General features: G+C 37.9%; 1 protein-coding gene and 1 pseudogene across 1 annotated transcript; both read right to left on the reverse strand.

Annotated features, from left to right (window-relative positions):
• On the reverse strand, nt 18,786–24,855 carry LOC109849056. The gene is made up of 8 exons (XM_020418828.1): nt 24,281–24,855; nt 23,080–23,606; nt 22,101–22,151; nt 21,923–22,030; nt 20,286–20,381; nt 20,104–20,202; nt 19,964–20,023; nt 18,786–19,188 (listed from the first exon to the last, which is right to left on the reverse strand). The coding sequence occupies exons 1-8, from the start codon at nt 24,777–24,779 to the stop codon at nt 19,123–19,125; spliced, it is 1,506 nt and encodes a 501-aa protein (XP_020274417.1). The 5' UTR covers nt 24,780–24,855; the 3' UTR covers nt 18,786–19,122.
• Nucleotides 32,836–38,423, reverse strand: LOC109847219 (annotated as a pseudogene).

Raw genomic sequence — 60,773 nt, forward strand, 5'->3', positions numbered from 1 at the left:
CCCTGGTATGGATCATTGGATAGCAGTCAAAAGGGTTATGAGGTATCTTCAGAAAACAAAATATTATATGCTCACATACAAAAAATCAGAACAGTTAGAGGTCATTGGGTATTCGGACTCTGATTTTACTGGATGCCAAGATAGCAGAAAGTCTACATCAGGCTACATTTATATGTTAGCAGGAGGAGCTATATCATGGAAAAGTGTTAAACAGACACTCGTAGCGTCCTCCTCCTTTGTCGAACCTTTTTGTCGAAGGCTCGAGAAATTCTAGCTTGGTAAAACTCAATATGCTGTTGAGCTTCCAGGCGCTTTTCATCGAGCCTCTCGAGTTCTTCGAGGCGTTTCTGGTGTTGTTCTTCGGTCGTCATCTGGGTTGAAAGAGCGATCCGAAGAGACGGGATTTGAATTTCCAATGGAAGAACAGCTTCACATTCGTATACCAGTGAATACGGGGTTGCTCCCGTCGGTGTGCGCACCGTGGTCCGATAGGCCCATAGAGCCGCGCCAAGCTTGTCATCCCAGTCTCGTTTATTAGTTTTCACGATTTTTGACAAGAGTTTGATGATAGTCTTGTTGAAGGCTTCAGCTAATCCATTTGCTGTGGGATTATAAGCCGTTGACGAGATATCCTGAATTTTAAACTTTTCGCAGAACCTTATGAAGGCGTTGCTGACAAACTGAGGACCGTTGTCATGTATGATTCGTCTTGGAACACCATACCTATAGATGATATGGTGCTTGATGAATGCAATGACGTTACTCGTTTTAACTTCTCTGAGTGGAACTGCTTCAGCCCATTTGGAGAAGTAATCGGTAATTGCCAGGATGAACCGGTCGCCTTTGACTGATGGGGGATTTATCGGGCCAACAATGTCCATTCCCCAAGTCTCGAACGACCATGACGTAACCGAAGGATGCAGATGCTCCGGAGGTTGATGCATATAATTCCCGTGTATTTGACATGCATTACACTTTCGGGCATACGTGATTGCATCACTCATCATGAAAGGCCAAAAATATCCCATTCTTCTGATACGATCATAAAGCTTAGAACCAGGTTGGTGTGCGCCACACTCTCCTTCGTGCGCCTCCCTAAGGACTTCTTCAGCCTCTTTCGCCGATAAGCAACGCAATAGCAAACCATCGTACCCCCTGCGGTACAACGTTCGATTCTCCGTGTTATAGTAGAATCTTGGTGCTCTTCGTCGGATCGACTCTCTTTCCTTCACATCTTCTGGCGTAAAATTCCATGCAAAACGTAATCGATGATGGGGAAACGCCAATCTTGGGGTTCGAACTCGACCTGAGTTGCGTATACCTCTTGAACCTCTTCTTCTTTGTCATCTTCATCGTAGATGGGCACTAAGAGTTGGTGAGTTCTTACCGTAACAAACTGTTCCGTTTCAGGAGGTTGTGCCAGAGATACGGCCAATGCTGCTAACGCGTCTGCATAGGTATTCTGTAGCCGTGGAATATGTTCGATAAAGAATCCTTCGAATGATTCTGCCATCTCCACTGCCATCTTATGGTATGGTATTAAATCCTGACTTCGGACTTCGTACTCTCCCTGAACTTGTTTAACTATCAGTTGAGAATCGCCGAAGGCTTCGAGATACTCCACCCCCAGTTCTTTAGCAAAACTGAGTCCTATGAGTAATGCATTATATTCGGCTACGTTATTTGAGCACGGTTCAGTCAACGAGTAAGCTCGAGGCATCACGTGTTTTCCCGGGGAAACTAAGACAACTCCCACTCCAATTTGGTTTCTGTTTCTGTATTGGACAAATCAGGTTATTCTTGTTCATTTGGAAACAGTCAATTCAGTTTATCTTTTAATTCAAATGTTGTGGGAACCGGTTACTTGAGTATTTATGACAACCTATATTTGCTTGATACAATTGCTTCTTACAATGAATCCTTGCATGTGGAATCACGTGGTACTAAGCGTAAATTAAATAAGGAAAATTCGGCGACATTATGGCATAAGCGCTTAGGTCATATCTCAAAAGGTAGAGTTGAGCGTCTTGTGTCTGATGGCATTTTGGATTCCCTTGATTTTTCGGACTTCGACGTATGTGTTGAATGTATCAAGGGAAAACAGACCAAAGTGAAGAGATTAGGTGCCAACAGATCTTCGGATGTCTTAGAATTGATACATACGGATATTTGTGGGCCATTCCCTACGGAATCCTGGAATGGTCAACAATATTTTATATCATTCATAGACGATTACTCACGTTATGGGCACCTATATCTTATTCATGAAAAATCTGAGTCTCTGGACATGTTCAAAGCCTATAAAGCTGAAGTTGAGAATCAACTCAACAGAAGAATTAAAACCGTCAGATCTGATCGTGGTGGTGAGTACTACGGTAGATATGATGGTTCAGGTGAACAACGTCCAGGACCATTTGCTAGATACCTAGAGGAATGCGGTATCGTCCCACAGTACACTATGCCGGGTTCACCTAGCATGAATGGTGTAGCTGAAAGACGAAACAGGACTCTTAAGGATATGGTAAGAAGTATGATTGCTCATTCTTCTTTACCAGAGTCACTCTGGGGAGAAGCACTTAAGACAGCAGCTTACATTCTGAATAGAGTACCAAGTAAAGCAGTTGCTAAAACACCTTATGAGCTTTGGACTGGTCGAAAGCCCAGTTTAAAGCATTTACATATTTGGGGATGTCCAGCTGAGGCAAGGCCTTATAGGCCAAATGAAAAGAAATTGGACTCCAAAACAGTTAGCAGCTACTTTATTGGGTACCCTGATCGCTCTAGGGGCTATAAGTTTTATGATCCCACTATAAGGAATATTTTTGAGACGGGAACAGCAACATTCTTTGAGGATGTTGAGTTTGGGGGGAGAAATAAGGTTAGAGACATTAGTTTTGAGGAGGAATTGGCTTCAGATCCAATCCATACAGTTACTTTTGACAATATTCAGGTTCCTATACCTGTTGTTGCTCAAGAAGTAAATCCGGAACCTCAAGATGATAATGTTGAACAACTCCCTGTTCCAGAAGAACAAACTCAACAACCTCAAGAACCAGTGCCATTAAGGAGATCCACGAGAGAAAGGAGAAATGCTATTCCGGATGATTATATTGTATTTCTCCAAGAACATGAGGAAAGTAGTGGAATGTTAGAAGATGATCCAATCAACTTCTCTCAGGCCATGAAAAGTTCTAACTCTCAACAGTGGATTGATGCCATGAATGAAGAGTATAAGTCTATGCAAGACAATAAGGTTTGGGAACTTGTCCCATTGCCAGAAGGTGCAAAACCAATTGGTTGTAAATGGATTTTTAAAACCAAGCGGGATGCAAACGGTAATGTGGAGAGGTATAAGGCGCGTCTTGTGGCTAAAGGCTATACTCAAAAGGAAGGCATTGATTATACAGAGACTTTCTCTCCGGTTTCATCGAAAGACTCTTTCAGAATAATCATGGCACTTGTTGCTCATTATGATCTTGAGTTACATCAGATGGATGTTAAGACTGCATTTCTCAATGGAGACATTGATGAGATGATTTATATGGTGCAACCAGAAAACTTTGTGTCAGGAGACCCAAAGAATATGGTTTGCAAATTAAGGAAATCCATCTATGGACTCAAGCAAGCTCCTCGTCAATGGTATCATAAGTTTCAACAAATAGTTATCTCGTTCGGTTTTGAGATGAACATTGTTGATGACTGTGTATATCACAAGTTCAGTGGGAGTAAGTATATTTTTCTGGTTCTGTATGTGGATGACATCTTGCTTGCCACTAATGATATAGGCATGTTGCACGAAACCAAGAGATTTCTATCAAAGAATTTTGAGATGAAAGATCTTGGGGACGCCTCTTTTATATTAGGGATCCAGATACATCGAGATCGCTCTCGGGGTATTCTTGGATTATCACAAAAGAGCTATATCGATAAGGTACTTAAAAGGTTTGGCATGCAAGATTGCAGACCAGGTGACACCCCTGTTGCTAAAGGAGACAAGTTTAGTCTCAATCAGTGCCCTAAAGGTAACCTTGAAATTCAGGAAATGCAGAAGATTCCTTATGCTTCGGCTGTAGGAAGTCTAATGTATGCTCAGGTATGTACGCGTCCGGATATTGCGTACATTGTTGGGATGTTAGGCAGATACTTAAGCAACCCTGGTATGGATCATTGGATAGCAGTCAAAAGGGTTATGAGGTATCTTCAGAAAACAAAAGATTACATGCTCACATACAGAAAATCAGAGAAATTAGAGGTCATTGGGTATTCGGACTCTGATTTTGCTGGATGCCAAGATAGCAGGAAGTCTACATCAGGCTACATTTATATGTTAGCAGGAGGAGCTATATCATGGAAAAGTGTCAAACAAACACTAGTAGCTTCCTCCACTATGGCAGCAGAATTTGTAGCTTGCTATGAGGCATCCAATCAGGGAATATGGCTGCGAAATTTTGTCACGGGACTGCGCATTTTGGAAAATGTTGAAAGACCACTAAGGTTATATTGTGACAATAAATCTGCAGTAATGTATTCCAATAACAACAGGAGCTCAACTAAGTCAAAACATATTGACATTAAGTTCCTGGTTGTGAAAGAAAGGGTACAGAGTGGACAGATATCCATAGAGCACATTGGGACAAACTCCATGATAGCTGATCCTCTTACTAAGGGATTGCCACCTAAGGTCTTTCATGAGCATACTGCTCATATGGGTGTGGTATTATTTGAGGATATTATGTTTTAGTGGGAGTTTGTATTTGTGGTGCTTTATGTTTGTTTGTATTGTCTGATCAGAATAAAGTTTTCAGTTAAGACACTCTGTTACATTATGTTTGGTTTTGACCTCACTAAGGAGGACCAGTTGAAAATAGACATGTACTGATCACATTGCATGTAATTTTCATGCTGCACATCCATGATTGATCTATGTCGTTTGATTGTATTGGTATATGTGACCATTGATGGGTCGAGTCACGATAAATGTGACGAAGGCCGCTTTGATCCTATATTGATATAGTCAATGGACGAGATTGTTCGGAAATACCTTTTCAGTGATAGCAATTTTTGAGCTCATAAGGTTATACACAATTTAAGGAATCATATGGTGCCCAAGTGGGAGATTGTTGGATTTAATCTAATAAATCTATTTGTGGGCACATATGATTAATCAATGTGTATTGCTATCTTTCAGGATAACCCACTAAAGTGATCAATTAAGTTGGGTTAATTTGGTATTTAAATGATCATGGGGTCATATGTGCAGATACCAGGTTGTAATTGTAATTTATTGAGGGGCTAAATTACAAAAGTACAACATCTATAAATAAGGGGTTATGGTCCCTAACCTAGGGTTACATTCTCTAATTCTCTACACCCCCATCTAGCTAGAGAAATTCGGATTTAGAGAAACCCTAAGGTTAGAAGATCCAAAACCCATCTCAAGGTTCATCCATGGATTCAGGTATAAGCTTCCGCTCTTTTGATTTTGTTAATCTCTTTGAATTAATCATGGCTATATGGTTTTAGATCTCAAGTTTTATGATGTAGATCTAACAAGTGGTATCAGAGCCACCTTGATTAATTCTTAGGGATTTAAGTTTTATTGGGTTTTTGATCTTAAATCTCTGGTTAAAGATTCAATTTTTGGGTTCGGATGAACAGTAATGTTCTCGGATGAACAGTAACGAATTTTTTTTTCGGATGAACAGTAAAGTATTTTTTTCGGGTGAACAGTAACTTTTGGGAATTTTTTGGATTTTTCTTTGATTTTTCCTTCAATTTTTTCCAATTCTGGATCTGTTTTGAAAATAAAAATCAAAGGTTTTTTGGGTTTGTCGGCGGCGGTTTCAATTTGAAACCCTAAGGGTTCATGGCGAAAATTAAGGAGGTGGTTACCTCAAACGAACCTCGCGTTCGTTCAATTTTAACCGAGCTTCGCGCTCAACGAACCTCGCGTTCGTTCTAAGGTGAACCTCGCGTTCAACTCAGGTGAGCGTCAAGCTCAATTTTAACGAACCTCGCGTTCGTTCTAAGGTGAACCTCGCGTTCAACTCAGGTGAGCGTCAAGCTCAATTTTTTTAACGAACCTCGCGTTCGTTCTTCAGACGAACCTCGCGTTCGTACTTCAGACGAACCTCGCGTTCGTACTTCAGACGAACCTCGCGTTCGTACTTCAGACGAACCTCGCGTTCGTACTTCAGACGAACCTCGCGTTCGTACTTCAGACGAACCTCGCGTTCGTACTTCAGACGAACCTCGCGTTCGTACTTCAGACGAACCTCGCGTTCGTGCTTCAGTCGAGCCTCGCGTTCGAACTTCAGACGAACCTCGCGTTCGTACTTCAGACGAACCTCGCGTTCGTACTTCAGTCGAACCTCGCGTTCATTTTTTAAACGAACCTCGCGTTCGTTCCCAAGTTGAACCTCGCGTTCTTTTATCAAACGAACCTCGCGTTCGTTCATTTTCAGACGAACCTCGCGTTCGTGCTTAAGTGAGTCTCGTACTCAATACAGTCGAACCTCGCGTTCGAAGTTAAGGGAACTTCGTGTTCATTATGGTTAAGCCTCGGCTTTTCATGGGTCCACTTTGGTATACTTAATTTATTCAATTAAGTTATGGGCCCTAATTAAGCTGTGAGACCCCAATTAAGTTTTTGGAAATTCAGTTGATTTAAATTAAAACTTTTTAATTTAAATCTAATTTGGTTTTTAATCAATTATTTAATTCAAATATTATGACACTAAGGTATTAAGGTTGTCTCTCACTCCAATTGATTAATTGAAACAAGAAGTTGCCAAAGTAACCTCTCTTGTGTAGATTGTTCATGAGGAATGTGAGATGTTTGTGTGTATGCTTTCGTGTAAATATTTAATCGGCCCAAAGGAAGGTTAATATTTATTTAGACTGTATACACATCTGCGATGATAAGCGTGTGACAATTATAAGGTTTACATGTGAATAATGAATCGATCCAAAGATAGTTTCATTATTTGACATGAGTTATTGTCAATGTTTGATCATTGCAACAAGGTATCACTTACAAGTTAATATTACTGTCCAAAGACTTGATATTAATGTTGTGCCGGTATCTTGGATGGGGATTGTCATTATTTGAATTTTATTGATTATGGTTATTGATGTGAGCATTTTTGTTTTATTTCAGCTAATGCATCTGCTGCAACAATTTCTGCTAACATCAACTCAATTCCCATGCTAAATGGGACAAACTTCAAGGTTTGGAAAGAGAACATATTAATTGTTCTTGGCTGCATGGATCTTGACTATGCATTAAGAACTGAACAACCCCAACCTCTCAATGCGGATAGCACTCCTGATGCAAAGAAGGAGCATGAGAAGTGGGAGCGTTCAAATCGCATGAGTCTTATGATCATTAAGCGCGGCGTTCCGGAAGCCTTCAGGGGCATAGAATCCGAAGGGATTACTAAGGCTAAAGATTTCCTTGCCGAAATTGAGAAGCGTTTTGCGAAAAACGATAAGGTAGAAACAAGCACGCTTTTAGCTCGCTTGATTTCAATGAAGTATAAGGGCAAAGGAAATATCAGGGAGTACATTATGGAAATGTCTCATATTGCTTCAAAGCTTAAGGCACTTAAACTCGATCTTTGTGACGAGTTATTAGTGCATCTGGTTTTGTTGTCTCTTCCTGCACAGTTTAACCAATTTAAGGTCAGTTATAACTGTCAAAAGGAGAAATGGACTCTAAATGAGCTCATTTCATACTGTGTGCAAGAAGAAGACAGGTTGAAGCAAGATAAGACAGAAAGTGCTCATTTGGCCTATGCCTCTAAGGATAAGGGCAAGAAAAGGAAGAATGATAAGGAAGCTGCTAAGGGTCCAGTTGAGAAGAAACAACATAAGGATAATCAGGGTTGTTTCTTCTGTAAGAAGCCTGGACATGTAAAGAAGGACTGTACAAAATATCACGCCTGGCGTGATAATAAGGGTACGTTCCTTGCTTTGGTCTGTTCTGAGGTTAATTTAGCTTCAGTACCTAGAAACACTTGGTGGTTAGACTCTGGTGCTACTACTCACATAAGTGTTTCTATGCAGGGTTGCCTGAGCTACCGAAAGCCAAGTGATGTTGAAAGACACATCTTTGTGGGCGACGGACAATCGGTAGATGTGGAAGCAATTGGGCACTTTAGGTTGTTGTTAGGAACTGGTTATTATTTGGATTTAAAAGATACTTTTGTAGTACCGTCTTTTAGACGGAATTTGGTTTCTGTTTCTGTATTGGACAAATCAGGTTATTCTTGTTCATTTGGAAACAGTCAATTCAGTTTATCTTTTAATTCAAATGTTGTGGGAACCGGTTACTTGAGTATTTATGACAACCTATATTTGCTTGATACAATTGCTTCTTACAATGAATCCTTGCATGTGGAATCACGTGGTACTAAGCGTAAATTAAATAAGGAAAATTCGGCGACATTATGGCATAAGCGCTTAGGTCATATCTCAAAAGGTAGAGTTGAGCGTCTTGTGTCTGATGGCATTTTGGATTCCCTTGATTTTTCGGACTTCGACGTATGTGTTGAATGTATCAAGGGAAAACAGACCAAAGTGAAGAGATTAGGTGCCAACAGATCTTCGGATGTCTTAGAATTGATACATACGGATATTTGTGGGCCATTCCCTACGGAATCCTGGAATGGTCAACAATATTTTATATCATTCATAGACGATTACTCACGTTATGGGCACCTATATCTTATTCATGAAAAATCTGAGTCTCTGGACATGTTCAAAGCCTATAAAGCTGAAGTTGAGAATCAACTCAACAGAAGAATTAAAACCGTCAGATCTGATCGTGGTGGTGAGTACTACGGTAGATATGATGGTTCAGGTGAACAACGTCCAGGACCATTTGCTAGATACCTAGAGGAATGCGGTATCGTCCCACAGTACACTATGCCGGGTTCACCTAGCATGAATGGTGTAGCTGAAAGACGAAACAGGACTCTTAAGGATATGGTAAGAAGTATGATTGCTCATTCTTCTTTACCAGAGTCACTCTGGGGAGAAGCACTTAAGACAGCAGCTTACATTCTGAATAGAGTACCAAGTAAAGCAGTTGCTAAAACACCTTATGAGCTTTGGACTGGTCGAAAGCCCAGTTTAAAGCATTTACATATTTGGGGATGTCCAGCTGAGGCAAGGCCTTATAGGCCAAATGAAAAGAAATTGGACTCCAAAACAGTTAGCAGCTACTTTATTGGGTACCCTGATCGCTCTAGGGGCTATAAGTTTTATGATCCCACTATAAGGAATATTTTTGAGACGGGAACAGCAACATTCTTTGAGGATGTTGAGTTTGGGGGGAGAAATAAGGTTAGAGACATTAGTTTTGAGGAGGAATTGGCTTCAGATCCAATCCATACAGTTACTTTTGACAATATTCAGGTTCCTATACCTGTTGTTGCTCAAGAAGTAAATCCGGAACCTCAAGATGATAATGTTGAACAACTCCCTGTTCCAGAAGAACAAACTCAACAACCTCAAGAACCAGTGCCATTAAGGAGATCCACGAGAGAAAGGAGAAATGCTATTCCGGATGATTATATTGTATTTCTCCAAGAACATGAGGAAAGTAGTGGAATGTTAGAAGATGATCCAATCAACTTCTCTCAGGCCATGAAAAGTTCTAACTCTCAACAGTGGATTGATGCCATGAATGAAGAGTATAAGTCTATGCAAGACAATAAGGTTTGGGAACTTGTCCCATTGCCAGAAGGTGCAAAACCAATTGGTTGTAAATGGATTTTTAAAACCAAGCGGGATGCAAACGGTAATGTGGAGAGGTATAAGGCGCGTCTTGTGGCTAAAGGCTATACTCAAAAGGAAGGCATTGATTATACAGAGACTTTCTCTCCGGTTTCATCGAAAGACTCTTTCAGAATAATCATGGCACTTGTTGCTCATTATGATCTTGAGTTACATCAGATGGATGTTAAGACTGCATTTCTCAATGGAGACATTGATGAGATGATTTATATGGTGCAACCAGAAAACTTTGTGTCAGGAGACCCAAAGAATATGGTTTGCAAATTAAGGAAATCCATCTATGGACTCAAGCAAGCTCCTCGTCAATGGTATCATAAGTTTCAACAAATAGTTATCTCGTTCGGTTTTGAGATGAACATTGTTGATGACTGTGTATATCACAAGTTCAGTGGGAGTAAGTATATTTTTCTGGTTCTGTATGTGGATGACATCTTGCTTGCCACTAATGATATAGGCATGTTGCACGAAACCAAGAGATTTCTATCAAAGAATTTTGAGATGAAAGATCTTGGGGACGCCTCTTTTATATTAGGGATCCAGATACATCGAGATCGCTCTCGGGGTATTCTTGGATTATCACAAAAGAGCTATATCGATAAGGTACTTAAAAGGTTTGGCATGCAAGATTGCAGACCAGGTGACACCCCTGTTGCTAAAGGAGACAAGTTTAGTCTCAATCAGTGCCCTAAAGGTAACCTTGAAATTCAGGAAATGCAGAAGATTCCTTATGCTTCGGCTGTAGGAAGTCTAATGTATGCTCAGGTATGTACGCGTCCGGATATTGCGTACATTGTTGGGATGTTAGGCAGATACTTAAGCAACCCTGGTATGGATCATTGGATAGCAGTCAAAAGGGTTATGAGGTATCTTCAGAAAACAAAAGATTACATGCTCACATACAGAAAATCAGAGAAATTAGAGGTCATTGGGTATTCGGACTCTGATTTTGCTGGATGCCAAGATAGCAGGAAGTCTACATCAGGCTACATTTATATGTTAGCAGGAGGAGCTATATCATGGAAAAGTGTCAAACAAACACTAGTAGCTTCCTCCACTATGGCAGCAGAATTTGTAGCTTGCTATGAGGCATCCAATCAGGGAATATGGCTGCGAAATTTTGTCACGGGACTGCGCATTTTGGAAAATGTTGAAAGACCACTAAGGTTATATTGTGACAATAAATCTGCAGTAATGTATTCCAATAACAACAGGAGCTCAACTAAGTCAAAACATATTGACATTAAGTTCCTGGTTGTGAAAGAAAGGGTACAGAGTGGACAGATATCCATAGAGCACATTGGGACAAACTCCATGATAGCTGATCCTCTTACTAAGGGATTGCCACCTAAGGTCTTTCATGAGCATACTGCTCATATGGGTGTGGTATTATTTGAGGATATTATGTTTTAGTGGGAGTTTGTATTTGTGGTGCTTTATGTTTGTTTGTATTGTCTGATCAGAATAAAGTTTTCAGTTAAGACACTCTGTTACATTATGTTTGGTTTTGACCTCACTAAGGAGGACCAGTTGAAAATAGACATGTACTGATCACATTGCATGTAATTTTCATGCTGCACATCCATGATTGATCTATGTCGTTTGATTGTATTGGTATATGTGACCATTGATGGGTCGAGTCACGATAAATGTGACGAAGGCCGCTTTGATCCTATATTGATATAGTCAATGGACGAGATTGTTCGGAAATACCTTTTCAGTGATAGCAATTTTTGAGCTCATAAGGTTATACACAATTTAAGGAATCATATGGTGCCCAAGTGGGAGATTGTTGGATTTAATCTAATAAATCTATTTGTGGGCACATATGATTAATCAATGTGTATTGCTATCTTTCAGGATAACCCACTAAAGTGATCAATTAAGTTGGGTTAATTTGGTATTTAAATGATCATGGGGTCATATGTGCAGATACCAGGTTGTAATTGTAATTTATTGAGGGGCTAAATTACAAAAGTACAACATCTATAAATAAGGGGTTATGGTCCCTAACCTAGGGTTACATTCTCTAATTCTCTACACCCCCATCTAGCTAGAGAAATTCGGATTTAGAGAAACCCTAAGGTTAGAAGATCCAAAACCCATCTCAAGGTTCATCCATGGATTCAGGTATAAGCTTCCGCTCTTTTGATTTTGTTAATCTCTTTGAATTAATCATGGCTATATGGTTTTAGATCTCAAGTTTTATGATGTAGATCTAACAAGTGGTATCAGAGCCACCTTGATTAATTCTTAGGGATTTAAGTTTTATTGGGTTTTTGATCTTAAATCTCTGGTTAAAGATTCAATTTTTGGGTTCGGATGAACAGTAATGTTCTCGGATGAACAGTAACGAATTTTTTTTTCGGATGAACAGTAAAGTATTTTTTTCGGGTGAACAGTAACTTTTGGGAATTTTTTGGATTTTTCTTTGATTTTTCCTTCAATTTTTTCCAATTCTGGATCTGTTTTGAAAATAAAAATCAAAGGTTTTTTGGGTTTGTCGGCGGCGGTTTCAATTTGAAACCCTAAGGGTTCATGGCGAAAATTAAGGAGGTGGTTACCTCAAACGAACCTCGCGTTCGTTCAATTTTAACCGAGCTTCGCGCTCAACGAACCTCGCGTTCGTTCTAAGGTGAACCTCGCGTTCAACTCAGGTGAGCGTCAAGCTCAATTTTAACGAACCTCGCGTTCGTTCTAAGGTGAACCTCGCGTTCAACTCAGGTGAGCGTCAAGCTCAATTTTTTTAACGAACCTCGCGTTCGTTCTTCAGACGAACCTCGCGTTCGTACTTCAGACGAACCTCGCGTTCGTACTTCAGACGAACCTCGCGTTCGTACTTCAGACGAACCTCGCGTTCGTACTTCAGACGAACCTCGCGTTCGTACTTCAGACGAACCTCGCGTTCGTACTTCAGACGAACCTCGCGTTCGTACTTCAGACGAACCTCGCGTTCGTGCTTCAGTCGAGCCTCGCGTTCGAACTTCAGACGAACCTCGCGTTCGTACTTCAGACGAACCTCGCGTTCGTACTTCAGTCGAACCTCGCGTTCATTTTTTAAACGAACCTCGCGTTCGTTCCCAAGTTGAACCTCGCGTTCTTTTATCAAACGAACCTCGCGTTCGTTCATTTTCAGACGAACCTCGCGTTCGTGCTTAAGTGAGTCTCGTACTCAATACAGTCGAACCTCGCGTTCGAAGTTAAGGGAACTTCGTGTTCATTATGGTTAAGCCTCGGCTTTTCATGGGTCCACTTTGGTATACTTAATTTATTCAATTAAGTTATGGGCCCTAATTAAGCTGTGAGACCCCAATTAAGTTTTTGGAAATTCAGTTGATTTAAATTAAAACTTTTTAATTTAAATCTAATTTGGTTTTTAATCAATTATTTAATTCAAATATTATGACACTAAGGTATTAAGGTTGTCTCTCACTCCAATTGATTAATTGAAACAAGAAGTTGCCAAAGTAACCTCTCTTGTGTAGATTGTTCATGAGGAATGTGAGATGTTTGTGTGTATGCTTTCGTGTAAATATTTAATCGGCCCAAAGGAAGGTTAATATTTATTTAGACTGTATACACATCTGCGATGATAAGCGTGTGACAATTATAAGGTTTACATGTGAATAATGAATCGATCCAAAGATAGTTTCATTATTTGACATGAGTTATTGTCAATGTTTGATCATTGCAACAAGGTATCACTTACAAGTTAATATTACTGTCCAAAGACTTGATATTAATGTTGTGCCGGTATCTTGGATGGGGATTGTCATTATTTGAATTTTATTGATTATGGTTATTGATGTGAGCATTTTTGTTTTATTTCAGCTAATGCATCTGCTGCAACAATTTCTGCTAACATCAACTCAATTCCCATGCTAAATGGGACAAACTTCAAGGTTTGGAAAGAGAACATATTAATTGTTCTTGGCTGCATGGATCTTGACTATGCATTAAGAACTGAACAACCCCAACCTCTCAATGCGGATAGCACTCCTGATGCAAAGAAGGAGCATGAGAAGTGGGAGCGTTCAAATCGCATGAGTCTTATGATCATTAAGCGCGGCGTTCCGGAAGCCTTCAGGGGCATAGAATCCGAAGGGATTACTAAGGCTAAAGATTTCCTTGCCGAAATTGAGAAGCGTTTTGCGAAAAACGATAAGGTAGAAACAAGCACGCTTTTAGCTCGCTTGATTTCAATGAAGTATAAGGGCAAAGGAAATATCAGGGAGTACATTATGGAAATGTCTCATATTGCTTCAAAGCTTAAGGCACTTAAACTCGATCTTTGTGACGAGTTATTAGTGCATCTGGTTTTGTTGTCTCTTCCTGCACAGTTTAACCAATTTAAGGTCAGTTATAACTGTCAAAAGGAGAAATGGACTCTAAATGAGCTCATTTCATACTGTGTGCAAGAAGAAGACAGGTTGAAGCAAGATAAGACAGAAAGTGCTCATTTGGCCTATGCCTCTAAGGATAAGGGCAAGAAAAGGAAGAATGATAAGGAAGCTGCTAAGGGTCCAGTTGAGAAGAAACAACATAAGGATAATCAGGGTTGTTTCTTCTGTAAGAAGCCTGGACATGTAAAGAAGGACTGTACAAAATATCACGCCTGGCGTGATAATAAGGGTACGTTCCTTGCTTTGGTCTGTTCTGAGGTTAATTTAGCTTCAGTACCTAGAAACACTTGGTGGTTAGACTCTGGTGCTACTACTCACATAAGTGTTTCTATGCAGGGTTGCCTGAGCTACCGAAAGCCAAGTGATGTTGAAAGACACATCTTTGTGGGCGACGGACAATCGGTAGATGTGGAAGCAATTGGGCACTTTAGGTTGTTGTTAGGAACTGGTTATTATTTGGATTTAAAAGATACTTTTGTAGTACCGTCTTTTAGACGGAATTTGGTTTCTGTTTCTGTATTGGACAAATCAGGTTATTCTTGTTCATTTGGAAACAGTCAATTCAGTTTATCTTTTAATTCAAATGTTGTGGGAACCGGTTACTTGAGTATTTATGACAACCTATATTTGCTTGATACAATTGCTTCTTACAATGAATCCTTGCATGTGGAATCACGTGGTACTAAGCGTAAATTAAATAAGGAAAATTCGGCGACATTATGGCATAAGCGCTTAGGTCATATCTCAAAAGGTAGAGTTGAGCGTCTTGTGTCTGATGGCATTTTGGATTCCCTTGATTTTTCGGACTTCGACGTATGTGTTGAATGTATCAAGGGAAAACAGACCAAAGTGAAGAGATTAGGTGCCAACAGATCTTCGGATGTCTTAGAATTGATACATACGGATATTTGTGGGCCATTCCCTACGGAATCCTGGAATGGTCAACAATATTTTATATCATTCATAGACGATTACTCACGTTATGGGCACCTATATCTTATTCATGAAAAATCTGAGTCTCTGGACATGTTCAAAGCCTATAAAGCTGAAGTTGAGAATCAACTCAACAGAAGAATTAAAACCGTCAGATCTGATCGTGGTGGTGAGTACTACGGTAGATATGATGGTTCAGGTGAACAACGTCCAGGACCATTTGCTAGATACCTAGAGGAATGCGGTATCGTCCCACAGTACACTATGCCGGGTTCACCTAGCATGAATGGTGTAGCTGAAAGACGAAACAGGACTCTTAAGGATATGGTAAGAAGTATGATTGCTCATTCTTCTTTACCAGAGTCACTCTGGGGAGAAGCACTTAAGACAGCAGCTTACATTCTGAATAGAGTACCAAGTAAAGCAGTTGCTAAAACACCTTATGAGCTTTGGACTGGTCGAAAGCCCAGTTTAAAGCATTTACATATTTGGGGATGTCCAGCTGAGGCAAGGCCTTATAGGCCAAATGAAAAGAAATTGGACTCCAAAACAGTTAGCAGCTACTTTATTGGGTACCCTGATCGCTCTAGGGGCTATAAGTTTTATGATCCCACTATAAGGAATATTTTTGAGACGGGAACAGCAACATTCTTTGAGGATGTTGAGTTTGGGGGGAGAAATAAGGTTAGAGACATTAGTTTTGAGGAGGAATTGGCTTCAGATCCAATCCATACAGTTACTTTTGACAATATTCAGGTTCCTATACCTGTTGTTGCTCAAGAAGTAAATCCGGAACCTCAAGATGATAATGTTGAACAACTCCCTGTTCCAGAAGAACAAACTCAACAACCTCAAGAACCAGTGCCATTAAGGAGATCCACGAGAGAAAGGAGAAATGCTATTCCGGATGATTATATTGTATTTCTCCAAGAACATGAGGAAAGTAGTGGAATGTTAGAAGATGATCCAATCAACTTCTCTCAGGCCATGAAAAGTTCTAACTCTCAACAGTGGATTGATGCCATGAATGAAGAGTATAAGTCTATGCAAGACAATAAGGTTTGGGAACTTGTCCCATTGCCAGAAGGTGCAAAACCAATTGGTTGTAAATGGATTTTTAAAACCAAGCGGGATGCAAACGGTAATGTGGAGAGGTATAAGGCGCGTCTTGTGGCTAAAGGCTATACTCAAAAGGAAGGCATTGATTATACAGAGACTTTCTCTCCGGTTTCATCGAAAGACTCTTTCAGAATAATCATGGCACTTGTTGCTCATTATGATCTTGAGTTACATCAGATGGATGTTAAGACTGCATTTCTCAATGGAGACATTGATGAGATGATTTATATGGTGCAACCAGAAAACTTTGTGTCAGGAGACCCAAAGAATATGGTTTGCAAATTAAGGAAATCCATCTATGGACTCAAGCAAGCTCCTCGTCAATGGTATCATAAGTTTCAACAAATAGTTATCTCGTTCGGTTTTGAGATGAACATTGTTGATGACTGTGTATATCACAAGTTCAGTGGGAGTAAGTATATTTTTCTGGTTCTGTATGTGGATGACATCTTGCTTGCCACTAATGATATAGGCATGTTGCACGAAACCAAGAGATTTCTATCAAAGAATTTTGAGATGAAAGATCTTGGGGACGCCTCTTTTATATTAGGGATCCAGATACATCGAGATCGCTCTCGGGGTATTCTTGGATTATCACAAAAGAGCTATATCGATAAGGTACTTAAAAGGTTTGGCATGCAAGATTGCAGACCAGGTGACACCCCTGTTGCTAAAGGAGACAAGTTTAGTCTCAATCAGTGCCCTAAAGGTAACCTTGAAATTCAGGAAATGCAGAAGATTCCTTATGCTTCGGCTGTAGGAAGTCTAATGTATGCTCAGGTATGTACGCGTCCGGATATTGCGTACATTGTTGGGATGTTAGGCAGATACTTAAGCAACCCTGGTATGGATCATTGGATAGCAGTCAAAAGGGTTATGAGGTATCTTCAGAAAACAAAAGATTACATGCTCACATACAGAAAATCAGAGAAATTAGAGGTCATTGGGTATTCGGACTCTGATTTTGCTGGATGCCAAGATAGCAGGAAGTCTACATCAGGCTACATTTATATGTTAGCAGGAGGAGCTATATCATGGAAAAGTGTCAAACAAACACTAGTAGCTTCCTCCACTATGGCAGCAGAATTTGTAGCTTGCTATGAGGCATCCAATCAGGGAATATGGCTGCGAAATTTTGTCACGGGACTGCGCATTTTGGAAAATGTTGAAAGACCACTAAGGTTATATTGTGACAATAAATCTGCAGTAATGTATTCCAATAACAACAGGAGCTCAACTAAGTCAAAACATATTGACATTAAGTTCCTGGTTGTGAAAGAAAGGGTACAGAGTGGACAGATATCCATAGAGCACATTGGGACAAACTCCATGTTAGCTGATCCTCTTACTAAGGGATTGCCACCTAAGGTCTTTCATGAGCATACTGCTCATATGGGTGTGGTATTATTTGAGGATATTATGTTTTAGTGGGAGTTTGTATTTGTGGTGCTTTATGTTTGTTTGTATTGTCTGATCAGAATAAAGTTTTCAGTTAAGACACTCTGTTACATTATGTTTGGTTTTGACCTCACTAAGGAGGACCAGTTGAAAATAGACATGTACTGATCACATTGCATGTAATTTTCATGCTGCACATCCATGATTGATCTATGTCATTTGATTGTATTGGTATATGTGACCATTGATGGGTCGAGTCACGATAAATGTGATGAAGACCGCTTTGATCCTATATTGATATAGTCAATGGACGAGATTGTTCGGAAATACCATTTCAGTGATAGCAATTTTTGAGCTTATAAGGTTATACACAGTTTAAGGAATCATATGGTGCCCAAGTGGGAGATTGTTGGATTTAATCTAATAAATCTATTTGTGGGCACATATGATTAATCAATGTGTATTGCTATCTTTCAGGATAACCCACTAAAGTGATCAATTAAGTTGGGTTAATTTGGTATTTAAATAAGTCATGGGGTTATATGTGCAGATACCAGGTTGTAATTGTAATTTATTGAGGGGCTAAATTACAAAAGTACAACATCTATAAATAAGGGGTTATGGTCCCTAACCTAGGGTTACATTCTCTAATTCTCTACACCCCCATCTAGCTAGAGAAATTCGGCTAAAAGAGAAAACCCTAAGGTTAGAAGATCCAAAACCCAAAATCAAGATCAATCTATGGATTCAGGTATAAGCTTCCGCTCTCTTTTGATTTTGTTAATCTCTTTGAATTAATCATGGCTATATGGTTTTAGATCTCAAGTTTTATGATGTAGATCTATCAAACGAAACAACAAAATCTGCATAGTACGACCATAGAGGAAATCAAAAGAACAGGATTACAATTAAAACTAGGAACACATCTTGTTCATGGTTGGTACATTTCATTGAACGAGCAAAACATCGCCTCCTTTCTACCTTACAAGGCACAATTTCGCCCACGGATTTAGAAAATTGTACGTCTCACCAGGTATCTCATCAATAACGTAATAAACAAATGTCAGAATATAGTCACATAAATAGAGAAATTGCCTGAAAAACGTACGATATCTGCTCCCAGATACCATGATATAATCAAAACTGAGAAAGAACTTTTATCGGGAACATCAAACAATTCAAAATTAGTTTGAAGGGAGAGTAATGAGAATCATGGAGGGAAAAGATAAGAACGAGCCCCCCTTCAGATCTTGTTTCGGTTGTACCCGCAACTCGAAGAAAATGAATCACCCATTTCACATACGAAGAACATTACATTTACAAGGGAGGGCGGTGAATTGAGCAAAAAAAAACAGATAAGAAATCACTTCCAACAGATCTTGGCTCAGCTCCCACATTTGGTAAAAGAGCAAAAAGGGTAGAAGAAAAGGCGCTTTTGGTTCTAATTCTAAATACGAGTCTCCCATTCTTATTATACCAAGTATGATTCCACAACTGTTCGTCCAAACTTCTCTTGCACATCCTTGGGTGTTTCAATCTGCAGAATTATGGGTTCAAAGATCAGATAAATAACTTGAGCCGGGGGAGGGGGGGGGAGTGGTCTGATGCTTTACATTTTACAGGGGTAAGTAAATTAGGCAATCGTTCATAAATTTAATTTCAACCAGATTTCTTTCAACACCTATTGACTCAATTTAACTACTGAGTTATCTTGGGCTCTCAAGCTGCATCTGGAATTGTCATATGATATGAAGATCACAACATATGATGGAAGATCACAAAAATATGATGAATGCAGCTGGATTATTCACATTTGAAAGCAAATCTGAGACTTTGGCCTTGCGTTATCAAAATTCACAGATGTTTTAGAGCAGAACGCTGATTCCGATCACATTTATCAAAGCCTAATCAGATGTACTATCCTCACTAAAATACAACTGCAGCAGCCAGGGATGGAAACAGCTAAAGTGAATGGGATGGCTCTACCCTATACTCTTTTTGAGTTTGGAAAGCTTGACGTTGGTTTATACCTCAAAATTGTAAACATTTCGGCAAATGATCACTGATAACGAATTTCCGTTTGATTAGAGAAACTTTCCTGATTTTCAAACCAGAAAAGGCCTCCCAGCTTCCCAATATCGCTAGAAAATTCAATTGTTCACTTGTTTCAAGATTTAGAACTCTGCTCCTCGGTGGCTAAATTTTTTTTTTTTAAAATGATGTGATGCTCTACTTCATTAACTTTACTTTTATGCACATGGAATGTCAAACAAAAATTTAAGAGAGAATATTAAAGGTGGTGTTTAACTTACAGCATTTAATGCTTTGAAAAGAGCTTTGACAACATTTAACGGGTTCCTTGAACCGATAATCTGCAAAAGCAATTACCAAAGTATCAATGAGGGGTCAGATAGGAAGTGTTAGCATAAGTTACTAATATTTGGAAACTAACCTTCGACTTTACATTGCTATAACCAGCCAAATACAATACAGTTTCAACTGTCCGGCCTGCTGACATCCCACTCCTCATTGGACCAGGCCAGAGATATATCTGATGAAATAATGCAAAAAAAGATTTAGCCATAAAGATCACTGCTGATCTGAATAAGGTTACCAGGTAAATGGGAAACAAACCTTGGTTTTCTCATAATGTGTATGGATAGCATGAGCAATTGTATGCCCTTCATATCGATCCACATAATGAAGATTCTGGAAGCATTTCTCATATGCCTGTAGGATTATGAAGCAAAAATAACGTCTTAGTTCATCGATTTTGGACTGAGGCTCATTAACATATTGCAAATAACACTGCTACTCTAAAGGAAACCGAGCTTGTTGATTCCTTCAACAACAACAACAAAAGATTTTTGATGCACAAGACCAGTACCTTTACTGTGGACAATATTGACCAAGATTACCCCGAAAAAGTTAAAGTGAATATAGCATTGAGTTTACTTTAAGATTAGATGAAGTCTAGCAGATGATGACACATAAACTAAACACACATGCGCGCACGCACACACGCACACACACAAATGTATAATATAGATATTAAGGAATCATCTGGTTGAAGCATTTTTCGTTGAGAAAAACATTGATATATAAATATACCCTGCTTCAAAAAATTTAAAAGAATAGGTGCATGTGTATACTAGAAAATTCTGGTAGCAAGTATGAGTACATTTGTATGGCCACCATGATACGGCAGATCAAGAGACTAAATCATAAGTCTCCAAATAGGCATGGGTTCTCAAGAGAGAAAAAGAGAGAAAACTATAAAGTCAACACAATCACCAGGTATGAAGCTTATAGCAGGTTCTCAAGAGAAAAAGATTATGAAGCCAACATTACATCTGCAAGATATGATGCTGGAGACATGTCAAGAAAAATGTTGGCATTATGTCAGATGAAAGCTGACATGCTGGTGACACTGAATGAAAATAATAGAAGCTATATCAACCTTCATGTCAACTTGTTGACATTAAAATAGTGGTGTGATGCAGTGATGGTGGTTTGCGGCTGCCACATTCATCTCATTGTCTAGCAAAATGATCTATTTAAACTACTTTTTTACAATAAATTTTGAACATGATAATAAATATTCAAGTACACTAAAATTTGAATAAAAAAGTCAACTGTACAAATACTTCACCGACCCAAACCGATATTGTGTTTGGTTGTCGTCTCTTAAACTAGTCAATAATTACCACTCTTTTAGTATAGTTTCCTAATTAGCTGTGATTTGCCACTTAGTTTCCTAATTCTATTGTGGTTTCCTATTCATAGTGGGAATAAATTTAGGTTTATGCCCCTTTATAGATGGCCAAAACAGTCCAGCCCACTCACTCTCAATTCAAACTACTCATAGTAATAACATTGTCAATGCCGATGCCTTCCTCCTCCGCTAGGCCATTCTCACAGCCCCAGTTGACGTCTCGCAAGCCCATCATCTTGGGGAAGCTTGCTATCTCGAAGATAATGAAGCAGTTGAATGTGAAACCTCAAGAGGCTAACTGTACATTGACAGCAGAACAAACATTGACAACAATAGGCTAAGTGGACATAAAATAAAGTCAAAAAGTGCAAGTTATAGACCTAAAATTACTGATCAAGGAGAATTCTCAATGAGAAATACAGTTCAAGTGACACGCAGAACAAGCAATCATGCATTAGAAACTTGTATCAAGATGTTGAAGTAACAGATAACAATTGTCACTCCCCTCTAATTCATGGAAAGGTAAATGTTCTGAATCATTTGCTTAAATACTTACCCTTTGAATGGCAATCTTAGCATTTGGACCTTTAGCTTTAGCAAAACCCACAACTCCATGGTAATTTCCAGTAGCTAACAGTGCAGTGTATTTTACCAGTTGACCTCCCTAAAAAGTAGAAGACAAACTTAGAAAACTAAAAGAACATACTGCGAAAAAGAGGTAAAAGGAAACGAACCTTTGTAACTTTGGTTGTCCGATTGACATCAAGAACCTTCACATCAAAGCCCTGTAAATGTCAAAAAGTTGATCTGTACATCAGAAACACTTAGTTCTTAATTTTGGCCATACATAAAAACCAATATAGAAGCTTCACATAAAAGTCCTGTTTAACATAGAAAGGATTTTGTGCCTTTCATTTATGCATACAAATAAACAACAATCTTATTGTTCAATGCCTTCGAGTGACCAAAATAACAATAGTCATACATGTGCAACTACAGGGAGGCTATCATAGAAAAAAAAATTGTTAGTACAATATTCTTAAAAAGTAAACCCACTTAAGCTTTCATGCAAGTAATCTGCGTTGCTTTTGTAGCCAAAAAAGTTGAATTTATGTGCCACCATAACTTAAGCAATCTCAACCAGCAAATCCTTTCATGAAAAAAATATAGAATACAGTACGGCATGAACAAAAGAATAGCCCAATCCCACATGCACGGAATTCCAGATTTTATATCCACATCTGTGGTATAAAAGCGCTAGATAAAACAAAATTTTTAGCCAAAGCCATCGACAAGAATAAATTTAAAAGAAAAGAACCTATAATAAAAGCAAGCAGATGCTTTTACAACACGAAAAAAGAAGGAAACAAAAAGAAAAGAAAGATAAGTTTCTCATGGATAAGCAAAGCAGCAAATTTGAAGATTTGTGATTAAAGCAACCTTCAGCTATCATATTAAAGTTTAAATGGATATAAATTTTTTGGCATAGCCACTATATAAGAATGAAGAATGTAAAAATTTTGAATATATTGCATATATATTTATATATATAATGTGAGGTAAAAGTTCACAAGATCATGAAATCAAATTGAGCATCACGAGTCAAGCTTTGGAATAAACAACAAAAAGCAAATGAGCTACAGAATTCCTCCTAGGCAGTCATGCAAGTAGCAAGTCTGAGATGTGAAGTTTACAAAAGTAGTTAAGACTTACTTTACGGTAAAGAGGTCTTCTTTTCTGTTCTGTCAAGGAATTTCTCTCCTCCACCAGATCTCTTATCTCCTCCTCCAGAACTCTGCCCTTTTTACCAAATGTGTGATCAAGTTCCTCCAGCTTCTGCTCAATCTTCTTCTCTATAGCATTAAGTTTCTCCAACAATAAATCATCATTTTCTTTAGCTTCATTAAATTCTTCATCTTCATCCTCCATGTCGGCCCCTCGGATCATCGCTTTCTCCTTTTCAAAACTAGTATTATCCACCAACTCATCAGGAGAACCAACTTGTTGATGTTGAATAATGCCAAAATTTGCAGGATTATTAGGGTCATAAGCCTCCTTGGTTTCCATCAACCTCACAGCTCGATTTAGCTTCTGTAAGAGAATGAATCTTTCCTTTCCAGTAGATTCCTTTAAACGGTTCATCATATCACCTATAACCCTGTATTCCAGCGGAAGTTTCAAATGTTGCTGCTCAAATTTGTCAATTTTAGTCATCCATTTGTGTGCATCATCAAGAGTTTCTGGTACATGATATAAATAAAAGTGAGGTTCCATGACAGAAATAACTAGTTGCAACTTAGCTTAATTTTCAAGAGGTAAGTTTCACGAGCAACATCCAGAAAGATAAGCCATAAGCAGTAGGCTAGCATTTTATATCATGGAAATGTGAATAAAGTGCAACTTTGGGATGTTCTGAATCTCACATGCAACTATCCGACCAAAGATTTTAGAGGGAAATGATTTGTATTCTGCTTAATTACTGCGAGATATAACCTTAAATAAAGTTGTTCATGGGAGATATTACCTTAAAACTCATCAGAAGAAGCTGCCTCTTTTTGGGGGATCCTCATGAAATGTATTTAAAAATGTTAACCACATATTGTCATGCTAAATTCCTGGCATAAACAACTACTGATGTAAAAAAATTCCGGTACTATGTGGGGCATCTAGGTCAAATAGCTCAAAAGGATAAAGAGAAATTTAGAATAGAGGATATTTCACTGCCAACACTACTCTATAATGTTATTACAAAAGATAATCCACTTCTTGCAATAATCAAACAAACTGAACTTTGTTTGCAATCAAACACTATATTTCACTTTCATACTAATAAAAAATTTGACCTTTTCATCAAGAAAGATCAAAACTCTACATTGCGCTTAAAAAATTCAATAACAAAGACGGGAATAATTACCAGCTTCTGCAAAATTCTTAAGCAACTCCTCATGCCTCTTACACTTCCTCTTAATCTCATCCTCCCTCTTCTTCACCTCCTCCGGCGACCACCTCTCGTCGTCATCGCTCTCCGAGTCCGTCGGCTCCCAGAACTGATCAATATTCTCCAAATCCTTCGTCTTCTTCTTCTCCAGCTTCTCGATCAACGGCCCGACTCCAAGATAGTCCTCTTCATCCTCATCCTCCCCATCGACCGCGACCCCGGCCTTTCTCTTCTGCTCTCTCTCCAGCTGCTTCTCTCTCTCGGCCTCGGCGAGGAGCTCTTGGATCACGCGGTCGCCGGCGACGGCGCCGGCGGAGAAATGGCGGTGGTGGGTTTGGAAATGGGGTTTGGGGATGGAATTTGGCGGGAGAGAGGTCGAGAGGGGTCGAATTAGATGGGGAGAGGGTTTTGTGGGACGATGGAGAGAGATGAGACGAGCCCATCGGGAGAGGCAATTAGGGTTTCGTGCTGCCATTGACGGAGCTCGACAGAGAGTGATTTTTAGGGTTTTAGAGTTAAAGCCGAAAGCGAGTGCTCAGAACAGAAGCCCTGCTGAGGATGTAGACGGGTCGGGTTTCGTTGGATGCTGAAATATCCAAACCCGGATAGGAATTCAAAGATTTGAGGGACTCGTACTCGTATAGTCGCATGCAATTAAGTAGTGAGGCCTTGAGGGACCAGTATCTAATCAGGCTTAATTTCACTGAACTACCCTATACTTTCCCCTACTTCGCTAATTTTAGAACAATTTAACTCTTAGTATTAGTTTTACTAGATTAGATGCATGTGCATTGCACGTTGTTAAATATTGTTTTTTTTTTATCTATTTTCTTACTTAAAGCGATTGTGAAATATTTCTTTTATTTCCATGTGAAAAAATAAAATAATTTATTATGTATATACCTATGTAGCTAATCAAAAGTATTAAAATAACCATGACTAAGGTCAAAATTACATGGCCAATTCACATTAAGTATAATTTACAGTAAATTGGTCAAAATCCTTTTATGAAAAATATAATTTTTATGCAAATAATTTGATTCTCTAATATAGAGAAAACCCCTTTTTATATAAAGAAAAAACTTAATTAGTAAAATTTTATAACCAAGGATAATTCTAATTGGATGAGGATTCTCAGGTAAAAATAGGATTGGGTATCCACATGTAAAGTAGAGATTTGATTATTCAAAATTTCTAATTATAGATAGTTTTAGTTTGATGTAAATTCAATAATAAAGATAAGATTAGGTATCCACATGTTAGATTCAAATAGAAAATATTATATTTTAAACCTTCAAATTTGTCATCAACTAATAATTTGGGTGAGGTAATAAACTTAGTTTACTTAAAGATAATTTTTCTAAATTTTCAACTTTTCCTACACCAATGATATATTACAATATTATATTCTATTTGATTTTGTATTCTTACAAAATTTTCAGGGTCTATTTATAATTTTGAAACTGTCAAGGGTTGATTGTAAAAGCTTTCAATAGCTGTTTTGTAAATTTTTATGGGGTTATTTGTATTTTTTTTTAAACTAGGGGTTTTTTGTAAATTTTTCCGGGTCTAAACAATACAAGTGTTATGCTTGTGCCTGCATAGGCAGATTTGCTTTTATTTGTTTACTAAAGTTATGATGACCAGTAAAGTTAAGGAATAAAATGATTTTAGAGAGAAATTTATTATTATCATGATTTAGGAGCAATTTTAAAAATACCTACATTTTAGGGAGTACATACTAAAAAACCTCAAAATTAAAATATGGGTAAATTTCGCTAAACCTCAATTAAGCTTAGTGTTTAAAACTAATTCCCCAATATCTTTAAACCTAAACCTAAAAACCCTATAAATTTTGGTATAAACCTTTAAAATTCACATCATTACTTCATGTATAGTCAAACGACCAAAATAAAACCAATAAATTTGACGTCTTTCCACTTAACCCCAATATTTTTTAGCAAAACCCCGAAATACCGTATATTTATAATTTTACGATTTTTTTGCAAGTTTGTTCATAATTATAGGATTTTTTAAGAGGTTGGTTGCAATTATTGGATTTTAAAGTGGTTCGTTTCTAATTTTAGATTGTGGGGTTATTTGTATTTTTTTTATATTTTTTAGAACTTTTTATAATTTCTTGAGATTTCCTTATAATTTCCTAAATTAGTCTATTTATGTGATTTTTAGGGTGATGTTTAAGATTTTTAATTTTTAGGGTGCCATTTGTAATTGCTTACTTTTTATGGATTTTTATTATAATTTGCATATTTTTCATGTGTTTTTTAATTTTTAAATTTTAGGGGGTTGTTTGTAATTCTCAATTTCAAAGGGGTTTGTTTGTACTCTTTCTATTTTTAAGAGGTATTTTGTAATTTATGAACTTTTTGGGGGTCATTTATCAATTTAGAATGCTAAGACTCTTTTTTCAATTTTTAGATTTTTTTTTTTTAATTTTAGAAACCCTGTAAATTAACATATGGGTAGGTTCACTCAACCCCCAATAAATTTTGTGTTTGGAACTAAATATCCAATACCTTTAAAACTTTCACCAATCTCTAATAACTTTTAGCAGAAAACACTCAAAATTAACAATATTAGTTCATGTGTAGCAAAATAACGAAAATACACCCTAATAATTCAATAAATTTTATGTTTTTTTCATTTAAATACCAATAATTGTTGGGAAAACCCCAATGTTTATAATTTTTAGATTTTTTCAGAAGTTTGTTTGTAATTATTATAAAATTTCAAGAGGTTGATTGTATTTTTTGATTTGAGAGGGATTTGTTTCTAATTTTTGATTTTTGAGGGGTTCTTTGTACTTTTTTATATCTTTTGGGGTTTCTTTTTGGTTTCTTATAATTATCTAATTTAAAGGGTTAGTTTATGATTTTTTAGATTTTTAGGGGGCCGTTGAAATTTTAAAATTTTAAGTATTCTAGTGTATCACAGAAATGGCTAAGCGTTAATCTGTAAAACCCCGAAAATTTGAATATTATGTAAAAAATAAAAATAAATATATTATATGATGAAAAATAACATATTTTGATGTTTGAGTATGATAGGAATTGATTTGAGAATAATTCAATGTATATTTGTGAATATATGAGTGCAAATGCACAAGACATGCACGAAGAGAAATCTGGAAAAATGTCTATTTAAAAGTTTATATGTTTTACACACCGATGCAGTTTGAATCTGGAAAAACTCAAAAGATCAAAGTTGTAGGTCTCTTTAATAGCTTTACAACATATCTTATATCATCTCATTCTGAGGTCTGATGAGAACGTTACAGCCAAAATACCGAATTTTAATTTTCTAGTCAGACTAGGTTTCCTGGTTCGGGTCAAACGGGTTTATTTCAGGTTTGCACACACACACACACACACACACACACACACACACACACACACACACACACACACACACACACACACACACACACACACACACACACACACACACACACACACACACACACACACACACACACACACACACACACACACACACACACACACACACACACACACACACACACACTATATATATATATATATATATATATATATATATATATATATATATATATATATATATATATATATATATATATATATATATATATATATATATATATATATATATATATATATATATATATATATATATATATATATATATATATATATATATATATATATATATATATATATATATATATATATATATATATATATATATATATATATATATATATATATATATATATATATATATATATATATATACCTGTGTTTTTACAAAAAATTATCATCCTTATATCAGAGTTTCAAATCCTAGCAGCCCATCTTCCTCTCTCTCAAACCCTCGCCCTAAAGTGAGTTTTTGGGAGAGTTTATGAGGAGAATGTCAAGGAAAAGTCGGGATTTTCGGTGTTTGGCGACAGGGTAAATCACTTGCAGTTCTTTTCAGAGACTTGTACACGTGCAAATGCAAGATCACCTCTGTCCAAACCTTTTCCTTGAATAAAATTCATGTTTTTAAGAAATTTATATGTTTAACTTTATGTTTAGGGTTTAAATCTAATGTTAAACATGTTATATGTGATGTTTATGATTAAATCTTATGTCAAGAACAGTAGACCAAATCTGAAACTAAGGTATTGACATGATCATGATCATTAGAGTTTATTTTAATGAGTTAATTAAAGCTTTATATGATTTATATGCTTTAGATTGTCGAAATAAACAAGAATTAGGTTATTTTGCATGTTAAACCCTAGATCTATGTATTCATGTGATTCATCTTGTTTAAACAAACTCATGGTTAAGTATACATGACAATGGAATCAAGTTTTATTCATATAATCTGATAAAAACCTGAGTTTTTAAAATGGTTAAGTATACATGACAATGGAATCAAGTTTTATTCATATAATCTGATAAAAACCTGAGTTTTTAAAGAAAACACGAGAGAAGAACAAAGGAATCAAGTTTTATTCATATAATCTGATAAAAACCTGAGTTTTTAAAGAAAACACGAGAGAAGAACAAATTGTGCATTTTCGGCCTGTTCGGTCGTCTGAAGTTGCCATCAGTCGACTGACGGGAGGTCATCAGTCGACTGATGACACGCATCGGTCGACTGACGGGCTTGTGTTTGCCCTAATGTTTTGTGAATAACTCTATCAGTCGACCAATGAGGTTGTCAGTTGACTAATCAAGTCGGCTTTTGTGAGATTAAACCTTTTGCTTGTGTGTTCGTTTTGTGAGTATTTTTGTGCAAGACGTGAGCTGATATTCATGCATAGTTTGAAGAGTACACGTATGGGGATTGAGTATGTATGATTACATTATTTGGGGTATCCAAATAGGTTACAATTGTTAAGAATAACGGGTATTATTATATATATTATAATTATGATTGGTTGGATGGGGTTAGTCAGGTCCCGCAATGAGACCGCGGATGGACTATACTTCGAGTGCTTTAGTCAGGTCCTGCAATGAGATCGCAGATGAACTACACTTCTTTATCAGTCCGCATGGAGATACGTAGAGGTTGAAATACCTATTTATTAGCCCGCATGAAGATTCGCAGAGGTTGAAATACCTATCTATCGGTCCACACGAAGATGTACAGAGGTTGAAATACCTATCTATCGGTCCGCACGAAGATGCGCAGAGGTTGATATACATATCTATCAGTCCACACGAAGATGCGCAGATGTTGATATACCTATCTATCGATCTGTATGGTTATGCAATGAGTTATTATACTTAGTTACCGGTCCGTACAGGAGTGTGATGAATTAACATACATAGTTATTGGTCCGCACGTGAGTGTAATGAACTAACATATCTATTGACATGTCAGCACGGGGGTACGACGAGTTAAAGTATTCCAGAGAAGGACGATTCAATAAATAACCTAAGTGTAGGTGAATATTGACATCATCGATATGATCCATTGTGAAAGTATTTCACTACTTACATACATGAGTGTGTCAATATCTGTTTTACCCACTAAGGGTAGTATGAGAAGTTGATATGACATTTTTGGAGATGTATGATGTGGTATTTCCTGTATTATCTTTCTTGTATTTATTTATTCTTAGTTTTGGAGTTAATATTTAGTAATTCACAATTTGAGACATATGGTATATATATGATGTTTCCTTGTTTGGATTATTTCGCTTGACGTACCAGTCTGGTGTTGTGAGTTTCTAAGTATTAACCCCAGTTTAGTACAGGGTAAATGAACTAGGTAGACTATGCACTTATAGGTAGAGCCTCCATCATACCTAGTAGTCCTTCCCCTGGGGGCGGATAGAGATGATCTTACTAGCATTCTAACGTTGTGGTTTTCACTTCTTTTCAGGTAGCGGGGCAGAGTTTCAGAGAGCCACAAGTTGACGGATTTTCATCATAGTTGTTGTCATATATGTTTAGTAGTTCTGATCCACGGATGTTCAGTTTATATTTCTAGTTGATGTTTAGATTTGTATTATATTTTGAGAGCTGAGAGAGCTTATGTACTTTTCAGCTGACTCTTATAGTTGAGATTTTGGATCATTTATTTCAGATTGTTGGATATATTTTCTTTTATATCTATTGAGACCTAATTATTTGGAGATTTATCAAATATTCCTGTGTTATATATCTTGTCTTCATCTCTTTTATATTTGCTTGTACCTGTACTATCTTATTTGTTTCCACTAGAGAATTATTTCTGTGATGGTGAAACATATTATTGCACAGTATAGGTACATGGCAGGTTTGACATCCTTAGTTTCAGCTTAGACTGCAGCCTTGTGTGAACTCGGGGGCGTCACAGTTGGTATTAGAGCTCTAGTTCCAACATCCTTAGGATCATCCTGTATCGAGTCGTGGAGCTATGATAGAGTTTCCTAGGATTCATGTATAGAGTCTGTTAGGAATTCCTAGAATGCGTGAGGACGTAATACGTATACCTCGAAAATTTACAAATTTTTTATGACTACCTTACTTTGATTGAAAAGTATTTACGTGAATACTATATGATATGTTTGTGTGTATATATATATATATATATATATATATATATATATATATATATATATATATAACCTACCTCTAGGCATTACCACTTACCCCACTCCTCTTGGGACGATTCCGTCTCTTACCACACACTCCTCTCGATGTACAAGTGTATTACAAAGTGTATCTCATAATGAAGGCTCACAAATACAATTTTGTTATCTACTATGGATGATAACTCAATTAAGCTCACTCTCAATTGTTACAACTCTCCACAACCCTAAATATACTATGTATGAAAATACTAGAAGCTCAATAGGTTGTGTGTGTAAACAACGAGAAAAATAAAAATAATTAAACTCAATATAGAAATCTAGCTTATGGAAATTAAGATCAAAACAATAAATAGCTAGAATTGAGTTTAAGGAAAACTTCTCTATAGATCAAGAGTGAGAGAGAGAAGAGTTGAATGCTCAAACACTGATGAATGATCCCCTCTAGCTCTTGTGAAATTCTCTTTACAAACCAAAACTTGAAAATGCTTAAAAGATTTTTAAACAAACTTAAACAAACTTTTAAACCCTTGTAAAACTCTCTTAAAACATTCTCTTGGGTAAAAAGATCTGATGATATGTGGGGGTATTTATAGGAACCCCAAAGCCAAGAGAAAACAAGGCAAAAAGATAAAAAAAACTAAAATAGTACAAACTGGAAAAAAACTAGCCGATACAACATCGGTCGACTGACGGATTTCATCAGTCGACTGATGAGCTGACCGTTATAGACATTTTCCAGCTCATCAGTCGACTGACGACCTCATCAGTCGACTGGTCAGTCGATCAACATAGAAACAGAATTTTTTAGCTATTGCAGGCATTTTCTTCAGTCGACTAAATACATGTATCAGTCGATTGATAACACTTCATCAGCCTGATTTGAATAGTAAATCTAATTTTCAAACCTCTTTTAAAAATAACAAATAAAATCAGAAAAATGTAAAACTTTAGAAAATGATTATAAACATGATAATACATATGTTATAAAAACTGGTTTTCAAAAAGCACTTCCCATTTGATTAATCTCTTCATTTTACAAAATGGTTCAAAACATGAAAATGAAACATACTTGTTTTGTCATTTTGACTAAACCATGTTTTGAAAACTTTATAAACTGATTTTATAGACTTGATAAAAGATACAAACTATTGTTGTTAAGTCTATAAACCAAAACACAATGTTTTATCAAAATACACATATTATGTAATAGAACATGATTTCATTGAAATTAAATAGACTTGATATTGATGAAATCATATATGTGCATATAAACATGAAACAAAAAAGTATTTTCCAATTATATTCAATTGTTTCATATTTAAACTTGAAAACTATAAAACCAAAACTTGTATATTATATATACTAGGTTTTATACACGTGCAATGCACGTGGTAAATTTTTTATCATTTATTATAAATTTATAATTTTATTTTGGGAAATATTGTTATTAAATTATTGAATGTAAGCAATGGATCAAACATATAGACATAATCTCAAAATTAAACCTTGAATGCAAATTTGATAGCAAATCGAACAAACAATTTCTAGTCCAACCATCAACCAGTCAGGCTTTCAGATTGTTATCGATATAAGTATTTGCCAAGTATTACTTTATGCATGGAACAAGAGGATATTCATCATATCCCTTGGAAAAAAAAAAGTTAAATTCATCACCAAAAGAAATTTGCAGAGAAGTATTGAAGTAACAAATGTGGTTTTAGAAAAGAGGACAGGAAAATCCTCTTACAAATAGGCCTGCATTTCAAAATTACTGAATATTTGGACTTTGGCAATGGAATACTATAATCTTTTTCTTAAATTACATAAAGCACAAAACAGGTAACAAATGTGGTTTTAGAAAAGAGAAGGACAGGAAAATCCTCTTACAAATAGGCCTGCATTTCAAAATTACTGAATATTTGGACTATGGAAATGGAATACTATAATCTTTTTCTTAAATTAGATAAAGCACAGAACAATAAACATCTAACATTATGAAGAATGGAAGCAAATATCTTTCCAGGCAAACAACACATGTAAGACTGTACTCATACTTAATGGAGTCAGAAAAGTTCATAGACATTACAGGTTGTGTACCACTTAAATCACAAGAGAATTATCTGAAAAAATCTCCAGGTTCTCCAATGTCCGACCCCGTAAAGTTTACATAAAATGCACCTAGTTCAATTAGCCATGGTGAATGCAAAAGTTCAATCCTCTTATCATGCATTTTTGTCTTAAAATTTCTGCCAGTAACAGATCCATGTACCTACCATATATTAAACTAATAATGTAAGAATTTACACAATGGATATCTGGAACACAATAAGTGTTGAATTACTTACTTTGTCATACTTCTTTAATATCTTTTGAATAGCAATAGCATTCATGGTAACATAATCAAGTAAAAGCCTTCCTTCTTGAACCATGACTTGCTGATCATCTCTGTGAAGCAATGGCGCAGTTTCCACATATATCTTTGAATACCTCCAGGAGTAACATGGAGATGGAGCAGACGTCTTACTCTGGAGCTGAAACATCCTGCTACCTCTGAAGCCTCCCTTGCCAATTAAGAAAATAACTTCTCATCGCACACTAAAAAAGCAAGAGTGTTCTCAGTAGAAGCACTAAGCAGTCTTTTAGGGAACAAATGGACTAACAAAGAACCCAGTTCATGAAATATTTGCATGTTGATTGTCTTAGACACAGATTAGCAACTATTTTTTAAATAGGGCAATCATAATCCAAGTTGATATTTAGGTTAGAAGAATAAATCACTTTCTTGGCCTCTTATTAACTTGGAACCATAATATGTACGGAAGAATAAATCACTTTCTTGCCCTCTTATTAACTTGGATGCATAATATGTACGGGTGTGTGTGGATCAACATATATACATATTACAAGTCATAAGATATTGACAGCCATACTACTGAATTTTACCTATTGCATATGCACAAGCATTATTTGTTTATGTAACATAAACAAAATAGTCAATCATATCTGTACACAAAATATGAGCAAAGAAACCAAGACTTCGCTAAATGGTTAGTACAAAAACATGCACAGTACAATCAGAATTAGTAACTAATGAAAATGCTGAAGTTTATGAGAGAAAGATTAGAATAAACCTTTTGAGTCATGTTCATGTCAATTATTTGCTTGTACATCTTTTGATTGGCTTATTTGACTGTAATTCATTCATGAAGCAAAGGCACAACATTTTTTTGAAATAGAAGTAGAGAAGGGTACCAAATGATCTCCACATGCTGATGGGAATAGTCAGAGACAAGTATCACAATCCAAGATATATAAATAGATGGCAGTCACCACGTTCATCTTGAATGTAAGACAAACTTAAGGAGTCTCCAACTTTGGACCTGAAAAGGCATGGGAGTAAAATCATTTTCTCAAACAAACTCTCAAATCCCTCACAATATCTCTTTACAAAAGGATGCACAAAACCCTAGAGAAGGACTACTCAAACACAAAGAAACAAAAGAGAAAAACCATGGTTCATATGTAGTCGAACTTACATATGAACCAAACATAGGGTGATGTTCTACAACTGTAGTCTTTTCATAACCCATAAGTAGTCTTTTGATAAACTATATTTTGTGGTCTTATGCGAACTTTTTGTAAACTTCAGGGTGATGTTCTACAACTGTTCACGAGAAAATTTAGTAGCTATATGTTCTGATTGCTGCTGCTTTTTGACCGATAAAATGCATCCAGGGAAATGCACAGTATTCCCCTTTCACCCATGGAACCCAGAAGAAAAGAAAAGAGAAGGCATTGTCCTATGGGTTCCACCAACAATAGAGGAGCTAATTCAATCTGCTCAAGAGAAGCTCAAGTGCATTGGCACATCCATTATTTCAGCAGATGGAGGAAAGATACTTGATGTAGACTTGATTTCCGACAATCAGAAACTTTATCTGGTTACTGAACAAGAAACCACAACATAAGTTACACGAATGAATCTATTCGTCTATATCCCTTTGATCTCAAAATACATCTTTTTGAGGACAAAAGTTCCTTAACCATATCATTATCGAAAAAGAAAATACAGAGGATGTTTATATATGGCATATCTTAATATTTAGAGATACACAAGAAAACCAAAATTCAGCAAGTCTTGTTCTCAGCAAGTTTGATTAAGCGAGAGAAAAAGGTATTAATTGACATATGATTTGTATGAGTCGAATTTATACTAAACATTTATTTCTCTCAACTGGAAAATTCTTTTTCAGAAATTCTTTCTCTAATATGTTTTTATACATGTCTAGAACATTTCTTCAAAATTTCATAATTTTTGGAGCTGTTTTACTATTTTTAACCGATTTTATAAAATCGGATATACCTGCTTCAGTACCGTCGGTCGACCGAAATTTCCGCCGGTCGACCGAAATTTACCATCGGTCGACCGAAATTTCCACCCGGTCGACCGAAGACTCTCTGGACATCTCCTGCGACTCTGACCTTGTTTCCGGTCGACCGCGTTTTTCATCGGTCGACCGCTGGAGTCCCAACGGCTCTTTTTAGAGCCGTTGAAGATGGTTTTTTGGTCTTTTGACTTGGGATTTTTGGCTGAGTTTTGAGAGGGTATAAATACCCATTGCTGATCTCTTTTCAAACTATCTAAGAAGTTTTTAAACAAGTTTTAAACAAGGGTTTAAGTGTGTTTAAGGGTTTGTTTTTGTTTGTGAAGAAGTTTTCACAAGTGGAGGAGATCATCTTCTTGTTTGGGCTCCAATCTCCATCTCTCCATCTTGTCTTCCATTGAGAAGTTTTCTAAACTCTACTCTAGCTTTCATTTGTTATTTGTTAATTATCAATTCTATTAAAGCTAGTTTTATATTGAGTTTAGATTTGATTTCACTCATTGTTACACACACCCACTTTGAGCTTATTGTATTTGCATTCATAATATATTAGGGTTGTGAGAGTTGTAGCATTGAGTGTGAGCTTTTATTGTGTTCTCATCCATATTAGAGAACAATTTATATTTGTTACATTGTGAGATTGTTAGGTTTTCGGTGAGCTAGAAACCGAGTGTGGGGTGAAAGTTTTCGGTGAACTAGAAAACCGATTGTGAGGAGTGACGTTGATCGGTGAGCGTTGAAAACCGATACTGTGAGATGTAAACGTTGTTCGGGTGAACGTAGAAAACCCGGTTGTGATAGTGGAATTCTCCCCGGGAGTGGGGAGCGGAGACGTAGGACGGAAGGTCCGAACTCCGTGATCATATCGTGTGTTTGTGATTGCATTGGCGTTCTTATTCTTGTTTTCATATCTTATATCGCCTTTGTGTATTGCTCATCATATTACCCTATCACTTGTGTAGATTGTTTATTTTACCCTTGTGTTGTTTATATATCCTTGCATATATACATATTCATCATATAGGATATATCTATTTGTTGTTCATATTACTTATCCTAGCTCATATACATTGTTGTATTTCATACTTGCTAGGATAACTTGTTAATAAGTTTTAATTGGCATTTAAATCGGATTAGATTAGTATAAGACCCTAATCACCCCCCCTCTAGGGTCTAACAGAAATATGGCAACAAACAAATACCTCCTTTTCACAAAAGTGGAATGCTTGCTCCTGTGCCTCTACCAGGTTCTCTTCAAGCTAAAAAATAATAATTATTAGCTTCTCATACTTAGCATTTGACTTCTCGATAAATATATACTTCTTAAAATAACATAACTAACTTTGGAGAAGATATATTAATAAATTTTTTTCTAATAGAGAGAAGAGATATTAAGGTTATGAGAGGTTTAGAGTTTGGATGAGTGGTTGAACAATTTTCAGGAGAGAATGTGAGCGGGATTTATGAAGATATGAAAGAAATTCAAATATTTTGAGGATATTTACTTAAAGATTTGGAATCAATTTTAATTTAAGAAATAAGACATCATTAGGTAAGATATTTTGGTAATTGACCTAATTAGGATAAAGTTGTTGTTTTTAGTAATAATTAACTTAAAGATTTGGAATCAAAATAAATCTAATTAAAATGGATATTTACTTAAAGATTTGGAATCAATTTTAATTTAAGAAGAGTGTTTCATTAGGTAAGAAATTTTGGTAATCAACCTAATCAGGATAAAGTTGTTGTATTTAGTAATAATTAACTTGTAACCGATATTTAGCATTATTAAAACGTTTTTGCTGACCTTATTTATTTTTATTTGGTAAGATTAGGCTTATAACCGAATTATATACTAATAATGACTTGCCAAATAATTATTAAGTAACGTAAATATCATAAATGAAAAAATAATTTGTCAATTGTAGCATGATTTAGCAAATCCTAAAACGTTTTGCTCTCCCTATTTATTCTTATTTGGTAAGACTTGACTTATAAGTGAATTATGTAGTAATAATTTTTTATAAAAAATAAAAATTTCATCTTTTAAAATGACAGTTAAAAATAAAGAACAAATGCAGGACCTATATAAAAAACATAGCATTTCACCATTAAAGATAAATCCGTAACAACAATGCCATAAAATTTTCAAATTGAAATCATAAAAAAAATAGGAAAATCAAAATTCGTGAGGAAAAAAAAAGGAGAGCGATCAGAACCTGTCGGGATTCATGAATAACATCACATAATAATCAATCAGTGGATTGACAGACCATGTGCTCCAAATAATGTTTACCAACATTGAACCTTATTGTATTTCCGTATTTGTGTGCGGATTTGGAATCAATTTTAATTTAAGAAATAAGACATCATTAGGTAAGAAATTTTGGTAATTGACCTAATCAGGATAAAGTTGTTGGTTTTAGTAATAATTAACTTAAAGATTTGGAATCAAAATAAATCTAATTAAAATGGATATTTACTTAAAGATTTGGAATCGAATTTAATTTAATAAGCGTGTTTCATTAGGTAAGAAATTTTGGTAATTGGACCTAATCAGGATAAAGTTGCTGTATTTAGTAATAATTAACTTGTAACCGATATTTAGCATTATTAAAACATTTTTTCTCCCTATTTATTTTTATTTGGTAAGATTTGGCTTATAACCGAATTACATACTAATAATGACTTGCCAAATAATTATTAAGTAACGGAATTATCATAAACAAAAAATTAATTTGTTAATTGTAGCATGGTTTAGCAAATCCTGAAACGTTTTGCTCTCCTTATTTATTCTTATTCTTATTTGGTAAGACTTGACTTATAAGTGAATTATGTAGTAATAATTACTTGCCAAATAATTATTAAGTAATGGAACTATCATTAATGAAAAAATGCATGCATGTATTTCTAATATAATTTTACTCATGGTTCGCATTCATTCTTATAACGTTTCTACAATTGGCCAACTATACAAAATGTTTTTGCTCTCCCTATTTATTCTTATTTGGTAAGATTTGGCTTATAACTGAATTACGTAGTAATTATGACTTGCCAAATAATTATGAAGTAACAGAATTATCATAAATGAAAAAATAATTTGTCAATTGTAGAATGGTTTAGCAAATAAATATTAAGTAACAATGACTTACCTCATTTATGAATTATTATGAAGTAACGGTAATGACTTACCTCATTTATAAATAATTATGAATTATTATGAAGTAACGGAATGATACAATTTGCCAAATAATTATGAAGTAACGGAATTATCATAAATGAAAAAATAATTTGCCAATTGTAGAATGGTTTAGCAAATCCTAAAACGTTTTGCTCTCCCTATTTATTCTTATTTGGTAAGACTTGACTTATAACTATAGGAATAAATAGGGAGAGCAAAAACGTTTTGTATAGTTGGCCAATTGTAGAAACGTTTTGTAAAGAAATTGTATAGTTTTGCCAAATAATTATGAAGTAACGGAATTATCATAAATGAAAAAATAATTTGCCAATTGTAGAATGGTTTAGCAAATCCTAAAACATTTTGCTCTCCCTATTTATTCTTATTTGGTAAGAATTGACTTATAACTTAATTATGTAGTAATAACGACTTGCCAAATAATTATTAAGTAATGGAATTATCATTAATGAAAAAAATAGATGAGGTAAGTTCGTGTGTTTGCAAATCGGTGCATGCATGTATTTTTAATGTAATTTTACTCATGGTTCGCATTCATTCTTTTAATTGGCAAAACTATTTGCCTTTCTTGAAAATTTTCTTTAATCATGCATTTATGTAGATTTTGAATTATTCGAAATTGACATATAGCACATATGTTTTAAAACATTTACAGAATATTTGATTCTAACGAACACGTGCTCCAAATAATGTTTGCCAACATTGAACGTTATCGTATTTCCTTATTTATGTGCATAGTGTGTTTTATTTATCTGTTTTGTGATTTGAGTAGGTGCTATGTACATTTATATGTTTCTTTTGACGAATCTCTGTTTAAGCTCTATTGGGTCTAATAGTCAGTCAGCATGTTTGATCATGCTATAGCAAAACTTTATATTTATATCTCATTAGACATCTGATGTAATGATCTATATATAAGAAAATAATTGATGTGTGCGCCGGTCCTTATTAAAGAAGGTACCTTTTGTAAGAAATAATTGTTCAAAGAGAAATAAAGAGCTAAGAATTAAAAGGTTAATTATTAAAATAGAACGGTTAACCATATAAAATTAAAACTAATTATTAAAGATGACAAAAAGAGTGATCACATTACAGCTACAGAATGAAATAACAATATAACAAAAAAAAATACAAATCTCAGCTGCTTGAAGTACTTGGTTCCATTTTCATTTTCTTCTTCAGCATTTCACTCTTGAGTCCAAATAGTCATTTTCTGGCATCAATAACTTTGCTTCTACTAGTTTCTTTAGTTTCCATAATAGGAGGGTGTATTTCTTCTACTTTTCGAACCTCCTGCGCAATTATGCATCTTGCTTTTCGATTGGATTCTTCTTTCTCATTTATCTTCACAAGGAAAACATATTCCTTTTCTAAGCATGATTTCATTTTCTGGTAACATTCAGAAGATTTATCCTCAAACATCTCTACATATGCAATAGTTGTACAACCAATCAAAATTTCTGCTTCGTTAAACAAAGTTACATATGTTGTATCCGTTCCATCATTCACCTCTAGTCGCAAATTATACCTGGAATGAATTTTTGCATAAGAAAGCGTACATACATATTAACAATAATATAATAATAAGTGTATATTATCCAACCTGATTGTCCAATCTGAATGTCCATTTTTACAGTTTGTACAATTTGCTGTGCTGCCATTAATCTCGTGCACTGCCTTTTTGCATTTTGCATAGGCACTAAAAAATGGTTCTTCCGCATTGATTATTGTTATAATTTTTGCCACAAATGAGCAAAACATACTTTGGAGAGAAGTCAAATAACATAAAAACTTAGATGATTAATTAAATTAATTTTCATTATTACTAAATTTAACATACCTTAGACAATTGAGGCGAAGTATTGATAACATCAGTCAGCTTGACAATTGAGGCGAAGTATTGATAACATCAGTCAGCTTGACCCTATTTGCTTGAGTAATCCTTTTTGTTGGTGTCAACCCTATTTGCTTGAGTAATCCTTTTTGTTGGTGTCAACAATACACTTTTACTGCTTTCACTGTTTGAATTACTAAGCCTAAAATTTATGAGAAGTAAGAGTTAAAATTAATGAACAATTTAATTTAATAAAACAGTTTTTTATATATGCCCCTTTAATTATAGATATGTTGAAACTTTTACCACAAGTAGTTATAATTTCTAATTTGAAAAGTTTAATGACAGAATTTACATTATATTACTGTTTATATATTATTAAGAACTAACTGACCCAAATAATCAATGTCAATGGCTAAAAAAATATTAAAATAACTTGAGAAATTTTGATTTAATATTGTTGTACATGTCGGACTCGCCAACAAAAACAATACATAGGACGTGCAACTACACCATATTGATTATTTATTGGTAATTAATCTATTCACTGAGCATGAAATTTTTTTCCAACTTACCAGTCTATCATTTCTCTACATTGCGGAATTTCAGGATTCACGAGCACCAGAGTTGTTGATTTTGTAGATAATTGAAACTCAACTAAAAAAAACAAACGTGAAATTAAAAGATTTTCACGTCATTTTAAAACCATGTTTGTCGTTATTTTTTTTACCTAAATAACGTCTACCAATTATGCTTAGCAATGCAACAACGGGTTTCACATCTTTCAAATTCTCCAAAGACAATCCTTCAATCTCCGCTAAATCACCTCATAGTGTCACTGAAATTTGATCAAACTTAAATTTTTGAAAAAACATTAGTTTTCTTACCAATAATTAGTGCATAATAATAAACAATAATATTAAATTCTTACTCTATATTCATAATTATGATCTCGCTTCTTTTGGAATTGGGATTGCTAAAAATTGGTTTCACAGTTGTTAAGAATCCAACAACATCTGCAATAGAGAAATTTTTAGTGCTTATTAATATGCAGAAATTTTCACATAATATTTTAAAAAAACTTACCAAAAGGCATTATTCCATCATCAAAAGCAGAAGCATCTTTAAATGAAAGGAATGTTGGTTTCAACTTTTCCAATGATACAAATTTTTTTGTTTCTCGAATGATTGTCTTTGTTGTGAGTGCCAACTCCTTTTCTGGATTAATTGTTGGATATTTCAAATTTGGAGGCTTTACTTCTCCATTGGTTATAATATACGTCTCTCGATCCCTTTATCAATAAACCGCTAAACTTTTCTATGAGCTTATTAAATAAAATTGCTTGGATAAGTGTTCACTGCAAAAGACACAATGTAGAATAAATCACGTAATCATGGTAATATGATAATTAAATGGAATAATAACAATATGAAATTCGTATCACCTCTTCATCAATTAGAATCAGCTTTTGTTTATTCTCTTCTCCATTCTTAAAGGAGTCTATAGTATTACGTAAGACACGAACATTTATACTCCATTATTTTTGATAAATTTTCAACTCTTAGATCGTGATGTTGGCTTGATCATTAGTTTCATCTTGATCAGATGACATGCTTCACGAAAAAAATATAATTTATAGAGATAATTCGGAGTTTATACCTTACAAAAAAAACATGATTTTACTAACCTTTTTGAATCACATAGTGTTGCTTCTATCTCTACCTTTTTTATTTTTTTTATTTTTTTGGTAGGATTTGATAAGATTTGGTAAGATGAAAGTTAAGTATGGATTATATTTATATGAGATAGAAGAGACAAAAGTGTAAACAACATTTATTACATAGTTATGAGTGTGGTTTTTCAAGTGAGGTGTCCAGGGAAAAAATCAATTGTAACTGATGACATCAATTCTAAAAGATACGTTAAGATAACGCTTGCTGGCATTAATGTTGCTCAAGTGTAAAAGGGAATCAAATATTATAACTATGTCCACTTTCATGTCACGAATAATTATCATTAATGCTGCACTATATTATGACATCAATTGTCATGAAAGTGGTTACACATGAAATGGGGGTTTAATTGAAACATGATGACATTAATTCGGCAAGCGTTATCTCAATGTATCTTTTAGATTACTAAGTTCATGAGGGAAAAGGAAGAGTGACGTATAATAATTGTATCAATTAAACCGTCATTAAGCGTTACCTATAAATAATAATTATCATTATGTTTTATTATGTATATGTTATGTTTTGTATGTATGCGTTGTAACATAAATTTGTATGTTTTATGTTGTGTTATGTTATGTATATATATGTTTTAACATAAATTTGAGGGCACTTTAGAAAGAAATGTTTTAACATAGCAATCCACTTTTATACTAGTATTATTATATTATATATATATATATATATATAGGTTAAACACCAGAAAAAGCATGACTTGTGAAAAAACATGATAAACATTCAATTCATAGTGGTAAACTAAAGAGAACAACTATAGTTACACAGCTAATAGTTAGGGTTATCTAGGTATTAGTCCTGAAATTATTAGTAGTTATATATTAGTCCCTCAAAACTTTGTAATTGCTCGCAAGTCCATCCTGTCCTAAGGATTCTTGCAAAGAAGATGAAGGACAAAAGTTACTGTTAGGTCTCATGTTTATGAGCCTAGTTTTTATGATTAACAAACTATTCCTAATATCGTTTGTCGAGTGTTTATATTTGATTGTTAGGTATTCTACACAAAGATTCTCCGTTGGCGGTTGGATGGAATTGCGCATTGACGATGATATTCAAAGGAGGTTGGCGGAATTGGATTGAAGCCAGTTGTGCATTCAAGTCAAAGATTCTCTACTGTGCTTCATCCTACCAAGATCGAGCTTATCGAAGAATTTTATCTTAGGTATATTAGTTTAGGAGTTTACTTTATGTGTTATACTCAAAAGCTCAAATCATACACGTACACATTTACAATATTTATCGTATCATACATTTATTTTGGAAAATAATGTGTTTGAGAATTATAGACTTAACAATATTAGTTTACATCTTTTCAAAAGTCTATTGTAGGCATCTAAAAATGCTGATAGATATCCAAATACAGCTTAAGACAAAGAGAAGATAATGAATGTCAGAGAGGGTCATCCAAAAATCAAAAGAACACAAGAAACAGCCTTAAGTTGTCTCGAAGAAAAACCGAGACAGTGTTGACTGTCTCACACGCGAGACAGTTCTGAAGAGTTCAGAAACTACTGAGGAATGTGCATGACACGTGGCCATTAACTGTTAAATAACGTGAGAGACGTTGATGGTGAGAATCGCATTGATAACTACCTAAATAATGGTATCTAAAATGTGGGAGAGCAGTTACAAAACTGTCGAGCAGTTTAGGCTTTTTGAGACAGTCATGGCTATCTCGGAAGCCGAGACAGTCATAACTGTCCAGCCACGACTGTCTCGGAAGCACAATTCCCCCATGATCGACTAATTTTAGTTATCCTTTCCACAGGCCATAAATACCCCCCTGGGATTATTTTTGACAGGGATTAGATTACAGAGTACAGAGCATAGAGCATAGAGAGCAGAGAGGCTTGAGCGAATTCCTAGAGTTCTTCTCCTTCCAACAATTAGGAGATTCCTTAAGATATAAGCTTTGACTTGATCTTGAGAAGAGTGTTCATCTTACTTCGATAAAATATTCACTGACTCTATTCTTGCTTCTAAACGAAGGAAGAATCCTCAAAGCCTTCACAATTCAATCAGAATTCGTGATTCGGTGGTCGAAGGGTTAACGCACCCCTGGTGCAGGCAAAGATCCCACAAAAATAGGAGTTGATAAATAATTTCTGTGTTATTTTCTAAAGAAATTATAACTTTTTCTTTTGTTGTGTAATTCATTGTAAGCGATTAAAGTTTGAATAGATTCCATAATAAAAATAATTTCCAACAAAAATAAACTGGCGACCACAGTGGGGGCTAACGGTCTCGCTGCCGAGACCGTCGTGTCGCAACCGATCAAGATACCGATTGAATCCACGGTCGAGTAAGAATTCAACCAAGCAAAGTTTGAGGAGCATTTTTCATCCTTATCTGCAAAATCTTCCTCACCTCGCAAATGCAGGAAGATTTCGTCTTCTAAGAAGGCTTTCAAATTTTCAACTCCGTCGAATGTTACAGGTGAAGACTCTCGTCCGATTGTTGCTGAGGATTTTACTCGCAACACCTCTACTCATAATGACTCTTCTCCAATTAAGGAGTCATTGAATCAAAGCCTACCGGTACTGACGAAGAGGGCTCGTCAAAGACAACGTTAGCGTCGTGCTCGTCAAATGGCTAAATCCTTGGAATAAACCGATGGGGTTCGTTACTACGCGGACCCTGTCAAATGGCTAAAGTTGAGGAAACATCAAGTGGTCCAGTCGCCTCAATGTCAAACCACTCACATCTCTACTAAACTTACAACGGAGGAATGGGTTCTTGTCAAAAGAGCTCGTTCAACCTTTAAGGAACGCATCCAGAAGCATCGTGCAAATGTCGCTCGTGCCCATGCCCTGGTGCGACAAATACAAGAAATGAAGAAGGAAACGGTGGCCAAAGAACCACCAAAACTCCGCAAAGTTTGGATTTCAAAGTTCAAAGTTGTGCAAAATCAGCATTCGGAGGCCGTTAAGACTCAGCCCTTTGGCCGAGACAGTGGAGACTGTCTCACCCAAAGAGCCTTTGTCCGAGATAGTCTCAACTATCTCGCCCAAAGAGACTTTATCCGAGACACTAGCAAGTGTCTCGCCCAAAGAACAGCCCCTAAAGCTAATCCTTTGACTCCATCAACATTCGCTCCTCATCTGTCTGCTCCAAATACATCTGCTATACCATCAGTGAAGCCTTGGGTTAACCCTGACCTGTTAAAGGTTAAAATCACAATGGCGAGTCACCTTGGTCCTTTGCACGAAGATCGAGACAAAGCTCTGGTCAAGGACTGCTTAGGTCCGGTGAATAAAATCCAAATAACTTGTCAGGTTGGGGGTCTTACGCGTCCTCCCACCAACCCAAAGCAATCCCAAGTTAGGAAAATCCTGATTTCCACCCGCTTGGGGGTTCATATCGAAGCTCAGAAACCCGTTAAGACTCCACACCCGCAAAGGGGTGGTTCTAAATGTGCGACTCTTGAGAATCCTAACAAGACTTTACATTTTCAGAAGAAAACGTGTCTGCCAAAAGACGGCATTATACCTAGGAGGTCACACCAATAGACGATAGGGTACTCTGACAATCATATCGATGAGTTATACTATCAAGCTGGGGGTGTAAACAAATCTAAAAAGATGATTGTCCGAGAAATGAGCTCTCATTGTTCTTGTCAGCAATTCATTAGAGCAGTACTATCAGAATGTGACTACTCCAAACAAGAAGTCATCCCGCAAAGAGTCTCAGTGCTCTAGAAGCTTTTCACTGAAATGTCGAAGTCCAAGCCGAGATATTTTCGCAAGAGAAGATCAGCTGTTCAAGATGACGAATTCCCTGAAGTCACCATCAACATGGCTGATAAAGAAAAATCTAAGCGGCATTCAAGTGAATCAAATCCTGACTTTTTCCCGGGAGGAAAAGTCAATCCAAGAATTGCTCAACGGATATCTCGACTCTAGTTAGGAGCCATCAGACGTAAAGACTACAAGAGAATGCATGAAGGAATATCCTCAGAGGATGAACTCTCGGACACTTATTCTGCGATTGCTTCGGATGATACAATATCTAGCACAGGGCTAGCCAGAGAAGTGCTCACAATCACTCCTGATCAGTTTGCCCAAATGCTTCAAGAAGCTCTAGCCAAGCAACGTGAAGAAATTAGAGCTGAGATGAAGATGGAGATGGAGATGGAGTTGGCTATCCAACAAATAAGAGAATTACAAGCTCAACGACTTCAACCCCTGAGTCCAGTCAGCGAACTGAATCCAGCCGAAAAATCACAATGGATAGCTGATCCCCATCAAGCCTCGACAATGAAAGTTACAATCAAACGACTTTCTAATCACTGCATCCGCAACTCTACAATCGCTACAAACACGGCCTCATATTTGAGATGATTGATCTTGATGGCTGCGACAACAACATGACTAATATTATATTAGCAACTATTAGAGGCGCTGATGAGCAATGTAATAATTTTAGAAAAGCGGGAAGATCTAGAGAGCTGTGGGCAAATATTCGACATACCGAGAAGCAAATGGTTAAAGCCATACAAAGAGATCTTAGTGGAGATCGTGACCTGCAGTTGATAGAGCGTTATTGAGATGCCTTAAATTATCACAAATGGCCTGAATAGGACATTCTCGAATGGTCATTGGTGTCATCCATATATAAAGACAAAAAAGGGCAAACGTAGCTCCAACCGCTGCACAACGCAGCTCCAAACCGCTGCAGAACGCAGCTCCAAACCGCTGCACAACGCAGATCCAAACCGCTACAGAACGCAGCTCCAAACCGCTACAGAACGTAGCTCCAAACCGCTGCAGAATGCAGCTCCAACAGCTGCACAACGCAGCTCCAAACAGCTGCAGAACGCAGCTCCAAACCGCTACAGAACGCAGCTCCAACCGCTGCAGAACGCAGCTCCAAACCGCAGCAGAACGTAGCTCTAAACCGCTGCAGAACGCAACTCCAACCGCTGCACAACGCAGCTCCAAACCGCTGCACAATACAGATCCAATCGCTGCAGAACGCAGCTCCAAACCGCTGCAGAACACAGCTCCAACCGCTGCAGAACACAGCTCCAACCGCTGCACAACACAGCCCCAAACCGCTGCACAACGCAGCTTCAAATCGCTGCAGAACGCACTTCCAGATACTGCGTTCAAGCACAGAATCTATGCCAGAACACAAGTCAAGGTTCTGACTCATTCAAACATGATCCATGCAGTTTCGAAAACCGTTTCTCACCCATGATCTGAGGAGTGGTTTACGTGGGTTGTTATACCCGATTAATGGGGGCAACTAAACCCTCATTTAGGCACGGATTATGGGGGCAGTTACACCCCTGATCTCCCTATAAATATCAACAAACTCAACAGAGTTAGGGCGGATTTGAGAGGGGGCGGATTTTCCAGGGATCGAATTCAGAGAAAAGAATCTGGAGGCAACGATCTTCAACAAACTGAAGATTTCCAGATATCTGATACTTGGCGTATTAACCGAATTATTTCGGTTCAAACAACTCTTTTCTTACTAGAGTTTGTCACTCATTCCGAGGTACAACACTCGTGGAGAGTTCTTGAGTAATTCAACCATACAAGTTATTTGTTCCAGTGAGTTGAGACGTTCGGATCGTCAACGAGAAGCAAACTCGACGCAAACATTCGAGGGAGGCATCTCATCGCTACCATGAAGAACCCAGATTTAAACAAAGGGGAGGATTCTGATCAATCATCTTCTCTTTTGTAATCAGGAATTCAAATTGTAATTGAGAGTTGAGAGAGTTGTAATCATTCTTTTTCTAAGCAGTTAGAGAGAATAAAATCAGATGCAGTTCTTTCATCATTACAAAATTTTTTCCACAAATAAAAGATAGCGACTCTGCTGGGGACTAGCTTTTCTGACGAAGAAGTGGTGGCGCAATCCGATGTTCATCTCGCTGGAACAACTGTTGAAACTCTCGTTGTAGAGTTTGATCAAGCCAAGTACGAGGAAGCTCTTTCCTCTGGGTCGCTTAGCCCTAAGGCCAGGCATAACGTCCGGAAAGCCTCCAAAGAGATCCAACCTTTTGTTGAGACGCCGAAGAAAGCCCTCTCCTTTGGCCAAGGTCTTAAACTTGCTCTGCAAGCTGAAGATTCCACACCCGTATCGACGCGGCATGTAATGGGTTGTAAGAGGCCTATAACGGAGGAAAATCCAATCAACGCCGACGACGTCGCGACCAAGGCTTTAAAACAAGCCAAGAAGAATGCCACTTGAAGACGGAGAAGATCCATCCGACGAGCGCATCTTCGAGAAAACCGATCCCTGGTTCAACGCGAGGATTGCGTTTTCGAAGCCCCAGACAAAGATTGCGTTCCTACGCCAGAACGCATACTTCGCGGCAATGAGCCTAACTATGAGCCCCGAGTGATACAGCTTAAACGCGACCCTCAATGGTGCGTTGTACATCCAAACACAAAAACGCGCCCCATGAGTGCGTCCAAACAAAACATGATCACAAGGGGTCTGTTTCATCAATTAAACGCAGGCCAGAGTCTGGTGTTTATAAATCACAACGCGACCATTGCGTTTCGACTCCAGAACACGATGTGGTCTGCCAAGTACAAAGGAGTCAACACGGGCTTAAGATTCATGTCCAACAAGAACAAGTCTCACCCACTCAAAGACAGAGGGTCTTATCTCCGGCGAAGAATTACTCTCAAATCCCTAATCTGCGAGAATTACTCTCTAGGGAAAAACCAACGCAACGAGCAGCTCATTCATGTCATTGTGAGTGGCTTATTTCAACAGTCCTTTCCGAATGCCACTGTTGTACACCTGAGCCTCGCAGGTCTGTATTCGATAGACTGTCTGACATCGCAAGACCTACCAAGCGACAACGTCATCATAAGAAGAAAATAGCAGAGACAGAATATCCCGAAGTCACTATTAATGTGATTGGTAGAGGGAAAGCTTCCACTCCCGATTTTGATGAATCAGAAAGAAGCCATTCCCCGACCGTTCGAAAAATTTGCAACGAGTTCGAAGGGGCATATCGACACACCCGGATCGGACAGGAGCTATCCGCTCGGTTGACTATAGAAAGTTGGCCAAAGGGATTACTTCTGATGATGAACATTCGGCAATCGTCGAATCCCAATCTTCAAGCTCCGTCATGACACGAGAAGTTTCCGTTTACATGACTGGAGACCCCGAGGATTTAGCTAAGAAAGTTGATGAACACCACATTATGCTCCATACACAACAAGAGGCACTTCTCCAAATAAAGGATATGTTGGCCCAACTCCTCACCGAAAAAGGCCAAAAACCTGAATCTTCCCGAAGGATAACCTCCAAAGGAAAGCAGAAAGAACTTAAAAATTTGGAACAGGAGACTCATAACTTGGAGTCTTCTTCTGAAAACGAGAAGGAGGTGGAGAGAGAACAGAATCCTCAATCAACTAAAGTGGATGAGCTAGAAGCCCGCCTTAACGCAATAGCCAACAGAAGCGAGCTTCGCGAGGAAGGGGTGATATGGCCTTACCCCGCAGAATGGGATACAGCTCCCTATCCGCCGAAGTTTAAAGCCCCAACTCTACAACCTTTCGATGGTACAGGGTCGCCGAACCAACACATCTACTACTTCAAGTCATAGACCGGAGATGTGGTAGCCAACGACATCCATCCTAACCCGTTTGTTCATCGGTACTCTTAAAGGAGTTGCCTTTGAATGGTTTATGAAACTACCTGCCGGATCTATTCAGAAATGGGTAGATCTGGAAAGGCTTTTCTTAGTCAGATTCTTCGAAGATGACACGGAAGTTTCTGTCCTAACCCTTCTCGCCACCAAGCAAAAGAAAGGAGAATCCATCAAGACTTATGTGGAAAGATTCCGCAGCATGGCATTGCGATGCCCGTCAGGTATGACTCAATCAACCTTAGTTGAAACTTGCAGGCACAACTTGCAGACTCAGCTCCTCGCTCAGATGGGAGTGGCAGAATGTCGCTCCTAGAGATAATTAGTTTCGCAAGGAGAACAAGCCGAAGAGATTGTTGCTCGGGTCAAGGCTGAAGAAGTTACTCAACCCAAGCCACAACAACAGCGCAACCAGAACAATGCGCCACGCTCCAAGGGAAAGGGGACGTTAGCTGTCGATACCGATGCACGCACGCCATCAGGGAAACAAGGCAAAGCACCAAACCAACAAAGAGTGCCTAAGCAGTACTCGTTCAAAGAAGAGCATGTGGACACTCTGTTCCAACTACTTCGGAAGAACAATAAATTGCAGCTCCCTGAAATCAGAAAACCAGATGAAGCTGGGAAGGTAAACGACCCCAACTACTGTCGCTATCATAGGTTTTTGGGACATCCGACCAGGAAATGTTATGTGTTCAAAGACATATTGCAAAATTTGGTGAATGCTAACGTACTTACCCTGAAACCGGAGCAGAAGACTGTATCCACTAACTTGATTGCGGTCCAGTTCGGTGACTTCCCTCTGTAGCTGCTACAGATGGTGTCATTCCCATCCATAAAGGGGAAATGCACTTGAAAAACACTGATTTACACAATCAGAAGGGCAGGGGGTTGATACCCCTCACTATCCCAAAAGGAGAGATCATGTGGGTCCATCCCGACCTAATTGAAGATCAGCAATGGACAAACACCTTGCCTAAGCAGAAAGGAGGCAAGGCTAAGTCATCCAACATGATTAGCCCCTCTGTTAATGAGAATAATGACCATCTCTAAGTCATCCAACATGATTAGCCCCTCTGTTAATGAGAATAATGACCATCTCAAACCTCTCACCGACTCTGAAGAAGAGAGAATCGTCCTAGCCCTCTGTTAATGAGAATAATGACCATCTCAAACCTCTCACCGACTCTGAAGAAGAGAGAATCGTCCTAGCAGCATACCCAGAAGGCAACCCTGGTACTCGGTCGGGAAAAGCTTACTTGAGAAACTATGATCAGAATGCTCAAGAAGCTGGAGAACAGCCCCAAGACGCTGGGGGATCTGTACCAAACAAGCCGGTCGACAAAGGGAAGCAAAAAAAGCTCCGGTTCAACAAAAATCTTCACCAGGATCTTGGAGAAATGAGCGCCCCCTTTCAATTTAATGTAATGGCACAGCTAGCCAATATACCTGCTAGGGTTACCCTATATGAGCTCTTGAGGTTGTCCAAAACCACCAAAGAAGCTCTGATTGAAGCTTTGAATAACACGGAGAGCTTTATCACTCAAGTTACTCCAATCCCTGAAGCGTCTGAAGATCAGCCCTGCCTGCAATGCTTACAAGCAGCAAGAAGTCTACCCTGCATATCATTCACTCAAGAGGATATGCAAGTGAAACATAAACATGACAGGCCCCTGTACTACACAGGATACATCGGGTCATCAGAAATAAGCCGTGTCCAGGTCGACCCAGGTTCAGCACTCAACATCATGCCATATAGAGTCATGCAAGTCTTAGGGATTCCTATGCATCGGCTGAACGCTACCCAGACTACTATCTTCGGATTCAACGCTAACAGCACTTGGCCTCTGGGAAAGATCAAACTCAGATGCCAGATCGGAGATCTCAAGTCTGAAGTGACTTGTTATATCATAGATGCGGACACGTCCTACAATTTGCTGTTGGGACGACCATGGATTCATGCAAATCGCATCGTCCCGTCCACCCTACATCAGGTCATGAAGTACGTCAATGATGAAGGCGAAGTTCGAACTCTGATTGCCGAGAAATACCCCTTCAGAGGAGTGGAAAACTTCCACACAGATTCAGTCTTCTACTCGGAATCACATGAGAAAGAAGATATTGACAGCAGTAATGAGGCAGACGTCGAGCCAGACCCGGAAGGGAATTGTCCATGGGAATTGAACTTCAATGTAATGGGTCCAGTTGAGAATAATAATAATGTACCGAGTGAGGGCGAGTGGTGCATTAATAAATACTTTATTTTGGCGTACTTGTCTGATGAATCCTTTAAAGCTGAACAGACAGAGAATGATCATAATGCAGGTACCAATCCGTGGCACACATTGTGTGCAAAAACGTCCCTCACATTACCGATTAAGTCATCCTTCACTTCAGATGAAGAAGTAGAAGATGCACGAAAGGCTTTCTTCGAAGTCCCGCTCAAATAGAAAGGGAAAAAGCCAATCCGTTTTGGTAAAGTCAAACCCGAACAATTAAAACGAGGAAGTTCAGAGGAAGACGATGGAGTGCCTCAATTCCATTACCACGAACCCAATTCTATATACTTAATGAAATGAATGGGGTATAACTTTAATGAAAAACAGGGTTTAAACTTCGGGAAAGGAAGGCGAACACCGATTCGAATGTCTCTCACCCCCGAAGGAAAACCTCCGGACTACTATCAAAAAACCGGAAGAGGCGTGGGCTACGTCACAACCCCATCAGCCTCAGAAAATGAAATCAGTAATTATCTGCGTCAGGACCATTCATCCGGGACATCTTCTTGGGAATCCGACGTCAGTATTGGGCCATTCTTTAAAAGTCTAACTGTGAACATGGTTTCGACTAGTCATCCAGATGAAGACGCTGGGGGTGATCAAGGATTAATCGAATCAACCGACGATCCTTGGATCAAACACCTTAACATCTTGTGGGATATGTGCTTCGAGCAACGCGAATCACCCACTGAAGATAAAGTGATCCAGGTCAACATGGGAGATAAATCTAACCCTAAGCCCATCTTTATAGCCGAAGACTTATCATCATCCGAAAATGAAGACCTTATATATCTCATCCGAGAATATATAGATGTCTTTGCTTGGAATTACGAAGATATGCCTGGCCTGGACCCAAAAGTAGCCACACATCGTCTCAACATCGATCCGGATGCAAAACCCGTCAAGCAACAACAACGCCAGTTTCGTCTAGATGTCATGGAAGCGATTGAGTCAAAAGTTAAAAAGCTTATAGACTCGGGTTTTGTTAGGGAAGAATAACACCCGGACTAGGTGGCCAACATTGTCCCAGTTCCCAAGAAGAACGGTAAGGTCCGGATATGCATTGACTTCCGTGACCTTAACACAGCTTGTCCAAAAGATGAGTTTCCGCTTCCTATCACGGATGTTATGATTGACAACACCTGCGGATATGAAAGGATGTCCTTCATGGACGGGTTCTCCGGGTACAATCAGATCAAGATGCACCCGGAAGACGAAAAGCATACTGCTTTCAGAACACCACTGGGGGTGTACTGCTATACAGTAATGCCATTCGGCCTGAAAAACGCAGGTGCAACTTATCAACGTGCAATGAACGCCATCTTTCACGAACACCTACATAAGAAGATCGAGTGCTACGTTGATGATATAGCAGTAAAGAGCCAACATAAAGGCGATCATCTTACAGACTTGAAGACAATGTTCGATATCATGCGAGCACATCAACTGAAGATGAACCCAACAAAATCTTTCCTTGGGGTATCAAGTGGGAAATTCTTAGGATTTATCGTCACATCCAAGGGAATATCCCTCAACCCTGAAAAAGTGCGTGCTATCCAAGATATGCCACCTCCGAAGAATCTCAAAGAGCTCGGAGGTTTGCAAGGCAGACTGGCCTACATTCAAAGATTCATATCAAATCTTTCAGGGCGTTGCCAACCCTTCTCTAAACTCATGAAGAAAGGAGTATCCTTTGATTGGGATGGAGAATGTCAAAAAGCATTCGAGGAGATTAAGACATATCTCACTCAACCGCCAATTCTCGTGGCCCCAATATCAGGAAAGCCATTCCTGTTGTATGTGAGGGCCATGGAACATTCTCTTGGAGCTTTGTTGGCCTAGAATAACGATCAAGGGCAAGAGCAAGCCATCTACTACTTAAGCAGGACCATGATAGGAGCCGAACATCGGTATAATCCAGTCGAAAAAGAGTGTCTCGCTTTGGTATTCGCAGTTCAAAAGATGCGACACTACTTAGTTGGACAAACGATTCACGTCATCTCTAGGGTAAATCCCTTGAGAGTGCTGATGACGAAGCCATCATCTCTAAATTGTCGGCTCGCAAAATGGGCTATTCTCTTGTCACAATATGACATGCAATTCATGCCCCAAAAGGCGGTCAAGGGTTAAGCACTGGCAGACTTCTTAGCCGATCACCCGGTGTCGGGAATGTCTAAGTTGTATGAAGAACTACCCGACGAAGTCGCTGAGGCTTGCGTTACTCAGGAAGATACGCATGTGTGGAGATTATTCTTCGATGGTGCATCAAGAGCAAATCCTCATGGAGCGATTACCGCAGGAGTGGGGGTCATACTCGTTTCCCCGAACGGTCATATGATCCCAAGAGGATTTTCATTGATCGAACCCTGCACCAACAATGTGGCGGAGTACAACGCTCTGTTATTAGGAATGCAATTTGCTGAAGAACTCGATATTCGGCATCTCGAGGCTTACGGTGACTCTCCGCTCATCGTAAATCAAGTCCGAGGGGAATACGAAGTGCGTCACGAGGATCTGATCCCGTATTACCTCGCAGTGCTAAAGCAAACTAAGAAGTTCGAAGGCTTCTTTATTGGGTATATTCCGTGAGCTCAGAACGCTTTAGCCTCGCTGGCAACTTCATTAGCGTTGCCTCCAGCGACTGAAACTACAATTCCGGTTACAGGACGCGAGTTATACTGTTCCAAGATGCCTATAGAGGAAAGTTCAGATAAGATACCGACAGGAGAAGTCTGCACAACCTCGATGGAATTTGAAGTTAGAGATTGGCGATTTCCGTACATCGACTATGCCATATACGGAATTTTGCCTGATGACCCTAAGGAAGCAACCACTATCAAACAAAAGGCCCTCCAATTCTATTATGATGCAGTTTCTCAAACCCTATATCGTAAATCACATGATGGAGTTTTGCTTAGATGCCTCTCTCGGAAAGCAGCGAAAGAGGCCCTTAAGGAAGCTCACGACGGAATGTGTGGAGCTCATCAGCCTGGAGCTAAATTAGGCGATTGTCTCCGACGAATCAGTTATTATTGGCCAAGGATGTTCGCAGACGCAGCAGACTACACCAAACGTTGTCACGCATGCCAAATTCATGGTGATTATATCCATCAAGCACCAGGAAACTTACATCCCACATCTGCTTCTTAGCCATTTGAAATGTGGGGCATGGATATTATGGGACCAATTTCTCCTCCGACTTCCAAAGGACACCGGTTCGTTTTGGCCGTAACCGACTATTTCTCCAAATGGGCGGAGGCAATTCTACTAAAAGAAGTAAAGACAAAGAATGTGATCAAGTTCATTAAACATCACGTCATCTACCGCTTTGGAGTCCCGAGACGAATAGTTCACGACAACGGGACACAATTTGTTAGCTTTGGATTTCAGAGATTTTGTGATAAGTTTAGAATCCAAAGCGTCACATCTACGGCATATTATCCGCCAGCGAATGATCTTGCAGAAGCTTTTAACAAAACTATCGTGAAGCTCCTCAAAAAGTTCGTCTCCAAGAGCCGACGAGATTGGGACGAAAGACTCGGCGAATGTTTGTGGGCCTACCGCACACGGTGAGGACCCCCACAAGAGCTACGTCATTCTCTTTAGTATATGACTGCGAAGCCGTATTGCCATTAGAAATCCAAATCCCTTCCTTAAGAGTCGCTATCACAACCGGACTGACAAAGGAAGAGAAACACCAACGACGTCTGCAGGAACTTGAAGCTTTAGACGACAAGCGACTTCAAGCTCAGCAACAGATTGAACTATATCAAGCCCGTATTTCTAAAGCCTACAACAAAAAGTTAAGGAATGGATTTTTAAGAAAGGCGGTTTGGTTTTGGCTAATCTAAAACCTATGGTGATGACCCATAAAACCAAAGGGAGGTTTAATCCCAAATGGGAAGGACCTTTTGTGGTAGAGACAGTCTATTCCAACGGAGCTTACCGTCTCATCAATAAAAAAGGTGACAGACTTATGATGCCAATTAATGGGAAATTTCTCAAGAAATATTACCCGTAAGTTGCAAGTCTCTTGAGCTTAGCTGGGGGTTGCTTATTAAATGTTTGTTTGAACAAATAGTTCTCCTACTTTGTATGTCGTCAAGTTAACATCACACCTCTGACGATTTAAGTTGTCGAGAAATATTATAATAAAGAAAATTTCCTAAGTTGTTGGATTAATGACGATTTAAGTTGTCGAGAAATATTATAATAAAGAAAATTTCCTAAGTTGTTGGATTAATTTGGTTCAGTGGAAAAGTCTTAGCAACCTAAGATGCTTGGATTAATTTGGTTCAGTGGAAAAGTCTTAGCAACCTAAGATGCGCACCCAAGGTTGGAAGAAAGAGCATCTAGCTTCCCTGAATGCAAGTTCTATAACTGCGTTTCAAATCTCTCGAACGCAAGTTCCAACCCTGCGTTTTCGGTTTCTATAAGGGGGCAGACCCACGTTGAGTGCATTCAAACACAGAATTTCAGCTACAATGAAGAAACTTCCAGAGATTACCCTAACAACAGCAAAGGGAATCCTCAACAAATTGGAATGCGTCAGATCTCCCTGAACGCAAGTCTTATAACTACAACCCAAGTCTCGGAGTGGCGTTCAAACTTGTTTGGACGCAAAGACAAAACCATACGTCATCGATAAGCCTGTGTTCAAATCATTCAAACGTAGGGGGTAATTTTTAGAAATTCCAACATCACAACGAGGCTGCAGCATTCCAGACAAACACAGAAAATGCAAGAAAAGCAGCAGCAGTTCATCTCATGCAGATAATAAGTGTTTGAAGAAATAACATAGAGTTATTACAAAATCAAAACAAAAGTAAGAGTGGCTGGGGCTTAGAGTAAAGAGAAGCTCAGAAGATGAGCTTCTGTATTAGATATAGCCTTTTCGTGCTTCAGTAAAGAGAAGCTCAGAAGATGAGCTTCTGTATTAGATATAGCCTTTTCGTGCTTCGCCAACACTTCTTCTTCAACTCTCTTACAAAGCTCGACATCAGAAGCCGCGGCAGTAGCAGAAGCCTCTTGTTGCAGCACTTGGATGGCCTCCTTTTTAGCCTGGACTCTCGCTTCGAGGGTGGCATCCCCGAGGTTGAATTCTTCCTGGGTTAGATCCCCTACATTGAGTCTGGCCCTGGCTTGGTAGCGTTGCTTCTGCAAGCTCCAGATGCGAGCCTTCCTTTCCGAAATATCAAAAGCTCGGGCCCTGGCAGCAACTCTCTCTTTCAGCCTAGCATTACTGATGGCCCATTGGATCTTAGACCCTAGGTCTGTCTGCTGCAGCTCCTCTAGGTAACGAGCGGCCCCCGAGTAGCGGTAGATCGTCTCCTCAAAACGTCGAGCGTAGAGGGGGTTGACGCAAGAGCATTCAACCCTCCCTCGATAGAAGCTTGAAACTCAAGGAAGGAGCCCCACCTGTGCATCACAATGGAGAAGGCTTGCTTCACCTGATTCTCTAAACGCCTAGAGAGGAAAAGAGTGCAATTGGGCGATAGATAAACAGCCTCATCAGTCACCCGCTCGAAGCCCTCGTGCGGAAAGATCGTGGAGATGGGTGGAATGAGAGGAGCATCTTCGGAAATAATAAGGGGAACAGCAGCAGAAGCCCCACCTTGCAAACAAATAAAAGCAAAATCAATAAAATGCAAACACAGTGGTTTAGATATGCGTCGAAGATCAACTTGAACGCAATGGATTTAGACCCGCGTTGAATCATTATGAACGCAGCAAAATAAGGTTGCGTTATAAGTTGCCAAGACGAAAAGATTTGATACTGCGTCAAACGCAGCAGGATCAAACCGGTGTGTCGAAACGAAAAGATCAACCCTTCGTTTTGTCAATGAATGCAGGAGCTTCTTCATGCACTCAAGATTAAGGGTTTGACCCTTTGATTTGACAAAGAACACTGGAAGTTCTTTCGACGTCCAAAATCAAGGAGACGAACAGTTTTCGTCAAAAGACACACATGTTTCTGTTTTACATTCAAGATTGAAGAGACGAATCATATTCGTCATCATCAACCAGAATCCATCTAAGGAATTTCAAGAAAACTTATCAAAAAAAAAGAATGCTTAAACGAAGAAGACAGCGAGGCTTACCTCGATGGCCAGGCATCAGAGGCGTCGACGTCGGTTCGGAGGTGGACCCGAAAGCATTCTTTGACGACGGTATAGGGTGTGCCGTCTTTTCGTCTCCGCTCGAGCAGGATTTCTTGGAAGCCATGGCCAGAAGACAAGACGAAGAATTAACGAGAAGAAACTCGTTTCTGAGTTCAAGAAAGAAGTTTAAACGTTGAGGCTTTTGACAAGACTAATCAGGCCTATTTATAAATAATTAATAACGATGAGATAGAGTTCAAAGACTCCCGCCGAGTATGGTCTCTTCGTCATCATTGTAGTCGCTTGGACTTCTGATAAGACGCGGGATAAGACCCTGCGTCCATAAGATAGGCAGGCCAGACTAAACGCAATAATCTGGAGATGCGTTCTTCCAAATGTACGCAGCTCAAGAGCATAAACGCAGGGGGTACCCCTATTTTTTACGTTTTTAAAATATGGTGCCGGACCTTTAGAACTTCTACAGAATTTAAAACAAAATAGTTGACGAAGTCTTTCCAATGTCAACATTAAACCTATGATGAGTTTCATTTCCACAGAATTTGAACTCTGCCTTCCTCAAAGTTGCTCCGAACGCAACACTTCAAACTTATCGACTCTCACCAATAGAGCGATAGGTCCTCAAAGTTGCTCTAAACGCAACACTTCTAACTTATCGACTCCACTTAATAGAGCGATAGGTCCACAAATTGGCTCCGAACGCAACACTTCTAACTTATCGACTCTCACCAATAGAGCGACAGGACTCACAAAGCTTGCCACGTTAACATTACACTTCTGGCACTTTACAAGATTCTTCCAGTATTTAAGGCAAAAGTATAATACAGGAAGAATGTCAAAATGGTATTTCATGGTTCCATGTCAAAACATGATATGAAAAAGAAACGATGAAAAGCCAAAAGGCAGCACTACCTTTATTCAAAGGTAAACAAAGCAACCTAAGATAAGTGTTGTTCCTACCAAAAGAGCGATACAAAAACAGGTTCATCAATTCATCAGACTGAATGAGGCAAGCCGAGACTTAACGTCAGAAATTTTTTTCTTCATGGTCAGCCCGAACCAGCGTCTCGGCCCGTTTCCGAAGCTCGTTCTCACTAGACAGCATGGCAGCTACCTCCTTCTTAGCCTCCTCCAGAGCACTAGCTTCTGTACGGTAATTTACCAGAGAGGTGGCACTTTTGACGTTAAGCTCAGTAACGATGGCTTCTTCTCGTTTGAATTGAGCCTTCATCCTAGTCAACTCTACTTCAGCGGCAATGATCTTCTCTCGTAAATTCTCTAGAGAAGTGTTGGAGAGTGCTAGCTCAGCTTGTTTTTTAGCATGCAGTTGCTGCAGATGTTCCACCTGGACCTCTTTCTCAGCTATCTGATGTCGAGCGACTTCATACTTATTAAATTCTTCGGCCCGAATATCTTCAAATGTAGATGCAATCTGCGCTTGGATATCAGCACGACATAAAGCCTCCAAGAGCCTTAGTTGTGCCTCTAGGCGCGAAATGGCTTCTGAGCAACGCTGAACGACGTGGACATCACCCACGAACTTGAGGTTGTTTAAACTGTTTGTGAGCATAGGCTTGAAGGTTTCAAAAGTATCTCGGCCAGCCAACACAACCTTGTTGGCCTTCTTGTTTTGATGATGTTTAACAAACAATTTATCACTAATGTTGTTTGTCTAGTATTTGTGTTTTCGTATTTATTGTAGACAAACAACGTAGTTGGAGGATGGATGGAATAGAGCTTCAACGATGATATCCAATGGAGGATGGCGGATTTGTGGAGTGAAGCTACATACAAATTCAAGTTGAAGATCCAAGTTCAAAGCTTCATCCGCAAGATTACCAAGTTGAGCTACAATGAAGATCAAGATTGCTTGGGTAATGTAGTTTAGGATTTATATTATGTGTGTTAAGTACAAGCTCAATCATATACACACATACACGCTTTGGTTTTGGTTTTGTATATATACAGTTATATATATACATATATGTTTTTGGTTTAATAATTTTCGAGTTTATATATGAAACAAATGAATAGAATTGGAAAATACTATTTTGTTTCATGTTTATATGCCTATATATGATTTCATCTTTAACAAGCTTATATTCAATGAAATCATATTCAGTGTTTTGAATATATTGCATAGAATATGCAATTTTATGAAAATATTGTATTTCTAGGTTATAGACTTCATAACAACATGTTATATCTTTTATCAAGTCTATACAATCATTTCATAGGGTTTCAAAATGTTGTTTAAGTCAAAATGTCAAAATATCAAAATATCAATTTTCATGTTTTTGAACATATTTACAAAATGATGATATTTTTCATTTGGGAAGTCCTTAGTAGCATGTTTATTATCATGTCTACAATCATTCCCCAAAGTTTTACATTTTTTGAAATTTATTTGATATTTTTAAACAGTGTTTCAAAATCAGATGTACAGCTTTCAAAACAGTTTTTGAAGAGTATCAGTATTCGGTCGACCGCACCGGTCGACCGATCATTGGTTCTTTCCTCAGCATGGTCCAGAGAGTTTGTCGGTCGATCGGCCCGGTCGACCGAAAGCTTGATTTTTTTATCGGTCGACCGCACCGGTCGACCGACGAAGTCTCTGCTTGTTTTTTGTTTTTCAGACCTGCTCGCGGTCGACCGGATTTGCCATCGGTCGACCGAATGCTTTCCATCGGTCGACCGACGAGATTT

This window comes from Asparagus officinalis, chromosome 7 (genome assembly GCF_001876935.1).
Source record: "Asparagus officinalis chromosome 7, Aspof.V1, whole genome shotgun sequence".
NCBI lineage: Eukaryota > Viridiplantae > Streptophyta > Magnoliopsida > Asparagales > Asparagaceae > Asparagus > Asparagus officinalis.

Excerpts from the sequence above, each read along its gene's own strand:
- LOC109849056 (XM_020418828.1), bottom strand. The coding sequence starts at position 24,779 with ATGGCAGCACGAAACCCTAATTGCCTCTCCCGATGGGCTCGTCTCATC. Across the intron at positions 20,203-20,285 it reads CACATTATGAGAAAACCAAG|ATATATCTCTGGCCTGGTCC; the intron begins GTTTGTTTCCCA and ends TTATTTCATCAG. Across the intron at positions 20,024-20,103 it reads ATAGCAATGTAAAGTCGAAG|ATTATCGGTTCAAGGAACCC; the intron begins GTTAGTTTCCAA and ends TTGCTTTTGCAG.